General features: G+C 57.9%; 1 pseudogene; it reads right to left on the minus strand.

The window, feature by feature from the left end:
• Nucleotides 1-3,979: 3,979 nt before the first annotated feature.
• LOC145541188 (uncharacterized) lies at nt 3,980-44,616 on the minus strand (annotated as a pseudogene).
• Between the last annotated feature and the right edge of the window lie 25,864 nt (nt 44,617-70,480).

A 70,480-nucleotide genomic window follows, 5' to 3' on the forward strand; every position in this document is an offset into this window, starting at 1 on the left:
CGCACACATGTGCACCCACACACGTACACACACGTACACACACACACACACACACACGGTCTGCTCCATGGATTCTCCCTTGGGCTCTGGGCTCCATCCTCCCTTGGCCGCATTTCTGAAACTTGGCCAGGTTTTCATGTCCAGGAGCCCAGCCTCCCTCCCAGGACTCTCCCGGTGTCACTGCCCATGTGGTTTCCCCTCTCCTGTCTGCTCCTGCCGCCCCTGGCTGGGCTGTGCTACCCCACCTGCAAAACGCTTACTCCACCCGCTTTTCCACATGGCTGCCTTGGCCAGGTACCCGACCGGACACCAGGGACGGTCCTGGAGGCTGGAAGTCTGAGATCAGGGTGCCAGCGGGCCCGTGTCTCCTGAGGCCTCTCTCCTGGGGGTGTGGACAGCACCTCCTCTGTGTTCTCACGTGTCCTCATGTGTCCACTGTTCTGTGTCCTGCTGGCCAGGCCTGGAGCTTCAGGCATGGGGGTCAGGGAGGTGACCAGAGGCCAGAGCTAGTGCCCCTGGGGAGGCAGGAAGGTCTGGGGCGGGGGCAAGGCTGCCAGGGAGCAGACGGAGGGCGGGAGGCGAGGCTGAAAGGTCGAGGTGGAGGGAGCCTGGGGCCCTAGTGGGGTCCCTCCCCCGGCCCCCGGCCTCCAGGGCTGGTGTCGCCAGCTCTGTCCACCCGCAGCCTGGGGTGCACCGGCCGCCCTAGCCAGGCCCCGAGAAATGCACTATATAAATGTAAATTTCCCTCCAAGTCAGGCTCCCTCGTTCAACAAGCTATCAGCACGGCACTGTCAGTCCAATTTTTCACACTTTGTGTCTCTGTTCTCTGTCTGGGGCAATCCTGTCTCCCTGGGCCGTGGCGGGTTGGCAGCTGGAAAAGTTCAGCTTTGCAGACTTGCAGACAGGCCCACCCGCCAGGCCCACCGCAGAGAGGCAGGGACCTGCAGCGCGGGCAGGCTCCCCCAGGCCTGGGGGCGGAGTGTCACCTGGGCCGGGGGGAGAGTTTGGGGAGAAGGGCGGCTCCTCGTTCTTCCTGGCTGGTGGGCTCTGGACAGATGGGGTGGGAGAGAGGGAGGGGGTGCTCTGCTTAGGGCCCTCTCTCCCTGACCTAGGCCACCCCTCAGAGGGCACCGGGTCCCCCTCTGACCCCACTCAGGGGCACAAGCTGGGGTCCTGAGAGCAGACACGACCCTCCACCAGCTCCCTCGTCTCCCAACTACTGGTCTGAAGCAGGACGGTGCCTGGAGCCCATCTTACAGGTAGGAAAGCTGAGGCCCGAGCCCCCGGCTGGATCCCTGGCCGTGGAGGAGGGGATGGGCCAGCAGAGCGCAGGCCTTGGGAGTCTGGGGGTGACCCTGGGGGTGACCCTGCAGGCCACCTGCGCTGCTGCCTTCACCACTTCTGGCCCACCCCCACCCCGAGTTCACTGCCATGCCCTCTGGGCAGGGACATGTTGATCCTGGCACCTGGGTGCTCCCCACTTCTGAGGACCTGGAGGGGGCCTCCAATCAAGGGAACAGGCAGAGGGGCTCCCAGCTTCCAGGGGCTGGGGCAGCACACGGCAGGAGCCCCAGGGGTTTGGGACTCATGCCCACCTGCCCCTGGGGAACATGGGCAGAGGACGAGGCAGGCAGGACAGCCCCACGACAGGGCCCACTTCTTCCAGCTGTGACCCACACACAACACGCTGTACACACGAGGGTGGATGTGGGTGTGTGGATGCAGTGAGCACAGGGCGCAGAGCTGCGCGATGGACACACCCCCCGCCCCTCAGTCGTCTCTGCCCCTCCCCACGGGCCTCCTCCCCTGACACCCTCCCAGGCCACCACTGATCTCTTTGTTGACTTAGATTCATAGATTCGTCTTCTTTTCCTGGAATTTTATGCACAGGGCTTACTCCTCCGGCTCCTTCCCTGGGCACTGTTATCCTGAGATTCCTCAGGCGTCCCTGTGTGGGTCTGTCCCCCTGCACAGCCACGACCAGGGGACCCATAGATCCCACGGGCGGTGCGGGCGCCCCGCATGGCCTCACCGACAGGCGGCGGCCTCGGCCTTTTCCCTTTGAGCCGCTCTGGGCCACAGAGGTGTTAAGAGTGTTTCCTGAGGACCCCAGGCGGGAAGCACCTTCGTGTGCTCACGTGCATCCATGGATCTTCTCTGGTGAAAAAAGTCCGCTCGAATCTCTTGCCCGTTTTTAATTGGGTTGTTTGTCTTCTTAGTATTAAGTTGTAGGAGATCTTTTTCCCCCTGTTTTTAAAAATTGAGATGTAATTCATGTAACATAAAGTTTGCCGTTTTAAAGTGTATGGTCCTGTGATCTTTATATTCACAAGGCTGTACACCCACTGCCTGATTCCAGATGTCCCCGTGACCCCGAAAGGAAGCCTGCCTCCATTAGCAGCCGCCCTCTGCCCCAGCCTGGCGCCCCTAACCTGCTGTCTTTGGATTTCACCCTAACACTCACATGGATGGAACCACACGCTAGGACGTGTTGCACTTGGAAAGGGCTGTCCTGTTTCGCTGAGCACAAGGTGGCCCTGAGGCATCCGGGCCTCACGACGGTGGCCCGGGCGATGGCCGTGGGGCTCAGAGCAAAAAAAAAAGATGGCTTTTTATGCGGCTGCTGCTCCAGCCCCGGGTGAGTCTCCTTGATGGGGTGAGGGGGCAGGGGCCTCAGAGAACAAAGTCCTGAGAAGTGGGGTGGGGAGCTGGGGGAGGGGTATGGGGAAGGAGATGGAATGGAGGGAGGGGAGACGGGGTGGCTGGCGAGTTTCCAGAGCTCTGCCGCTCCAGGCCTCGTGGGCATCCCTCTGGAGCAGAACGCAGGGACCTCTGGCTTGACAGAAAGGGAGAGGGGCTGGGGGGCTCCTCTGAGGGGTGCAGACCTCACCCCCACCCCACTCTGGGCCTGACTTATGGGGTGTCCTGCTCCAGGCTCCAGAACTACTTTTTCCCAAGGCTACAGAAATCTAATTACTGTTTGAAGGGGGAAAATACTCTAAATAAAGCTGTTAATTGGAAGCAAGCAGCTCCTCTAATGGGCAGTCTTATCGGCCTTGAGGTGACCACACATGTGGAAGCCTGGGTGGAGTGCCCAGCCCGCTGGGTTAGCCGCCGAAGGCCAGAGCTCAGGGCGACTCAGGGCACCCCTCTGGCCACGGTTGATTGGAATAAGGAAGTCGATCCGAGTGGCCGTGCGGGACACCATCTCCATCTGATCTCTCTCCTGGACAGATTAATTAAGTGTCATCAGTTAATGGCCCTGGTTCAGGGGACATCAGGGCTGCAGGAAGCACTGCTCCGAGCAGACCCCGGCCCCCATGCTGATGCAGGGATGTGGCTGAGCAGGCGCTGACCCTGTGTTAAAGGGAGCGGGGAGCTGGGCGCAGACTTCCCACTGAGCGGGGCGGGGCTTCCTGATGGGCAGCTGGTGTAGTGATGTGCCCTCCCCTGAGCAGAGCTCAGGCCTGGATGGTCCCAAATCCTCCAGTCGCCCCCAGCCTCTGCTCTCATGGCGACACCATCCTCCCCCTCATCACCGGGCACAGGACACCATGGTAGAACCAGAGACTGGGAACACTATCTGGCTCCCATGGCCCAGGCTATTGCTGGGTACCACCGCTGACTCAGGGCTCTGGCTCCCAGACTCCCTGTAGCAAAGCATGCAGGTGAGATGTGCAGGCTGCCACCAGAAGGGCTGTCTGAGTGGGCTCTCGGGGAAGCAGTGCTCAGGGCAAGGTTGGGGAGGAAGCCCTCTCCCCACCAGTCCCACTTTTCCCACCTCTGCTGCCCCAGCCACGAGGCTGTCCCTTCCCCCCAGGGCCAAAGAACAGCTGTCCTGAGTCTTAAAGATGGATCCAGCTTGCAGCTGGAGTTGGATGTGACCAACAGCCTAGTCGTTGCCCTCTGTCAGCTAGAGAGCTCCCCACAAGTGGCTCTCCTGCTGAGTCCTGGTAGCCTCTCGTGGGCCTGTTCTGACTCAGAGAACAGGTGTGAGGATGCTGTGGGCCAGAAAGAAACCATGATGAGATAGTGGTGGTGGTGGTGGTGATGGTCATGATGGTGGTGGTGGAGGCGGTGGTGATGGTGATGGTGGTGGTGGTGATGGTGATAATGGTAATGGTGGTGGTGATGGTGGTGACGGCAATGGTGGTTATAATGGTGATGGTGGTGGTGATGGTGATAATGGTGATGGTGATGGTGGCTGTGGTAGTGGTGATGGTGGTGGTGGTGATGATGATGGTGATAATGGTGGTGGTGGTGGTGGTGGTGGTGGTTATGGTGGTGGTGGTGGTGATGGTGGTGGTGATGATGGTAATGATGGTGATGGTGGTGGTGGTGGTGGTGATGACGGTCATGATGGTGATAATGGTGATGGTGGTGGTGATGGTGGTGGTGATGATGGTGGTGGTGATGGTGGTGATAATGGTGATGGTGGTGGTGATGATGGTGGTGGTGATGGTGGTGATAATGGTGATGGTGGTGGTGGTGATGGTGGTGATAATGGTGATGGTGGTGGTGATGGTGGTGGTGATGATGGTGATAATGGTGATGGTGGTGGTGATGATGGTGGTGGTGATGGTGATAATGGTGATGGTGGTGGTGATGATGGTGGTGGTGATGATGGTTGTGGTGATGGTGGTGGTGATGATGGTGGTGGTGATGGTGATAATGGTGATGGTGGTGGTGATGATGGTGGTGGTGATGATGGTGGTGGTGATGGTGGTGGTGATGATGGTGGTGATAATGGTGATAATGGTGATGGTGGTGGTGATGGTTGTGGTGATGGTGGTGGTGGTGATGGTAGTGGTGATGGTGATGATGATGGTGGTGGTGGTGGTGATGACGGTCATGATGGTGATAATGGTGATGGTGGTGGTGATGGTGGTAGTGATGGTGGTGGTGGTGGTGATGATGGTCACAGAGAACAAGAAACATCCATTGTCTCAGAGTTTCTGAGAGTCAGCAGTCTGAGAGTGGCTTAGCAGGGTGGTTCTAGCTCGGAGCCTCTCATAGGCTGCAATCAACTTGGCAGCCAGGACTGAGGCATCTCAAAGCTTCACTGGAAGGAGATTTGTTCCTAAGGCTGACCCCCGGCTTTGGCTGGTCCTCGCTACTGCCAGCCCCTACTTTGGCCTACTCTCTAGGCAGCCAGTGTGGATACTCTGGCCACTGCCCACCCCCCCCAGCAAGCACGAGGGAGACAGGGGAACCGAGCGGGGTCTGCACACAGGCGGGAGCCACCATTTCCGTCACCTCCTCAGAGGTTACCTCCGCCCCTCCGGCCGCGGGGAAGCAAGTCATGAGGTCTAACCCAAGGAGAGGGACCCCGCAGGGTGTGAGCGTGGGGACGGGAGCAGGGCCGTCTCAGAGGCTGCCTGCCTGCGGCCGGGAGACCATGAGCAGGGACCCGCAGGTGTCTCCAGGCGGAGGCCAGGAGTGTCTGTGGAGCCGGAGTCTCTTGTCTTCCCCTTGGAGAGGAACAGCACCTGGGTTCCCATGGCTGGAATGTCCTGGGAGGCTGTAAACAGTCTTCTCTCTTCTTTATTCTGCAGAAAATCAGAACTAGAGTGTCCTGTTGGAGGTCCCCCTGCCCGCGGGGGAGAGGAGGGCTCGGGCCCTGGCGTCCCCAGGGAGCTTGTGGGTGGACATCCTGGCCAGGCCTCCGGCAGCACGTGCTGTCTGTTTTTGTGGGGGTGGCGGCTCCTCTGGACAGCCCCTGGGAGGAGGGGCTGGTGGGGACCCCAGGTCAGCCTGCATCTGGCCCCTCCCTGGGAGAGACCCTGGACCCAGCGGGGGAGGGGGTCTCCACACCCCACCCCACCCCTCCCCCACCCAGCCCCTCCCCTACCCCACCCCCACCAGCCCCAGCCCCCTCCCCCTCCCACCCCACCCCTCCCCTCTCCCACCCCACCCCTCCCCCACCCAGCCTCTCCCTGGCTCCACCAGACAAATCCCCCAAGCGTCCTCCCACTGCAGCCCAGGCTCTGAGGAATGAACACAGCATCCCATAATTTCCCAGGCGCTGCCCAATGGGACAGTTTGTAATAAAATTGCTTCTAAAAACATATTTGCAAGTCGCCACCACATTTTTTAAGCAGAACAATCTCTCGAGGTGGCTCTTCATCTCCGTGATTAAGTAGCCGACTTTCTTACATATATTCTGTTACGTGCATCTTAACCAGGCCGAGGAAACCCTCTCCCTGCAGTGCTTGACGGGTGATCTAAGGGCTATCTGATGAGTCTGCTCCCTGGAGCCCCTGACGGCTGGGCCTGCAGGATTTGGGGATGGAGGGGCAGACTGCTCCCACTGGGACGGGGGCTGCAGCTGGTGGAGGGGGAGGGAGCCAGCGTCTTCCAACCAGGGGCAGAGAGCCACTTGGGGTCCGGTGCCCCCTGGTCCCAGATGGTGGCCACCAGCCTGGAGCGGGCCCTTCCCCGTCCATTGAGGCGCTGCGCCCAAGCAGTGGCCAGCACAGTTGTGGGGGCACCACGCAGGTGTCGGGGCTCTTCGGCAGCACAGAGCCGTCTGGGCATCCGGACAGAGGTGCCCCCAGAAAAGCTCACGTCTTGGTGGCCCTGGGGAGAGAGGTCCAGTGGACGACTGGGGTCCCAACCCGCCTCCCCTCCAGAGCTCCAGCCGATCGCTAGGCCCAACACTGCCGATCACTGAGTCATTGATTTTTCCATTTAGTACAAGTGCTGTAATGAAACTTGTCTCCCGCCCCATCCACGGGATCTGCTCACAGACCCTCCCTGCCTCTCTCCTCAGGAGACGAGCTGCATCTCAAAAACTAGCTCACGCCCCAGTGCCTGAACTAGGCATTAGAGCTGACCCCAGAGCTCATCATCTCACGGCCTTGTTCGCACCAGGGGGACCTGGATGCTTGTTGGAGGTCACCCAGGTCTACGGGTGCAGACTGCACGCCTGCTCTGACCAGCCCATTATGGGGCGCCAGCCAGGCAGAGCTTTATGGATGTCGAACAGTGTCCTTCCCGGGTTCACTGTCTGCACAAAGGCTTCACCTGGGCTGCAGATCAGCCCGGTTCCTGCCTGGTGCAGGCCAGCCCACTGGTCCGGCCCTGCCTGACTGCCCCATGCCAGCGCGCAGCGAGGCCAGCATTTTGGGCGGTGCCTGGCGCCCCACCCCTTCACCTGTGGCCAGGAAGCTCTCCCCGAGAGCCTGAGGCCCAGATTGCAGCCCCAGTGTTACCAAAAAATATGCATGTGGGGGGGTGGGTCCGGCTGCTCGCCCCTCAAAAGCCAGTAAACAGGCCAGGCTGGCGGAAAGGAAAGTTTGCTTTATTTCAGATGCCAGCAACTGGCGGGGAGGATGGCAGACATGTGTCCAAAGGCCAGATGACAAGCAGGGGATGAGAGATTTATAGCCAGAGTCGGAGGTGGGGGGTGGGTTACACGCAGAAACAGCACAGTCATCTCTAACCGTCATCTTCAAGTGGTCATCAGTGGGCTGACCAGCAGCATCTTGGTTGTTGTAGGTACAGTTAATCTTCAGTTCCGGGGTGCACTTGTTCCCATTTCTTTGCGGTCAGTTCTCGGGATGTGGCAGCTCATGTCCTGGGTATAGTCTGATCATCGTGTGGTTAACTGCTCCACCTGGGGTTTTGGTATCTATAAGACAGCTCACAGGATGCGGCTCAGAATATTATCTACCCAGAGAAAGAACTAAAGGTCCTTGATTGTGTTTAACGACTACGTTATTATTATTTAGTCTCCTTTGTTTCCCTTTGTTTCCACATTTCTCACTTCTCTGATTAAACTTACTCTTTAACTAAAGTGTTCCACAGGCAAAGGCAGGCAGAGGACGTGGTGGGTGGGGGAATGCAAGGGCCACAGGGTCCTGCTCCGTTTTATGCGCACAAGAGGGCAGGGGCCAGCTCTGCATCCTCTCGGTGCCCGACTCCAACTTGGGCCCGGCCTGCAGCTTGCCTGCTGTGTACACGTCCATACAGGCATCCACACTCATCCAGACGGGGCAGGCGTGTGCGTGCACCTGTGTGCATGCCACTCCGGTGCCCATGGGCGTCGGGGAGCTGCCATGATGGCATTTAGACAGTATACAGGCAGTCTGTGCACCGAGGGTGGATGAATGGTGGCCTGGTGGGGGCGGGAACTGGGGCTGGCTGGGGATAAGAATATTCTAGAATTGACTGCAGTGACCATTGCATGTCTGAAAATACTGTCGGGTGAGGTCCAGCCTTCAGGCACCTCCTCATCTGGGTTCACCACCGGGGTCACCCCAGTAGGCTGAGGCTGGAGCTGGGGCCTGGGCCCCTTCCCCACAGAGTATCGGGTCCAGCAGGGCAGGCAGCAAGCAGGGGGACCCAGAAGTCCGTGACCTGGTGAGGAGGCTGTGGAGGCAGAGACCCGGGTCTGGAGGGAGCGGGGTGGGATGGGGGGGCAGGGTGTTCAGCCCCCAGGCCTCCCCAGCATGCAACCCCCTCATTCCGCCCACAGGCAGCTGGGTCTGCTAGAGTGCAGGCCGAGAGGTGGCCCAGGATGGAGCTCAGCAGGAGCCGGGCTGTTGGGCTCTGGGGGTGGCCGCCCTGCACTGGGACTGGCGACTGGGGGGCCACAGGCTTGGGCGTGATTTCAGGTGAGGGCCACCTCCCCGCTGGCGGGAGGAGGTGTGGCTCCCCTCCCACTCTTGGGGCTGGAAGGTGGTCAGAGTGCGGGCTCTCCCCACCCCCCCCACCTGCCATGGACACCCCCAGACACACACACTCAAGCCCCAGGCCTGCCTGGAGGACAGCCCTGCGAGGATCCCCAAAGATGAAGAGGGCAGGACCCTCCCCAAACCCCGGACAGGGAAGTGGGCATCCCTACCCCCAGCCCGGAGGGCACCTCCCCTGACGCCCTTCTCCCCAGGGCAGAAACGGTTAGAGAGATACTCATTATATTTCTCCCCCTAATGGGCTGCTTACTTTATGATGTGGGGACACAAAAGTAAATTTTAAAATCAATTATACAATTACATATGTAGTAATAACAGAGTACACAGCTAATCTCCGCTGGGTCAGGACGGCAACCTTCCAATAATGCAGGTTTCATTAGGGGAAGGGCTGTTATTGCCAAGAATTACAGAAATAATGGGAGTGGGTGTATTCAGCGAGAAGTAACAAATGAGGCTGCTCGGGAGATAAGACGCAGAGTTGGCCGCTCGGCGAGAGCCTGGAGGCCGCGGACACGGTGGGTCACCCGCGCCACCTCCGGAACAAGAATTAATTTCAGACACTTTCCGGGCCTGGTGGCGGGGGCTGCTACAGGAGCTGCGGCCGTGCCTGGCGGGGGCTTAGGGAGCAGAGGGAGTGTCCTCGGCCTCCTTCCTCTCCACTGTCCCAGCCCTGGTGGGTCCCCAAGGCTGTGAGGCCCCCGGCTGTAACCCCATCCTTTGTAAGCTGTCTGCCTGGCCCCAATCCCCAGATGCTGGAGGGAGGGAGTGGGCTCAGAGCCAGGCTGGAGGGCTCCTCTTGGTCTCAGTGCCTGGGCCCCGTCACTCGCTCTTGCTTCGGGCCACAGGGAACGTTCGGGGTGGCCTGTGCGTGGGGGCTGCACTAGTGTCCAAGTTGAGAACAGAGGCCAGAAGTGCTGAGAGGGACAGCGGGAGGGGCAGCTCCAGGGAGACCCTGGCCCAGCACCTCTGGCTCCCGGACACGGAGGAGGGGGCTTTTGCAAACACCCCATTTTACCTGCAGGGGCAGAGCCCAGCTGCCTGCCCAGAGAGGAGATGAAGCCACAAGGTCACAGCTACCAGGGGCCACCGAGCTGAGGGCCGGGCCCACAGCCTGCCTGCTCCCTGCTGCCAGGGTGTCTGGGGAGGGTGGCGGGTCAGGGGACCCCCAACCCCATGAAAAGAGGGCTCCGCTGGTAAGTCTGGGGTCCTCGGAGCCGAGCAGCCATCCAGGGTCGGGACCAGCTGCAGCAGAACAGAGGGCTGAGCGATAGAACCAAGGAGCAGTGTTCAGCCTGTGCTCAGGGCTGGGGAGCCATGGCCCTGGTCGTTCCCGGTGGTGTATGCCCCGGGCTGCTGGACAGTCCTGAATGGCCAGGGCTCCTTCCAGGAGGCCACAGTGGCCTCCTCATCCTCCACCAGCCCAGAGGGAGCACCCTTCCTCTCCACCAGCCCCGCCCACGGCCCCCACTCGGAGGCCCCGCCCACTGCCCCGCCCACAGCCCGCCCACCACACTACTCTGAGGCCCCGCCCACGGCCCCACTCTGAGGCACCCCCACAGCCCCGCCCACGACTCCACTCTGAGGCCCCGCCCATAGTCCCGCCCCTCATACTACTCTGAGGACCCGCCCACGGCCCGCCCTGCGGCTCCCGGAAGCTGACACACACCGGGCACCCGGGCCTCCGCGTGCCTGGCTGGGACACAGGGTCAGTGGATGGTGGACGCCACCAGCCTTAGACGAGGATCAGGACTGGGTCCTGCGTGTGACCAGCGGGTCACTACCAATGGGGCTCTTGGGGTCCGAGTCACATGTCTGCGCTCAGTCCTTGGTGAGGCCAGGCCCGAGTGAACCTGGGTCCCTTGGGGCCTCGGAGATTCCCCCAACTTCAGGGCATCCTTCTGCACCCCTGGAGAGGCCTTCCAGAAGGTTCTGCCCGACACTCACGCAGCTTTAACGCAGAGCCGAGAATGGGTCTGGGGATTGCAGGGGGTACGGAGGGGTGGGGCTGGAGGAGGCTCCGGGTGATGATGCCTCGGGGGAGGGCAGGTCTCGGGCCTGCTGACCCGCATCGGGGATTCAAGGGCCAGAAGGACCCCCGTGCCTGGGTCCCCGGAGGCGTGGCTGTTCTGGGTCCGTGGGATGCTGGACTAATCTGGCCACTTTCATCCCCCTTTTGTGGGAGCCGAGGCGGCCCCGGGCCGGGGAGGCTTCCTCCAGATGGTCAGGCGCATGTGGCCGCCGAAGGCCATGACCAGGCCCGCCTGGGGCGAGCAGCGAGGTGGCCGGGGCTGAGATGGAAGGACAGAACCGCCCGAGTGCGATTGAATCCGCTGTGATTAAGGTGCGGATCCGGGCGCATGTAAATGAGCCGCGAGACGCCAGCACGGCCTTTTCTTTCTGCGCCTGAAAATAGACTCCGATAAGGGGATCTTTGTAATTACACGGAGCTACACTGGTCAATTCTGACTTTTAAATACCTGCAGGGCCCGAGAAAGGAGAAGGCGCTGAACACATGTTCTTCTGGGCCGCGGCAGCGGGTCCCTTTGAATTCCGCCGGCTCGCGAGCCCGGCCGCCCGCGCGCCGGCTCCTTTGTGAGCGCTATCGCTCCATCACGGCGCGAGATCATTTCCAAATTAAATTTTATGGTCCATTACTTACGGCTCCGACACTGGTCTAATGGAATCTTAAATGGAACTGACTTGATCTGTGTGGGGCTGGCCTCTCAGTTAAGATGTTATTTAGTTCTAATTATCAGATAATGAACTCGGGAAATTTAATTTTTAATATTTGTATGTCAAAAGTCCATTGTGTTTTGCCTGGAGACTCGAAATTAAAAGTTAACCGGTCCAACAGCAGCCCCGGAACATGCGCCCAAGGACCTGGGCCAGACAGAACCCCTACTGTGTGCAGACAGGGAGCCTAAGCACCCGGGCCAAGGAAGACTCAGGCCAGATCTGGGCACCACAGGCCTGCAGGGCATGGTGGGAGTGGACATGGGCACTGGGCAGGGCAGGCTGGGGGCTCTGGACCCCGAGACTCCACCTCAAGCTGAGCCCGCCCTCCAGCAAGGGCCCAGGGTCAGCCACCGCGGGTCGGCGTCTGGACACCGACAGACCTCCTCCCCTTGAGGTCCACAGGGCCTCCAGGGACGGTGGGATCGAGAGAGGCAGCAGCCCCCGGTCCCTGCTCCCAGTGGAGACCCTGAGCCCCCGCCCCCCGCAGGGTTCCTGGCCCTCACAGTGAGGATGAGGGAAGCTGGGCATTTCGTCCTTCCCAGGCGGAACTGGCAACTGCTGCCCGCAGTCAGGCACAGAGCCGCCTGCAGCCCAGTCCTCACCCGCTCGCACTCTGGGGGGAGCCTCGGCAGCTCTGGGGGAGGCCCGGCTCCAACCCCCGCCCGCCCCTCTGGGCCCGGACCCAAGGCTGGAAGCTCCCCACTCTGGCCCGAAGTCAGCGGCCACTAGTGTCTCCAGGAAGGAGCCAATGTCTTGGTTATCTGATTCAACCATTTCTCAGCATCACTCAGACACATGGGATGGTCCTCTCTGCTCTGTGTGCAGTGGGGCTGGGGTGGGTGGGGCTCAGGGCAGCAGCAGGAGACCACCAGGAGGGCTTCCTGGAGGAGGGGACGAAAACAGGGACCTGGAGGCTGGTGGGATTCAGCAGTAGACAGAGTCACAGATGGGGGCAGAGTCGGGGGGGGGTTGAGGGGACTGAAGGATGGACAAGGGGACAGGGTGATGGGTGAGGGTCCAGCGATGGGGCAGCCAGGAGGATGAGACTGGGCAGGAAATGGGTGTGGGCAGTGTGAGTGGAGGCCCAGGGACCTGGAGCAGGCAGGCCAGCCTTGGGGGGAGGCTCCCACCAAGACCAGCAGCTATAAGGTCACCTCGAGTCCTGGTGAGGGCAGCGCTGGCTAGGCATGGCCGGCTGCCCGGTGGTGGATGCCAGAAGCCCCCCCCACTGGACGCTGTGTGGTTCTCCCTCCTGGTCTGCCCAGCACCCTATTCATCAGCAGGTCTTCCGCCCCGGGGCTGAGCTGGGCGTCATTCCTTGTGGCGCCAGGCAACGTCCTGGGGGACCCCGGCCGGGTCAGCTTCAGGGACACTGCTGTCCACCTGCTGTCTGCAGTGCCAGGAGGCTGGCCTCCACGGCGGCCACAGGCCTGCACACCCCCACCCCCTGCAGCCAGGAAGCTGCGGGGGTCTCTGGCCCACCCACGTCCTCCCCCCGCTGTGTTCTCTGCGGCCCCTCGGGCACTGCGGCCACAGCTCTCTCATCCGGGTCCACCAGCCGCCCCAGGCTCGCCTTCTGGGGCCCACGGGGTGGACACGCTCATCCTCATGTTCGTTTTCTCCAAATTCACAAACTTCCCTGAGCTTCTGAAGACGCGCCAGAGAGTAACTTTACTCTTCTCACGCAAGACAGAGCCCTGCCTGGTGGGGGCGCTGGCATCTCCCGGGGGGGGCACAGCCATCTGTGCCCCCAAAGCAACCAGGCCACCCCGGCTGGGATGCTGCGCCGGCCTTCCAGCCTCCGGGCCCTGCGGGGTGGTGGCGCTCACGGCCCCTCAGTGCCGCGGCCCTTCATTTCACCGGCTTGTCCAGGAGCCAACCCCGAGCCAGTCCCCTCCCCGCCACACGCGTGTAAGGGACACCCGAGCTGTGTTCCCTCCCGCCCCTCTTGGCCTCGTGCCTGGGCGCCTGGGGTCCTCCGTGCCCACCTGCGGCCAGCTCCGAAGAGGCACCCTTCGTCCAGGAGGTGGGCTCCCCCTCAACCCCAGGGGACCGGAGCCCCCACTCTTGCAGCCCATCCTTTGTTGTCATGAATGACCCTTCACAGTGAACTGCCCTGCTTGACCCTGGGTGGGGCCTGCTCCTGACTGGACTCAGGCAAGTACAGCCTCTTTACGATTTGTTTTCACGCTTCTTCACTGCAGTGAAACACACGATGTAAGTGTATCCTCTGAGCTACTTTTAACTGACGCTTCGGTGCACTACAGACGTGGCTGTGCAGCCCTGGCCACCATCCACCCCCAGAACCTCTTCCATGCCGTTGAGTCTGGAGCTCAGTCCCTTTTAAACAGAGGCCCCCTCCCCGCAGCCCTGGGCCCCCACCATGCTCCGTCTGTCTCTGTGGATGCAACTGCTCTGGGATCTCCTAAACATGGAGGCGCGCGGTGTCCGTCCTTTGCAGCTGAAGGATGCCTCTGAGCCCCACTGTGTGGATGGACCGCACGCACCCGTCCATGGACACATCCTGGCTCTTGTGAGGAACGCTGCTGTAAACACGACTGTACAAGCATGTCCCTGCTTTCTGTTCTTTGGGATTTATACCCAGAAATGGAATTGCTGGAAGTGTGAGACTGAAGATATTAGTCGCTCAGTTGTGTCCAACTCTTTGCGACCCCATGGACTGCAGCCCGCCAGGCTCCCCTGTCCATGGGATTCTCCAGACAAGAACACTGGAGTGGGTTGCCATTTCCTTCTCCGGGGGATCTTCCCGACCCAGGGATTGAATCCTGGTCTCCTGCACTGGGGGCAGATTGTTTACTGTCTGAGCCACCAGAGAGCTGATGGAACCTGTGGCGATTCTCTGTCTGAGCTTTGAGGAGCCACCACGCTCTTTTCCAGCAGCCGCACCATTTACATTCCCGCCCACAGGGCCCAGGGCTCCAGTTTCCCCACACCCTGCCTCAGCTTCTTTTCTGTTTGTTTCGTTTGAATAGTAGCCTAATGACTGTGGTCAGATCATGAACTCATTGCAAAATTCAGACTTAAATTGAAGAAAGTAGGGAAAACCACTAGACCACTCAGATATGACCTAAATCAAATCCCTTACAATTATACAGTGGAAGTGACAAATAGATTCAAGGGATTAGATCTGACAGAGTGCCTGAAGAACTATGGACGGAGGTTCGTGACATTGTACAGGAGGCAGTGATCAAGACTGTCCCCAAGAAAAAGAAATGTAAAATGGCAAAATGGCTGTCTGAGGAGGCCTTTCAAATAGCTGAGAAGAGAAGAGCCGCAAAAGGCAAAGGAGAAAAGGAAAGATATTCCCATCTGAATGCAGAGTTCCATAGAGTAGCAAGGAGAGATAATAAAGCCTTCCTCAGTAATCAGTGCAAAGAAATAGAGGAAAACAATAGAATGGGAAAGTCTAGAGATCTCTTCAAGAAAATTAGAGATACCAAGGGGACATTTCATGCAAAGATGGGCACAGTAAAGGACAGAAATTGTATGGGCCTAACAGAAGCAGAAGATGTTAAGAAGAGGTGGCAAGAATACACAGAAGAACTGTACAAAAAAGATCTTCACAACCCAGATAATCACGATGGTGTGATCACTCACCTAGAGCCAGACATCCTGGAATGTGAAGTCCAGTGGGCCTTAGGAAGCATCGCTATGAACGAAGCTAGTGGAGGTGATGGAATTCCAGCTGAGCTATTTCAAGTCCTAAAAGATGATGCTGTGAAAGTGCTGCACTCGATATAGCAGCAAATTTGGAAAACTGAGCAATGGCCACAGGACTAGAAAATGTCAGTTTTCATTCCAATCCCAAAGAAAGGCAATGCGAAAGAATGTTCAAACTACTGCACAATTGCACTCATCTCACACGCTAGCAAAGTAATGCTCAAAACTCTCCAAGCAAGGCTTCAACAGTACGTGAACCAAGAACTTCCAGATGTTCAAGCTGAATTTAGAAAAGGCAGGGGAACCAGAGATCAAATTGCCAACATCCATTGGATCATCAAAAAAGCAAGAGAGTTCCAGAAAAACATCTACTTCTGCTTTATTGACTATGCCAAAGCCTTTGACTGTATGGATCACAACAAACTGTGGAAAATTCCGAAAGACATGGGAATACCAGACCACCTGACCTGCCTCCTGAGAAATCTGTATGCAGGTCAGGAATCAACAGTTAGAACTGGACATGGAACAACAGACTGGTTCCAAATAGGAAAAGGAGTACGTCAAGGCTGTATATTGTCACCCTGCTTCTTTAACTTATATGCAGAGTACATCATGAGAAACGCTGGGCTGGAAGAAACACAAGCTGGAATCAAGATTGCCAGGAGAAATATCAATAACCTCAGATATGCAGATGGCACCACCCTTATGGCAGAAAGTGAAGAAGAACTAAAGAGCCTCTTGATGAAAGTGAAAGAGGAGAGTGAAAAAGCTGGCTTAAAGCTCAACATTCAAAAAACTAAGATCATGGCATCTGGTTCTATCACTTCATGGCAAATAGATGGGTAAACAGTGGAAACAGTGTCAGACTTTATTTTTGGGGGCTCCAAAATCACTGCAGACGGTGACTGCAGCCATGAAATTAAAAGACGCTTGCTCCTTGGAAGAAAATCTGTGACCACACTAGTCAGCATATTAAAAAGCAGAGACCTTACTTTGCTGACAAAGGTCCATTTAGTGAAAGCTGTGGTTTTTCCAGTAGTCATGTATGGATGTGAGAGTTAGACCATAAAGAAAGCTGAGCGCTGAAGAATTGATGCTTTTGAACTGTGGTGTTGGAGAAGACTCTTGAGAGTCCCTTAAATTGCAAGGGTATAAAACCAGTCAATACTAAAGGAAATCAGTCTTGAATATTCATTGAAAGGGCTGATGCTGATGCTAAAACTCCAGTACTTTGGCCACCTGATGCGAAGAACTGACTCATTGGAAAAGACCCTGATGCTGGGAAAGGTTGCAGGCTGGAGAAGGGGATGACAGAGGATGAGATGGTTGGATGGCATCACCTGCTTGACGGACGTGAGTTTGAGCAGGCTCTGGGAGTTGGGGATGGACAGGGAGGGCTGGCGGGCTGCAGTCCACAGGGTTGCAGAGAGTTGTGCGCGCCTGAGCTGACTGAATGGCCGTGAGGTGGTACCCTCCCACTGTGGTTTTGATTTTTGTTTCCCTGACAATCAGCAATGCTCGGCAATTTTTCATGTACTTGTCGGCTATTCATGCATCTTCCTCGGAGAAATGTCTATTCAAGTCCTTTGCCCATTTTTACTTTATTTTTTGAAATTTATTTGTTTTTGGTTGTGCTGGGTCTTCGTTGCTTTTGCACGGGCTTTCTCTAGTTGTGGCTTCTCCCTGCAGTGGTTTCTCTTGTGGAGCACTGGCTCTAGGCATGCGGGGCTCAGCAGTTGTGGTGGATGTGCTTAGTTGCCCCGTGGCATATGGAACCTTCCTGGACCAGGGATCGAACCCATGTCCCTTGCCTTGGCAGGTGGATTCTTATCCACTGCGTCACCAGAGAAGTCCCTGCCCATTTTTAATTGTTGTGAATTTTTAAGAGTTCTCTACATATCCTGGATATTAATCCCTTATCTGATAAATAATTTGAAAATATTTTCTTCCATTCTGGGGATTGCCTTTTCACTCTCTTGACAGTGTCCTTTGATGTACAAAAGAAATTTTAATTCTGATTACGTTCCGTTTATTTTTTCCTTGCATGAGCTTTTGGTGTCATATCCAAGAAACCACTGCCAAATCCGAAGTCATGTTTTCCCCTATGTTCCTTTCTAACAGTTTCATGGTTTTAGCTCTTACTTTAGGTCCTTGAGGGTCTTCCCTGTTGACTCAGATGGTAAAGAATCTGCCTATAGTGCAGGAAACCCAGGTTTGATCCCTGGTGAAGGGAGTTTCCCTGGAAAAGTAAATGGCTACCCACTCCAGTATTCTGGCCTGGAGAATTCCATGGACAGAGGAGCCTAGCAGGGTACATACAGTCTGTGGGGTTGTAAACAGTTGGACACAACTGAGCAACTAACACTCCACACTTCACTTAGGTCCTTGATCCATTTCAAGTTAGTTTTGAATTAACATTAGCTTATTTCTGGCTGTGCTGCATCTTCGCTGGTGCTCAAGGGTTTTCTCTCTCGCTGTGGGGGCTCCTCTCGCTGCAGGGCACAGGCTCTAGGTGTGTGGGCTTCAGCAGGTACGGCTCCTGGGCTCTACAGCACAGGCTCAGGCGTTGTGGCCCATGGGCTTTGTTGCTTCGGCGCGTGGGATGTTCCCGGACCAGGGATTGAACCTGTGCCCCCTGCACTGGCAGGCGGATTCTTATCCCCTGTGCCACCAGGAAGCCCCATTTCAAGTTAACTTTTGTATTTGATGGGAGGTAAGGGTCCAGTTTACACATGTGCATCCAGATTTCCCAGCACCATTGGTTGAAAAGACTATCCTTTCTTTTCCCCGTCGAACGGTGTTGGCACCCTTGTTGAAAATTATCTGACCGCATGTGTGAGGGTTAATTCTGGGCCCTGGATTCTATGCCGTTGGTCTGTGTATCTGTCTTTATGCTAATGCCACACTGTTTTGATCATTGTAGTTTTGTAATGAGTTTTGCAATCATAACCTGTGAGTCCTACAACTTTGTTTTTCTTTTTCAGGATTTTGAGTACTGGGGTCCCTTGAGGCTCCATATGAGTTTCAGGATGAAACTTTCTATTCCTGCAAAAAGTCTTCTTGAAATTTTGATGGGGATTGTACTAAATCTATAGATTGTTTTGGATAATATAGTCATCTTAACAATAATGATTATTCTAATCCATGAATGTGGGATATCTTTGCATTTATTATGTCTTCCTTAATTTCTTGCAGCAATATTTTGTAGTTTTAAAAAGATAAATCTTTTACCTCCTTGATTAAGTTTATTCCTACATGTTTTATTCCTTTTGGTGTGACAATAAATGGAATTGTATTAATTTCCTTTTAGGATTAATCATTGTTAGAGAATAGAAATCTCCATGATTTTTCAAACACTTTAAAATTAAACCATAGTTTTAAAAGTGCATAAAAAAATAACCATACTTCTCAATTGTCTCAAAATTAAATCTGTGTATTGATCTCCAGGTCAAGAAATAGAATGTCACTAGCCACCTAGTGTCACCTCCCAGGCACTTCTGTTATCCCTGCAGGTGACCAGTATCTTGGTTCCCAGCTCCACAGTTCATTAGCTTGTCTGGAACTTCATGCAGAAGAATCACGCAGTGAGTAAGTGTGTCTTCCCGCTTTGCGCAGGAAGCTCGCTAGTGGTACTACGTGTGCCAGGGGATCGTTCATCTCACGTGGAAAAGATCTCATTGTGTGACGATTCCATGAACAACTTTTCATGCTACTGCTGCTGGCCATCTGGGTATTTCTAGTTTGGGGCTATTCCAGGCAGTGCTGCTGAGAACTTTCTTGCACACGCCTTTTTTGTGAATGTGGGTGTGTTTCAGCTCAGGGATGCACCTGGGGGGGAGTGTGGGGGGAAGGCATCTGTTTCGCCTTTGTCAATGTCGCCCCATTGTTTTCAACATGCTCGTACCAAGCGACACGGCCGCAGAGAGTCGGAGTCCCAGAGGCTCCAAAGTGGTGGCTGGACCAGGACACAGGCGCTCACGGGGCTCACGTACACGTCCCTTCCCGGAGCCACGTCAGCGACGTCACATCAGCCAAGTGGGAGCATCTACACCGCAGAAGCTGCGGACGTGGAAGTCAGGGCTCCCTTCCCTGGAGGACGGGTCACTGAGCGTTTACCAGCGCCCCCTGCCGCGTCCTCGCCGCCCCGGTGTTTCTGTCTTTCCTGCTCCGCTGGCAGGGGCGTGTAGTCCCTTCTCACCGCGGTTTTGATGTGCTATGTGTGTGCACGCGCAGTTGGGTCTGACTCTGTGTGACCCCACGGACTGTAGCCCACCAGGCTCCTCTGTCCATGGGATTCTCCAGGCAAGAATACAGGGATGGGTTACCATTTCCTCCTCCAGGGGATCTTGCTGACCCAGGGATGGAACCCGCGTCTCTTGCGTCTCCTGCACTGCAGGCGAATTCTTTACCCAGTGTGCCCCCGTGGGAGCCCTTGAAGTGCTGTGCCAGCCTACAGATGACACCCAGCACTTTTCCCTGTGTTCACGAGTTGGCTGGGGGCCCTCACTGTGATGCGCTATCAAGACTTCCCGTAGGTTTGAGGCCACTCTCTCTGCTGTGATGACATGAGCCCTGGATGACGAGCTGTGCGGACGCCGTCCTCACAGCCTGGTGGTGCTTTTGATGAATAAAAGCTCTGAACTTCTCAGTGTTTTGTAATCAGTACATTGTATTGTACGACTTATGACATATTTTCTTACTCTGAGACCACGAAGATTCTTTCTGTACGGGGTCAGTGTTTATTTTAGTCCATGTGGATGTCTGTTATCCACCACTCACCACCTCCTGAAAAATGTTATTTTAAAATATGACCAGTGAGTTCCCTGGTGGCCTAGTGGTTATGATTTGGCGCTTTCACTGCCATGGCCTGGGCTCAATCCCTGGTCGGGGAGCTGCGATCCCGCAAGCCACCCAGCGTGGCCAAAAATCATCCAAAAACAAAGAGAAATGACTAGCTTTAAGTATTTTTATTATTATTAATTTCACCCTGGATGCAACTTTGCACCCTCTCTCTATATATACACACACATACATATATATTTTAGACTTGCTGACCCTCTAAATATTGATACTTCAGTGTGAACTTCCTAAAAACAGGGGCATTATCTTACGTGACCACAATGTAAGCATCAACATCAAGAAATCAACATAACAGTAAAACATGATCATCTAAGCTACTAACCCAGTTTGTCGCCCGTCCTGTTAGGGTAGGGGGTCCAGTCCAGTTTGTCGCCCGTCCCGTTGGGGCAGGGGGCCCAGTTTGTCGCCCGTCCCGTTGGGGCAGGGGGCCCAGTTTGTCGCCCATCCCGTTGCGGCAGGGGGCCTAGTTTGTTGCCCGTCCCATTGGGGCAGGGGGCCCAGTTTGTCACCCGTCCCGTTGGGATAGGGGGTCCAGTTTGTCGCCCGTCCCGTTGGGGTAGGGGGCCCAGTTTGTCGCCCGTCCCGTTGGGGTAGGGGGCTGCTAGTCCTGTCTGCCCACCCCCACCGTACCCGCCAGCGGCCCTGAGGTTGAGGAGAGGACCCGCCCTGGACAGCGGCAGGGTCATCGCTGGTGAAATGTCTGTTCAAGTCCTTTCCCCGTTTTCCACTGGGTGCATTCTTTGTTGCAGAGTTTTCAGAGTTCTCTGTACACATGGGATGTTGGTCCCTCACCAGCTGTGTGATTGGCACTTCCTCTCGTCCTCTGGGATGTCCTTTAGTGCACGGAAGTCTTTAATTTCAATTAAGTCCAGTTTACCTGCTTTTTCCTTAGATGTGCTCTTGGTGCCACATCCAAGGGACCAAGGCCAACTCACCAGCCTTTGCTGGGTCCTCCTGGGAGCTGGGGGCTGCAGTGGCTGAGCAGGGGGCACACAAGCTCTGGGTCAGCAGGAGCCCCGAGGAGAAAGGGCTTTTCTGTGAAAGCCACGGGTTGGAGGAGCAGCGGCTGGGGGTAGGCTGCCCGAGCTAGTTGGGCGCAGGCTTTAAGGGTGGCCCGCTCCACAGCACCCTCTCCAGCCACAGATCCCGTCACCCAGGCCCTGTTGTTCAGTCGCTCAGTCGTGCCTGCCTCTTTGCGACCCCATGGACTGCAGCACGCCAGGCCTCCCTGTCCATCACCAACTCCCGGAGTTTACCCAAACTCATGTCCATCGTGTCAGTGATGCCATCCAATGGTCTCATCCTCTGTCGTCCCCTTCTCCTCCCACCTCCAATCTTTCCCAGCATCAGGGTCTTTTCCGATGAGTCAGCTCTTCGCATCAAGTGGCCAAAGTATTGGAGCTTCAGCTTCAGCTTCAGCATCAGTCCTTCCAATGACTATTCAGGACTGATCTCCTTTAGGATGGACTGGTTGGATCTCCTTGCAGTCCAAGGGACTCTCAAGAGTCTTCCCCAGCACCACAGTTCAAAAGCACCTGGGCCCTGCCCGCCAGCAAATCCCGGAAGGACCCACCTTGTGGGAGGGAGGAAGCCCATATCTTCCAGTTCAAATTCACAATTTTTTTTTTTTGACCGCAGGCACAGCTTGTGGGATCTTAGTTCCCTGACCAGGGATGGAACACCAGCCCTCGGCAGTGAAAACTCAGCGTCTTAACCACTGGACCACCAGGAATTCCCTCAAATTCAAGGTCTTAATTGTAATCAATACCCAGAAAAACAGCTGGATGCCGGCCACAGTATCGTCCACCAGAATGAGAGCTACGGAGGGGACCAGGCAGACCCAGGGGCTGTCAGGCTGCACCTGCAGGTGCCCCCAAGTTATCCATCAGCCGCTCTGCCAATTAACAGGCCCGTGACCACAACCTTCCCGAGTGACCGGACAGGGGCAGCCCCTGGACAGCGTAAATCACGTCCTTTCTGCCACCAGGTCCAGGCGGGGCCCCTCCTTGAGGACCAGCGTCTGCGTGCCCTAAATCTCGACGCTGGTGACTGATGCCCCTGCTTCCCACACGCCAGCTCCACCATCTGCTTACAGGGAGACATAAACTTGGAATAAGCGTGTCCTGCTGATTTTAACTGGGCTAATTTATAGCTCACAAGCAGAGGAGCGGATCCGCAGCGAGTTCTCCAGCCACGGGGGAGCCTGCAGCCAGGCCCCGTGTGTACGATCGCGCCCGATAAGGTCGGCGCAGACGATGACACAGCCGGCAGCCCCCCAAAAGCACCGCGGAGAAGAGCCCTGCGCGGCGCCTCCGCAGGGGGTTTATTCCCGAGTTAAACACTCCCAGCCCCAATGGAAGCCTATTCATTTTCACAATCAGCTTTCTTCCCCGTTGTAAACAGGCTCTTTCTAAAACTTGTGCATGATTTTAATTACAGATAAGTTTCTCTTTAAAGGCCGGGCATTCACGCCCAGGCTGCCGCGCTGAATCCGATACATCTCCATGTTCCCGGTGTCCAGCTGGCGTACTGGCCGGGGGGGCCGCCGACCCCACTGGCCTGCAGGCAGCCGCCAGTTCTGGGTGTCCCCGGGCCCGGGGACGCAATGAGGAAGCCACTGCGGGCCGCAGAGCGCAGACCCTCCAGCACCTGAGCTCGTGCCAGGGTTGGGGGCGGGAGCAGCTGGGCTGCTGCTGCCCGAGGGGGAGGTGGCCTCAGGCCCCACGTGCTGCCCATCTGGACACAGTGCAGGTGGCTGGCTTTCGGTCCAGCCCTGCAGCCAGCTCCGGGCCACCTCCTCCAAGAAGCCTCCCAGACCCAGCTTTCCGCAGCCCCTCCTGGGGGTCCTGTTGCCTGTCCCCAGCCCAGCAGGTCCATCACCCCTGCCCCCAGTGGCGTCTCTGCTCCCCCACAGAGGGCGCTGAGGGCCCCGCACGGAGCCCAGGCGAGGCACCCAGAGATGCTTGTTCTCAGTGCTGGTGACCACGCCGGACGTGCTGAGGACCCGGGCCCTCTCGGAGCCTCCACCGGGAAGCACTGCCCATGGTGGGGGATCTCAGCCGAGCCCAGGAGCTTGTGGGGCGCTCCGGTGTGTCAGCGGGGGGAGGGGGTGGTCCCACAAGACAGAAATGCTGCTCAATCCCCACAGGACAGAGAGGAGAGCCAGGCTGGAGCCAGGGCGTGTGCACGCCTGTGCACACATGTGCACATGTGAGTGTGCAGCGTGCACACGTGTGCATGGAGCCTGACCTCACCCCAGACTGCCCACAAGCCTGGTGGGCTTTGCCGTGGGTTATGAGCAACTTGGGTTTGAAGAAAAGCCGTTTTATCGATAGAAAGAGATGACAACGACAGTTGAGCTGCAGACTTAGCCCTCAGCCCTCAGCCTTAGGGGTCCTGGCGCCAGAGGCCCCCCCCCCAGCCCAAGGGCCTGGCGGAGCCGCCACGGCCATGATTTTTCAGCCATAAATGACACCGACAAGCCCTCACCCTGTGTTACTGCGGCTTCGCCCGTAATAACTTTAAATCCCATTATGATCACCTCACTTTACAACATGCTCTGGCCCCGGGATCAATATATCAAGAAAGTCGATTGCCGGTTACGATCCGGCCAAGATGGCTGGAGCCCACCTGGGCCACCACCAGACGGAGGCCACCGGGGCCCGGCCTGGCCCGCCTCCGCCGGGGCAGAACCAGGGGTAGGGGGTGAACTCAGGCCCAGAGTCCGCCCACAGCGTCCTCCTGCTCCCTGCAGGGCCACGCCAGCAGCCCCGCCGGCCTCCCTCCCCACGTCACCCACGGCGCCCACAGGAGACACACAGGGCCCTCTGAGGCCGCGCGCGGGGGTTGGCATGGAACGCAGCCCTGGCCTGCCTGTTCCTGCTGCTTCCCAAGCTTGTGGGTCCCTTGGGAAAGGGAGGCCAGCGCTGGGCCCCGCCCCAGGGTGAAGCACCTCCATGTGGCCGGACCCTCCCCTCAAGAGCCCCCGGGTGCAGCTGCTCTGGGGCGGAGGCCCCCACAGGCCTGGCTCTCAGAGTCTCTGGGGGCTCATAGCCTGGCAAGGTGGCCAAATTGAGGCAACCAAGAGACAAGTCAAACCAGTCAATCCTGGACAAAATCAACCCTGAATGTTCACTGGCAGGACTGATGCTGAAGCTTTGGCCACCTGATGTGAAGAGCAGACTCTTTGGAAAAGAGCCTGATGCTGGGAAAGATTGAAGGAGGGAGGAGAAGGGGACGACAGAGGATGAGATGGTTGGATGGCATCATCAACTCAATGGACACGAGTCTGAGTAAGCTCAGGGAGATAGTGAAGGACGGGGAGGCCTGGCGAGCTGCAGTCCATGGCGTCGCAAAGAGTCGGACACGACTTAACAAGTAAACGATAAGAGACAATTCCGCCTTCGCTAGAAACACTACGAAATTGACAGTCTTCCCATTGGCCTCATGGGTGGACAGAGACGTGAGGACACAGGCCCCTTTCTTACAAAGCTCAACAACTTCTTGCCGCACAATCCAGCGACGACGTCCCTCGGTGCTTTCCCAGAGGAAGTGGAAACATGTCCCTGCAGAAACCTGCCCACGGGTGTTTATAGCAGCTCTGCCCTCAGTTGCCAGAGCCTGGAGCCAAGGCATCCTTCAGGAGGTGAATGGATAAGTAAACTGTGGTCCATCCAGACAGTGGAACGTTACTCAGCCGAGAGAAAAGAGCTAACGGCATGAGGGACGTGGAGGAACCTTCCGTGCGTATGACAGTGAAAGAAGCCAATCCAAAAAGCCTGCACGCTGCGATCCGCGCCTGCGACATCTGGAAAAACTCGTGGAGATAGCGTAAGAGCCGTGGTTGCCAGGGGTGGAGGGCGAGATGGACTGGCCCCCTGAGGAGTCCTAGAGCCGTGACCCTGCTCTGAGTGACGCTGTCCTGGAGGACACTGGTCACTCTGTGTCCAGACCCGCAGAAGGCACAGCACCGGTCCTGAGCCTCGTGGAGGTCGTGGGCTATGGGAGGTGATGATCAAGACCAAAGTTCCCTCGGGGGGCGTGTTGATGGAGGGAAGGCTTGAGGGGGTGTCAGGGGGAGGTGAGGGGGTGGGAATTTCTGTACATCTGCTTGATGTTCTGTGAACCCAAAACTGTTCTAAAAATCATACTAATTTAAAAACGCAGGCGAACAAATGCTATGAGAGGGTGATTTTCTCCCATTTCTGAGCCCTGCCCTCATTCATGGATGGAGACAGGAACCGGGGTCCCTTGGGCACAGGTGACACCCTGACAGCCCAGCCCGTGGGGGGCCTGCCCCACCCCTCAGGCAGGGTCTCCAAGCAGCATCAGTCCAGCAGAGCAGGCCCGGTAGGGCTGTGATCTCCTGGAGCAGGGAACGCGGCCCCGGCCTGTGGGGAGGGGTGAACAGCCAAGGCCCCAAAGGCAGAAAGAGGGGGCCCTCTCACCCCAGATAGCCAGGCCCTCAGACCCCTGATGCAGCTGCTGCTGTGTACGGGCGGCGTATGAGGGTCGCTATGAAAGGCACATGTGTGCACACACACGCACACACCCGGGGCTCACGTTCGACTGCCTGCACAGGCCCCATTGACATGGCCCCCATGCAGGCCCACACCCGCCCGGCATGCAAGACCAGCCCAGCTGAGGAGAGCGCAGGCCGGCCATGGGTGCCTATGTGCCCAGGAGCTGCGGCCATGCCAGGGGGCACCGCACACCTCCCTCCTGCCCTGCCAGTCCCCAGGCTGGGGCTCGGCATCTGGGGCAGCCCCAGGGGCGCAGCATGTCCCAGCAGCCAGGCCCAGAACCGCCCTGGGTGGCTGTTCTCAGGGCCACGAGGGCTTGCCCTAGTCTCTCAGATTTGAGGCCAGCCTCCTGCCTCGGTCTCTGACATCTGCTCTTTGGCTCCCTGGGGCTCATCTGGGGTCCGAAGTCTTGGTGAGGCCCAGCCCGGCCCAGCCTGAGGAGGGCTGTCCTTTTTGGGCCCAGAGGTGTGGTGAGCAGCTGGTCACTCCAGATTGGTGGGCGTCCACCCTACCCGCACTTCCCTGACGTACAGGGGCCGCCCTGGGCCATGGGAGGCAGAATCTGACCTGACAAGCGGAGCCCGAGTGGTTCCGTCCACTGCTCTGCCCCTGGGGAGCCCCTGTGTGCTGGGACTGCTGGGTGGGGCCGCCCGTCTCTGCAGAGGCAGTGGAGGGGCAGCGTTGGGCTGGCATTGAGATTCTGAGATATGAGGGCCCAAGGGCCAGAAGCCTGGGGTGCAGCAGGGTACCCGGAGCACAGGGGAGGGGCCTGGGTCACGAGGGGCGCCCTGCTGGGTCATCCCCCCCTGGGAGGCCAGGCCAGGGAGCTGCCACCCCCCACTCCCCCCCTTCCACCCCGCCACCCCCCTCCCAGTCCAGGGAGGGGACAGGACGCAGGACCGGAAGGGACTGCAATCAGGTAGGCGGGGAGGGGACCCCAGCGGGTGGGGACAGGGCCTGAGGGGTCGCCACGTGGTCTCTCAGCAGGGTCTCTGCAGGCCCTTCTGAGCCGCGAGGATGTGGGAAGGGGCCGACCTGCATGGCCAGGCGTCCAGGCCCTGGGGAGGAGTCACGTGCTGGACCCGGGACCGCAGCCCCGGGGCCCTCCACTGCGGGCAGGGGTGCCCGGTGCCGGGGGTGGGCTCGGGGGGCCAGCCCCTCCCTCCCTGCCCGCCGTCTTCAGTGATTTGGAAGTGTAGAAAATGGGATTATCCAGGAACAGATGTGCACAAAAGGGGTGAAATGGAAAGTGTTACCGCGGGCCAGCCTTTGATTACCTCTGACTGCCGCGCTGTCCCCAGCCCGGTGGGGACGCGGCCGCAGCCAGAGCCCCGCCGCGGCGCCTCATTGAAATTGAATTGATACTTTGTGAACTTCATTTGCGAATAATGTGATCTGACAGGGACAAATGTGACGGGGAATTGTTTTCAAACCTGCTCCAAATGAAACTTATTACTGGGTAAGTGCAGACGCCTTTGTCTGGCCGCCCCCTTCCCTGGGCCGGGCCCTGAATATGCATCAGCCTGGCGGTAATTGAATTGATGACGGGCGGGGAGGGGGGCTGGTGGGCGGTGCCCTCCCCAGGCCGCAGGTCGGTGGGCCCGGCGCCCGCCCTGCCTGTGCGCCCGCTGGTGGCCCCGCGGCCTCGTCAGGCCTCGACGTCTTACATATTAATTTCCCCTCGCCGAGCGGAGCTCAAACCCAGTTAGCGGGATTGATGAAGGCGGCGAAAGGAGAGGACGCACGCTGATTCCACCTTTTCAGCTTCGATTAGCTCGGCCCGGAGTTATCCCCGTCAGAGCTCCACTACGCGGCGGGCGGCCCGCAAGGCTGCAGGCTTCCCAGCCATTATGCCCCCACGCCCACCCCGTCGTGGGCCCGGAGAAGGCATCACTACTGCCCGCCGGGGAGTGGGGAGGTCTTCTCTGCCCTCCTCGGCAGTCCTGGAGTCCAGCCTTGCACTGGTGATGAAAGCTCACACGCTAGCCCCACACAGGCTGACACGCTCCCCGTTTGGCCGTCAAACCCCTCCTCCCCAGGGAGGGACGTGGACCCTGTTGGACAGGGAGATGAGTCCCCAGAGCCAGCCCGCCACCCAGAGTCTCCGCCTCCCCCTCCCAGCACACGGCGCCTTCACAGGACACAGGCTGGGAGCCTGTCCCCAGCTCCACGCCTGACAGTGACGGGGCCAGGGGCTGCCCCAGGCCTCTGACAGGCCCGTGTGCCCACCGCCGAGGACACCCATGCCCAGACACCACCCACGGCCCCACCCCTAGGCCCAGGAGGAGGCCACACAGCCCACGCCCATAGCCCCGACTGATCCTGGGCCTTTCTGAGGGTCTCCCCCAGCACAGCGGCCCTGGGCCCCTCTATGTTCCCCAGGGTCCCACCCTGTGGGGGCCAAAGCCCTGGACCCTGGGCAGCCCAGTGTGGCCATGCTCCAGCCTGCGGGCCCGGGCCTGGGCATACAGGCCCCGCTCCGTCTCCCGGAGGATCTGAAGTCAGAGCAGTACAGGCTGCATTTCACCCCTGCCCCTCTCCTATGGGAGAAGGTATGATTAAAGTCCAGCCGACCTGCCCCAAGGGGGTGCAGGCCACAGGAGGGGTGCCCAGTGTGGCGCAGGGCAGCCCCCACCCAAGACCACAGCCTGGACCTCCCGGCCAAGCGCTCTGAGACCCGCCCCTCCCACCCTGCAAGTTCGTGGGGGCCCAGACACCCCTCAGCAACCCCCAAGGGACGCTGGACAGCCCCCACCTCCTCTCCCCCTCCTTGCTGTCATCAACTCCAGTCCAATGGACCCACTGTCCTTATCTATTTTCTTAATTCAAGTGAAATTCACATGACCCGAAGTGAACCATTTCAAGCTGCACATTTAGTGGTACTCAGTGAGTTCCTGATGTTGTGCACCATCACCACCATCTACTTCCGCGTTCTGGCACCCCAAAAAACCCCACCTCATCAGCATCCACCCCAATCACCCTCAAAACCCCCACCCCATCAGCATCCACCCCAGTCACCCCAAAAAACCCCACCTCATCAGCATCCACCCCAATCACCCTCAAAACCCCCACCCCATCAGCATCCACCCCAGTCACCCTCAAAACCCCCACCCCATCAGCATCCACCCCAGTCACCCCAAAAAACCCCACCCCATCAGCATCCACCCCAGTCACCCAAAAAAACCCCACCCCATCAGCATCCACCCCAGTCACCCAAAAAACCCCACCCCATCAGCATCCACCCCAGTCACCCAAAAAAACCCCACCCCATCAGCATCCACCCGTCACCCCAGTCACCCCCACCCCATCAGCATTCACCCAGTCACCCCCAAAACCCCCACCCCATCAGCATCCATCCAGTCACCCCCAAAACCCCCACCCCATCAGCATCCACCCAGTCACCCCCAAAACCCCCACCCCATCAGCATCCACCCCAGTCACCCTGAAAAACCCCCACCCCATCAGCATCCACCCCAGTCACCCCCAAAAACCCCCACCCCATCAGCATCCACCCAGTCACCCCCAAAACCCCCACCCCATCAGCATCACCTCCAAAACCCCCACCTCATCAGCATCCACCCCAGTCACCCCGAAAAAACCCACCTCATCGGCATCTACCCCAGTCACCCCGAAAAAACCCCACCCCATCAGCATCCACCCCAGTCACCCCGAAAGCCCCACCCCATCAGCATCCACCAGTCACCCCCAAAACCCCCACCCCATCAGCATCCACCAAGTCACCCCAAAAAACCCCACCCCATCAGCATCCACCCCAGTCACCCACCAACCAACTTGCTTCCTGTCCCTACGAGTTGACAGTCATACCTGGGTGACCCCTCACGTCTGGCTCCTTCCACTTGATGTGCGGTCCTGCTGGTCCACCCTGTGGTTGCAGCCTGCGCCCCCTTAGATCCTGGGCACGGCAGTGTGGATCCCAGGTACAGACAGCCTGCACTGTCATCCATTTGCCGGCTGGTGGACACCTGGGTTGCTCCCACTCTTTGGTCACTGGGAACCGTGCAGCCCTCAAGCAGTGGTCCGAGCCCCCCGCCTGCTTGGCGGCTGCCCCCCAGAACCATTCCAACAAAGACACAGACTGCTCGGCCACCCTGGCCGTCGCCTGTGTGGGGTGAGGAAGGGGACCTGGCGGGCGTGGGGACTGGGCAGCGCCCTGGCCCTCCTCAGTGGGCGTGCGTGCTAAGTCACTCGGTCGTGTCCAACTCTGTGCGACCCCGTGGACTGCAGCCCACCAGGCTCCTCTGTCCATGGGATTCTCCAGGCAAGACTACTGGAGTGGGCTGCCATTTCCTCCTCCAGGGGATCTTCTCTATCCAGGGACTGAAGCTGCATCTTTTATCCGTTGGCAGGCGGGTTCTTTACTACTAGTGCCACCTAAGAAGCCCTCCTCGGTGGGTACCCAGCAAAATTACCAACAGTCCCACCCCACCCCCACAACCCCAGGGCCAGTTAGGAGCAGAGGGCACCACTGCTCCTGGGGGCTAGGGTCTGGCACAACCTGCGCCCTCTTCCCTGGCCGACCCAGACACCCTGGTTCCTGGGGCCCCGGGGTGACCCTCCAGCCTGCCCCAAGTACAAGAAGCTCTCTCCCCCCAGGACACTTTCCCCGCCGTGGACTTGTTTGACTCTCAAATGGGGGAACAAATGATTTACGAAATGGCCGAGATAAAGTTTTCTTGTCGCATCTGAGCTGGGACTTGACAATCTGAGCTGAGCCCTGGGTGGGGTGGTGAAGCCCCACCGTGGGGAGGAGGCCATGGACAGCAGGCTCTCCCGGGTCCAGCACTTGCCCTCTGACTGCCCAGTGCTGCTGGGCTCCGTCTCTCTAGCCAGCAAGAGGACACAGTGACAATGGCCATAAAAATTGACTTCTGTTTGTTACATGCAGCTCAACCTGAGCCGTAAACTTATCCTGGGCCCTTGAGCAGGCATGACTCACAAAATCCCCCATGCCAGTGGTCATCAGCACGGGGGTAGCCAGGAGGGCTGGAGGGGAGACTGGGCACTCAGTGAGGGGGCAGGAGGGTGACCAGCCAGGCCTGCTTCCCAGGGCCACTGGTTGTCTGGGGGCAGAATTTTCCATGAAACTCATGGCAGCTTTTTTGACAAAAGCCCCCCGCCACCCCCAACCCAAGATGGATGTGAGTTGAGGGCCCCTCAGTCCCACCACGGTCAGCAAACCCCTCTGGGTCTGGAGCGATGCCGCTGGTGGGGACCGAGCAGGAAAGAGCCGCTGGCCAGGAAGAGGGTGGGTGGTGGGAGAAGCCGACCCGGAGGGCGCACCAGTCAGAGGCTGGCAGGATGGAGAGTCAGATCTCTAGGGGTCTCAGAGGTGGTCCCTGGGCCTCACCTAGGCTTTGATGGAGGGCAGAACTTGCCCAGCTTTGGGCTGTAGAGAGGGAGGGACCTGCCAGGCCTGGTGGAGGGCAGGGACTGGGGGCATCACGGCTAACCTCATCCTCCCTTCCCCTGCCCACCCTCAGCCAGCAGCACCGTCCCCGACTGAATCACTGTGACGGCCTCCTCACCTGTCCACTTCCTCATCCGTTTCCTCTATAAGCCTCCCCCACATCCAGCTGTGCAACAGCCTGTATGAGTTTTCCAGATGGGAGCTCAAGCCTGTCCTGTACCCACACTCCCAGGATGAGGCTCAGACCCTGCGAAGTACTTGAGCACTGACTACTCCAGCCACCGCATCCCACCGGCACCAGCCACCTAGTCTGTGATTTCTCCGGCTGGCTCCCCTCTGCTTATTTTCTCTCTCTGGGCTGCTTTCTTTCAACTAGCAAAATTCAGCTAAGACCCAGGTTTTGCGTAATTTCCTTTATAACAAATGGATGGATGAGTAGATAGATGGGTAGATGAATGGACGGGTGGATGGACGGGTGGATGGGTGGGTGGATGGGTGGGTGGGTGGGTGGATGGATGGGTGGGTGGGTGGGTGGATGGGTGAATGGATGGGTGGGTGGGTGCGTGGGTGGATGGGTGGGTGGACAGGTAGGTGGACGGGTTGGGGGATGGGTGGGGGGATGGATGGGTGGGTGGGTGGACAGCCCTGGGGAGCTCTCACTTCTTCTTGGGTGAACTCTTCTCCAGAGTGAGCAGTCCCAGTCTCTCTCTTCTTGCTTGGCAGCTTGGAGCCCAGTCTCGCTCTGCCCACTCTCCTCCAGCTACCCCAGGACATCCCTGTCCTTGGAGCCCAAACCACAGCTCTGGGGGCCTGAGCAAAGTGTCCTGGCAGCAGCTGGCTGTGAGCGCCCCTCTCCCACCCAAGCCAGAGCCGTGTTGAGGTTGCCGCCCTCCCTCCCCTGGTGACGCCTGGCCAGAGGCTGCCCCTCATGGCAGGGGAATCTGTCTCCAGGCCACTGCCCCTCAGACACTGTCCAGACCCTGCCCACTGGCCCGGCTGGGCTCAGTCAGTACCGCCCCAGCCGCAGGCCCATGCAGAACAGGGCTATTTTCCCTATTTTTCCCCCAGCCTCCCTTCTGCTGAGAGGAAGACCATGACCTGCCCAAGGGGCAGCAGGAAGAAAGCCTGGAGGTGGCCTGGGTCCCTCACCACAGCCCCCAGCTGGCCGCCCGCACCAGCCCCAGTGGTGGAGTGGGGTGCACACGGGACCCCAGCTTCACCATGCCTTCCCTGGGGCTACACAGCCTACTCCCCTGGGAGCACGGGGCCACCAGACGCCCGCCCCGGCTGCCTGGGGCTCGCACCATCGTGGTGGCTGGCCGCTGCGGCCTCTCTATGTGGGGTTATTCCCAGGAAGGTCTTGGGTCTTAGCTCTAGGTCTGCCCCCAGCTCTGGGGCTGCTTCCCCGCTGGGCACTGAGGCCCCGCACTCCTGTCCGTGGTTGTGAGAATTCTGTCTGACCTGGAGGCCACAATCTCACCTTCCGTTCAACAGCCATTCCCAGGGCTGGCCCTGCCTAGGGTGTATGGCGGGAACAGCGGGGCCTCAAGCCCAGAGCGGCCTCTCCAGGCAGACAGAGGGATGGCCGCACCCTAGGCCTTCCGCCAGGGTCAACCCCACATTTTGGATCAAGCTGTTTCCCCAGCCAACGACATCCGGCCCCAGGAGGTTCATCCCCTACGTTCCCTTGCAGCCTTAGGGTCTTCCCTGGGGGCTCAGGTGGTAAAGAATCCGCCTGCAATGCAGGAGACTTGGGTTCCCCCCCTGGGTGGTGAAGACCCCCTGCAGAACGAAGTAACTACCCCTCCAGTGTTCTTGCCTGGAGAATCCCATGGGCAGAGGAGCCTGGCGGGCTGCAGTCCACGAGGCGGCAAAGAGTCGGACACGACCGAGCGGCCAACACTTTCACTCGCAGCCTTAGCGGGTGCAGGCCTGGGAGTGGGGGGGGGCAGCCGGGCAGCCGCCGAAGGGTGTGCGGCCCCCGCTGACTCGTCTTCTGGAAACGCCGCGTCTGCAGTCAGGACCGCAGAGGCGCCTCAGCCCCACTCCCCGGCCTGATGACCCGTGGCTTTCTGGTTCGTAACAGAGTTGCGCTTCTCATCAAGAGGCTCATATTCTCCAGATGACTCCAGACTTCACAGAGCGAGCCCAAGGCCTTCATTTCTTTAACCCCACGTGAGTTTTCCCACAACCCGTGATGTCATAAAGAACAGCCCCGGGGTGGGGCAGGGTGGACAGTGGGAAGGAGATTCAAGAGCCAGGGCACACGTGTCTACCTACAGCTGGTTCCTGCTGATGTGCGGCAGAGACCACCACGATACTATAAAGCAATTATCCTCCACTTAAATAAATAAATAAAAAAAGAATAGCCCTGGGTCTGGGGTGGCTCTGGCTGCTGACCCCCCAGCTGGGCCCCGCGAGGCTGGCTGGGGGCGGGACACAGCCCCGCGGCTCCTGGCTCTACTGTGGTGCCTGCGTGACCAGGGACAGGGGACCGGGCCTCCAAAAGACTCAGGCTCCCGGTCACTCAGAGTGACCGTAATACCCAGAGTGGGGGCTGGCGTCCCCTGAGTCAGCACTGCGCCGGGCACCAGATTGGACACCGCAGGGGAGTCGGATCGCCTCGCTCACCGGCTTGAGGTCGGGCGCGGGGGCGCTGTGCCCATCTTTCAGGGGCGGCTCCATGGCACCAGACGGACTGCTGGCCCTCGGCAGTGCTGGGGAGCTGAGGCGTGGCCCAGGGGCACCTGGACACCAAGGAGGCAAGCCTCCCTCTGGGACATGAGCCTGCAGAGGCTGCGATGCCCCTGACGTGTGTGCACGCCCATCCCCTTCCCCAAAGCAACCAGAAAGCGCCCCCTGAACTGCTGGGTGCATGGCTCTGCCTGGTTCTGTCCCAGGGAACACAGGCCCGACCGGTAACCTGTTCGAAGCCCCAGGCTCCTGGTGGGCACCTCCCCCCAGCGGGTGTGGACGGGCAGGGACCCCGCAGGCACCGAAAAGTTGCTCTTGGAGGCACTTCTGGTTTTCCATTTATAAAGTAGAGCAAGGCTATAAATCAGAAAAGTATTTATAGGGACTCAGAGCGGCAATAACAGGTTGGAGTGGCCAGCGTGTCTCTGTGACTATTCCATCTTCCACGCTAACTTAAACACGAGAGAAAAAGGCTTTCCAGCCCAGGGCCCGCCTCACAGCCGCGGAGATTCAGTGCGTTTGTAATAATTCATAGACTTCTCACTTTCATTTTTTCTGCTGCCCCGTAATCACATTCCACTATTAAAATGCACTCTGACCGCTGGCCGAGCGGGCCCTCCTCGTGTTCAGACGCGTACAGGGAGGCCTAGGGGACAGGAGGAGGCGGGAGCAGGCAGGGCTGGGCCGCAGTGCCCAGGGCGGGAGGAGGCAGCAGCGGGCAGGGCTGGGCCGCGGTGCCCTACGTGGGAGGAGGTGGCAGCGGGCAGGGTTGGGCCGTGGTGCCCCGCATGAGAGGAGGCGGCAGCAGGCAGGGCTGGGCCGCAGTGCCCAGGGCGGAAGGAGGTGGCAGCGGGCAGGGCTGGGCCGCGGTGCCCAGCGCGGGAGGAGGCGGCAGCGGGCAGGGCTGGGCCGAGGTCCTCAGAGGCCCCGTTGCCACAGCCACAAGACCCCCAGCTGGGGCTGGCGGAGGTCCTCCAGGGCGCCGTCCTGAGGACCCAGCAGTGGATCCCGACAGGACTCGGGCCCCTCACCCGTGCAGAAAGAGGCCCACCCGTGCCAGATGGCAGAGGGGGCGCCCGGTGGTGAGAGCAGGCGTGACAGGCGTGAGTCTGGAGGAGAAACCACCCAGGACAAGGGAGGGACGCCCGGGCGTTTGCCGGGGAGGAGGCGGAGGCTGCCGAGGGCCGCAGGGGGGAAGCAACCCCCTCCAGGGCCCGTGCTCCTCCCCTGTGGCCTGCGCTCAGCAGTGACCCCAGAGCTGACCACCCGTGCTCTGGGCCCTGCCAGCCATGGGTGACCTTTGTGTCTGCACCCCCAGGGCTGGGGACATCTCAGAACCCCAGAGGCTGCCCGGGAAATGTCTGCGAAGGAGGAAGGAAGGGGTGGCTGGAGCCCACACGGAACAGGCCACTCGAGGATCCCAATTCAGACTCCCGCGGTGGCCTGCCCTACCCACAGCACCAGCTCCCCCATCCCTCAGGAGGGTCCGGGCCGAGGTGGGGGGTGCTGTGTCCCCAGGAGGATCCAGGCTGAGGTGGGGGTTGTGTCCCCAGGATGGGCTGGGGTGGGGCTGTGTCCCCAGGAGGATCCAGGCCAAGGTGGGGGGTTTGTGTCCCCATAAGGGTCCAGGCTGAGGTGGGGGGGTTATGACCCCAGGAGGGTCCAGGCCGAGGGCAGGCAGCCCCTGGTTCGGGGCCTGAGAATCACGGAGGTGAGCAGGTGAGCGTTGAGCGGTCGTCCTCGGGAGCCCTCGCTGTCTCGTCTGGGGGGTGGGGGAGACCCAGCCCCGAGAGTGGGGCAGGAGTGGGGGCCTGGCCCAGAGCTCAGCCCCTGGCGGCCACTCCTGCCCCGGGGCCAGGACCCGTGGGGTGCCCAGGGGAGCCTCCCGCAGGAGTCGCGCGGCACGCACGGCGGGACCGAGAGTCCCCTCGGAATATTGATGCCGCTCTCCAGCCGGGGAGGCTCGGCTTGGAAATACAATGTTTGCTGGGTCTTTTTCATAAAGGTCTTTATGGGGCCTGGAAATTTAAACGCCGTGGAGCCTGAGTTGAATTGGAAAGCAAAAGTCTCTAAGCTTGTACATCTTAAAGGAAAAAAAATTCAATTAAGCAGGATTTTAGCTGTTTCAATAAAATTGGACTCTCCCTTTTCAAGATAAGAGCTCTCGGGCGCAGAGCACCCTCCGTGAGCCACTGGTCCCCACTTCCCCCGCGCGTAATCCTCGCTCAGGACACAATGCCACAACAGGAAATCAATGTGCGGTCGGATCCATTTGAAAATATAAAATAAACTAATATATGAGTGGAAAATTGACTTCCTATGGATTAAAAGCAGCACAAATAGCAGAAAAATCTGGCTTTTTAGCAGGAGGCAGTGGTTGAGGGGCAGGGGGCTTGGGAGGGGGCCCCCAGGAGGCTCTGCGGGGAGAGGGGACACCCCACGGCCCCAGAGACGCGGATGCGGGAACCCAGTCAGCACGGCTGTCACCATGGTGGTTGGGAGAGTCTGACCTCAGGAGGCTGCCCCAAGCTGGGGCAGGGGACACGCCTGGGAAAGCCCCCAGCCTCCAGGCCCACAGCATCCCAGGCTCCCTGCCGCCACTGCAGACCACCATCCACTAAGCCACCCACCACCCCCTCAGTGCCCGCCCCTCCACGGCTGCTTCCCTGCACTGGCCGACCTCTGACCAGCCCCCACCAACCTCTGTCCCCACTCACCCACTCGTCCACCAGCCACACATTGACTCACTCATCAAACCACCCACCGACCATCCTCAGTCCACCACCTCACCCACCCGCCCACCAATACACAAACCCGTCCATCTACCTGCCCACCGCCCCCCCCAATATCCACGCACCCTTGCATGCCCACCCGCCCGCCCACCAACCCTCACACCACCTGCCCCAAAATCCCACCTGCTGGCTAGCCGTCCATCCACTCACCCCTCAGTCATCCACAGATCCAACCACCGGCCCGTCGGGCCACCTACCCACCCGGACACACACCCAAATGTCCATTCCGAGGGCCATCCTCAGCTGCCTATATGCCCAGCAACCCACCCAGCCAGCAACCCTCCTGGCCAGCTGGCTGGCATCACCTCACGTCCCCCGACCCTTCGACCATCTGTCCGCAGGCTCCCCGATGCCCCGGCGCTGGACAGCTGAACAGTAACAGGTCTGCGTCCTCAGCGAGGCCCTGCGGCCGGCGTGGGGATGGTCCGCCCTCGAGCACGTCCTCCCCTCCATCCACTCGGCCGACCCTTGGCGAAGTTGTGAAGAGCAGATGGGAAGAGAGAATTAGCGGTGATCAAAGCGGCCCTCGAGAGCACTGGCCAGGCGCTTCTAAGCACCTCCCGGGGCGTGGGGTGTCGGGGGCAGCAGAGCGATGAGACCAAAGACATCCGGGCCCCCAGCAAGGGCCGGCGGGCCTGGGGGCAAAGCAGACCCCACCCAGCGCACCCGCGTCAGAAGCTCCAGGAGACAGTGGGGTGCAAGGAGCGAGCAGACAGACAAACAGGCTCACTCGCCCACTGCAGCCCCGTGGGAGGCTGACCCCGGGGACGACGCCGCTTCACCCTCACCAGCCCCTGGGCAGGGCCCAGGGCACAGGAGGTGGGAGTGGTCCCCCTCTTCCTTCCTTCTTCCCCCTCCCCCAGTCAGCCTCTGTTCAGGTGGCCTGGCCAGAGCAGGATGCCCCTCTATGGCCTCCCCAGACCGCCCTGCGCCCCCTGTCCGGCCCTGGCACCAGCCCCCCAGTCCCGCCGAGGGGGCTGGGGGCAGGCAGGCCAGGTGCCAAGTCATCTGGGCAGCCTTGTTAGCTAGCTCCCCGTCAGGCACAACGGGGAAAACGTTCCATTTGTAAACACTTGGTCAATATGAATTAACACCATCAGGATGGATTCTGGACTAAATTGGACAATCACATTGGCTGCACCCAAGGCCCAGCCACAATAGGTAAATTAGGTCGTCATTAAATTATCATGAAGAAAAAATATGCGTAATCGGCAGCCGGGCTGGTAGAAAGATTATGGTTATTTACAAAAAACGTACTGTTTGCAAATTTGTGCAAAAATTATTTGTTCCTGGCGGAGTTTTATGGGCCTATCTACACATTATCTCTGCCTGAGTCCCAGCCCTGCATATTAATGAATGTCCATGCTTTAATTGGAAACAGAACGGGCCAAATTGTAAATCGCTTTTCTGTCATCTGTCTCGTCTCCACGCAGGTCCCGGGAGTGGAGGAGCGAGAGGGCTTTCCGCCGCCGGCCGGGTGGCTGGCCCTGGGGCCCTGGACAGCCTTCACCCTTGTCACCCCGCAGGCTGGCACTGGAAGAATGGCCCTGTTTGCACCCACAAACCAATGTGAACAGGCTCTGAGGACCCACAAAACTGAGGGAGACTGGGAGGGTGTGTTTTACGAAGGGCTAGGCTTAATGGTCTTTCTCCAACTGGGCTGTTGATCCCGGAGGCCTGAGATGAGGACAGTCACTTACCCTGGGGCCCCCAGCTCTCAGTCTCTCCCGGGGCACCCTGGCTGGGGAAGCAGTCCCCGCACCTCAGGCTGCCCCGTCCACCTCTCCGCCCCAGGCCCGTCACTAGGACCAGGGCTGAACTGGCCTGTCCTCCCTGACACAGCCCAGGGAGCAGCGGCTGCACGCTGTGCAGGGCCAGAGGTGTGCACGCGGTGTGGGACCCGCCCACACGTCTGGACTCAGCTCCCCTCCACGATGCAGCTGGAAGTGGCTCCGACTTCTCAGGCGCCCCCTAACTCCCACCTGCTGGCAGCTGTGGAGGGAGGGGCGGGCGCCCGGGGTGCCTCCTGAGGGGGAGCCTGGCACAAGGCGGCGGGCGGCCCTCAGCGTCCTGGGCACTGCCGCCTCCCCACCTCCCCCGATCCTTGCTGCTTGATTTCTCAGCTTCAGGTGACAAATCACCCAGGGGTGTCAGCACCCGTGGGAACCCCTCGCAGGGCCGGGGTCTCCTGCCTGGGGCGGGGCAGGGCCCCGTGTGCACGCACGCTGGGAGGGGCCTCCATCGCAGCAACACCTGGAAGTTAAAGGCGGGGATGCTGCTGCCCACTGTCAGCTCCAGGCAGGCACCCTCAGGCCCTGCTCCCACGGCCCTGACCACAGGCTCCCGTGGGGGTTCAGCTGCTGAGACTGAACCGCCGGCTCAGGGTGTGGGGCGTGCGGAGCAGAGCCCTGGGCTCCTGCAGGACCGGCCCCACCCCGGCTTGCCCGACATTGGCCGCCTGGGCCTTCCCGTCCTCCAGCACCGAGGAGCCACTCCTGCAGCCCCAGACCCTTCATGGAAACCCGTGCCGCATCCGGTCTTTCCCGAATCCTCCGTGTTCAACCTCGCAGGCCAGCACCCAGGTCCCAGGCTGAGAACTCCCAATGGCCTCTCCCTGCTGCTCCTCCCAAACCAGCCCAGGCTGCTCTAACGATCTTATTGACGAAACAAACGTTAGTTTGTTGCCTTGTCTCACTGGCAGTATTTTCCGACCAGCACCTAGACCCCTGGGGGGTAGACCCCCTGTGTGTAGACCCCCTGTGTGTAGACCCCTGGTGTGTAGACCCCCGGTGGGTAGATCCCTAGCACACAGGCCCCTGGCACGCAGACCCCCGGCACGTAGACCCCCCCCAGCCCGTAGACCTCCCGTGTGTACACTGAATGCCCGTCCTGGCTCACCAGCGGACCTTGCACACGCCAGGTACTGCTCTGGGAATGCGGCTGAATCAGGCAAGAACTGACGGAGGGGCCCGCACCCCGCAGGGCTGCACACTCAGGGATGGACGCAGACACCGCGATTCACCTGCGCCTCCTGGGCAAAGGTGAGCCCCGGAGAGAGGCCAGTGAGGGGAGGAGGTGCGGTCGTGATGTGAGGGGGGAAGGGAGGGCAGGTGGCCCTGGGCGCGGGGACAGCCGGGGGAGGCCCCAAGTGGGTGCTGGGACGCAGCGGGGGCTGGAGCGACCAGAGAGGGCTGAGCCCAGACCTCGGGGTCAGAGAGGCCCCGGCTCAACCCGCACAGGGATCCCCTCCCCATGGAGGGTGGGAGGTGGGCTGGGGCAGACGGGGCAGCGTGGGGAGCCGAGGGCTGGGAAGCGGCTCCTGCAGCCCCGGCCGTGGACGGGAGGCTGGCCCAGGGCAGGCCCCGCAAAGCGTGCCCCAGAGGACCGGGCAGCACTGGTACTGACCCAGGGGACAGCCCTGGGGGGCAAAGTGGGTTTCCGAGTGGGTTTTCACCCAGTGGAGATACGGAGGAGCCGCTGGACACAGCCTCCTGGGACCCAGGAAGGGACAAGAGAAATGGCTTCCAAAGGAAGGTCCTGTGTGTGTTCCTGTCCATGTGTGGGTGGGTGTCCACGTGTGTCCTCGTGTGTCCATGCATGTGTGTTTGCGTGGGCATCTGAGTGTGGGACTCCATGCATGTTCAAGTCAATATTTCCATGTGTCCATACATGTACACGTCTGCATTCGCGTGCATGTCCCTGTGGTCTCCTGTGGGATTCCAGGTATCTGGGTGACCTATCCGCTATCGCCCACTGTGTGTGCCCGTGTGTATCTGCATCCATTTGTGCGCACGTGGGACTGGGGGGAGCAGGCGGTGGAGGCTGGGGTCAGATCCCAGAATGACCCAGGCCGAGCCGGTCTGAGCCAGGCGGAGCCCTGAGCGTCCCCGCAGGGGGACCTTGTCAGGTCAGTATAGGGCCACTGGAGCCACCCTCGGAGCGCAGACTGGAGGGACTGGGCTGCAGTCAGGGGTGACCCCAGGCCTTCCCACCACCATCGCCACCAGGCTGCGGGCACCCCGGGCTCTGGGCTGAGCAGGGCTGGGGGCCGAGCTGCCAGCGGACGAGGGTGGGAGTGAGCCGGGCCCAGCCACCTCTGCCGACTCGAGGCAGTGTCGATTCTACATGACTGACTCATTGATCGCCTCTCTGGGGTTAATTAATTAATTAGGGGCAGCCGTGGAGGACGGTGGGCCGGGCCAGGATGGATCCCAGCACCGGAAGCTTTATCAGTACATAAAAGGGGTGTTTAAAACCCACAAGGCCAGGAGTACGCTGTTGAGGCTTTTCATTAAACAAACCTATAAAATTACTTGCCTCATTATGTATTTTTGCGACTTCCTCTGCCTTCTGAGCTCCCGCCCTACCTGCCTCCTGCAACCCGCTCTAAGTGCCTATTTGAAATCAATTTCTCTAATAATGGACTTAATGAGCTCATCAATTAGGGCTGCCATAACCGAATGTAGCTGTGCTCCGCGGTTATCAGTTAAACTCTGGAACTAATTTCCATGCTTCATCTATCACGAGGGCACCCACGACATTTGGCTGCTGCTCCGGGACGATAGGGAGACCCCAGGCCCTTCCCACCTGGCCGCAAGGGGCGGTGCCGGCGAGGACAATGAGGACGGAGCGCCCGCCCGGCCGGAGCCGCTGGGGCTCGAGGCGCGGCCGGCCGGGTAATTAGCGGTAATGGATGACACGCTTGGCCCAGATAAGACCAGTCGTTCCACATGGAAAATCCCATTACGACTTCTTACCTCTTCTTGCGCCCCCCGCAGAGCTACCCGGATTCCCCCCTTTAAATAATACCTCATGTCTCCCCAGATCCCAGCTGCCCACAGGCCTGGCCCCTCAGAAAGCCCAGTCTGCTCAGCTGGGGCAGGGTCCAGCCCTGCGAGAGCACCCAGGGGCCCAGAGAACCCCGGAAGAAGGCAGGGGACTCACAGAGAAGGTTCTAGAAGTTGGGTCTTCTAGAAGAGAGCGCTGGGAGACAGAGCTATAGCTGGCTACAGCAAGGTGAGTCCCTGGGTCCACCTGCCCAGGGTCAGGACCTGGAAGGGGGCACTGTGGGGGCGCCAAACCAGGTGACACAGTGGATAGAGGAGAGACAGGGCTGAGAAGGGGCAGCTGGCCAGGGAGGCTGCCTGTGAGTGGGCAGGTGGGTGAACAGGCTGGAAGTCGAGGTCGCCCAGAGCTTGGACAGAGCCTGGTGTCCAGTTCAGTCGCTCAGTCGTGTCCGACTCTTTGCGACCCTACGGACTGCAGCACACCAGGCCTCTCTGTCCATCACCAGCTCCCGGAGTTTACTCAAACTTATGTCCATCGAGTCGGTGATGCCATCCAACCATCTCGTCCTCTGTTGTCCAGTAGAGCCGCAATACAGAGGGGCGGACAGACGTGGATGGGTGGGTGGAAGGCAGTCTGCCACAGCTGGAAGCTTTCATACAAAAAGCTGCAGAGGGATGGCCATGCTGCTTGCTGCGTGTCCCACCCGACCCCACGCCACCCCCACACCGAGATGAGAGAGGCCAGGGCCCCAGACTCAGGACACCCTGAGAGTCTCCCCAGGCAGACCCTCTGTGGCAGGGCGGGGAGGAAACCGAGGGACGGAGGCGGCTCTCCCGCCCCTTGCCCTGTCCCCACCAGGGCTCCGGGGGCCCGCACTATGGGCCTGTCCCCCTTGCAGGCTGGGCCGCCCTCACTCTCTGTACTCCCAGGGCTGCAGCCCCAGCCCCACCTCAGGCCAAGCCCAGCCCTCCTGCTGTGAGCCCGGGAAGCCCCCAGGCCTCGGGGGGCAGCAGCTGCGGGCGTTCCAGGGTGCCCCCACCCCACCTTAGGACAGACCACACACACACACACAGACACCGAGAAGGGAGCAGAGACGACCAAGGTGGCGGAGGGGGCTGGGGGCCAGACGGTGGGGGGGGTGGTGAGGGGATGAGGTAGGGTGCGGTGGGGGGCTGGGAGGAGGGTTGGGGGGGCTCCTCCCTCCCCCCGCCCCACAACCTCCAGATCCCACCTCCTGCCGCCGCCCCTCCCCTCAGCCCCTGCTGCGCCCCCTCCCGCACCTAGGCCCACTGAGGCAGGATGGAGTTTGGGGCACTTGGAGCCCGAGGCAGGTGGGTGGGGCTGGCCCCTCCTGGCAGCTAGTGGCGCGCGTGTCACCGCTTAGCCTGCTGCTCCCGGTGATTTGTCATAATCAGCCCGGCTTTTCTCATTAGCGAAAAGCCATTAGGCGACTTTATCTGCAGCTGAGAGGAATCACCGCCTCCCGCACTGCCTGGCCCAGCCTCCTCCTCCAGGCCGACCTCCGGGCTGCCCCGCTCCTCCTCCCCCACCACATGTGCGACCTTGGGCAAGGGTGGGCAGTTGTAAGTCCTTGTCCCTTAGGGCCTCTGAGAGCCAGCAGCTCACTTCTCAGGTGCTCAGAAACAACTGTATCAAGGCCAGGCAAGGCTGTTGCACACTGTCAATGATTTCAGCAGAGGATGGGGCAGAAGTCTCTGGGTGGGTGAGGTTCCAGCACTGGACCTGGGCTCCTGTCGTTCTGGGCTGCAGGTTCTACAGGGGCTGCATAGTCTCTCAGCCACCAGTCAACACCCAGTAACTGGATTAGCGGTGACTCACTTAATGACTCCTTGGCCACACGTTGAACAAAAACCAGGTGTGGGAATATTGTTCTTGGTGTCCACTGTGAAGACTTCAGATTGTCCACAGACCTGGCCAGGGCTATATTTCGTACCAGGTATTCTCCCCAGGGGTCAGAAGCCCTGCATTTTATGTATGGGAGAATGAGGTAGGGAAGGCAGAGCTGGGCTTTCTGCATCCAGAGAGTGTGAGCCAAAGCACCTGCCCCACGCCCATCAGCTCATCACTGGGGAGCACACCAGAGGCCCCCAAGAGCCTCAGTCCCAGTGCTGGGAAGGACTCCGGATCCAGGGAAATAACTCTGCAGTCCCCCGGGTGGGAGATGAAGGAGACAGAGGAGGGGAGACTACAGAGGAGAAGAATTCGCAGAGGGGGACTGTCTGCAAAGGAGGGGCATCTCCAGAGGAGGGGCATCTGCAAAGGAGGGGCATCTCCAGAGGAGGAGTATCTCCAGAGGAGAGGCATCTCCAGAGGAGGGGCATCTGCAGAGGGGGAGTATCTCCAGAGGAGGGGCATCTCCAGAGGAGGGGCATCTGCAGAGGGGGAGTATCTGCAGAGGAGGGGCATCTCCAGAGGAGGAGTATCTGCAGAGGAGGGGCATCTACAGAAGAGTAGATGCAGATACTCTTCCTCTGCAGATATTCCCCCTCTGCAGATACTTGTCCTTGCAGACACTGCCCTTCCACAGTATCTGCAGAGGAGGGGCATCTACAAAAGAGTAGATGCAGATACTTCCCCTCTGCAGATACTCATCCTTGCAGACACTGTCCCTTCACAGTTATCTGCACAGGAGGAGTATCTGCACAGGAGGGGCACCTCCAGAAGAGGCTATTGAATTTCTCCTAGAGGTTGAGAGAAGTTGAGTTACCCATCTGCACAGGAGGGGCATCTCCAGAAGAGGCTATTGAATTTCTCCTAGAGGGTGAGAGAAGTTGAGTTACCCACTGGTGCTGGGTCAGTGACTCTCTCTGACCATCCCCAGACAAGGGACAGGAATGGGGACAGTTTGGCTCAAGGATCAGTATGAGCTCACTGCAGGGGCACAGTTCCCGAATATCTCGTGAGTGCCTTCCTACCTACCCTAGGAGACTTTAAGGCAAAGCCCAGGGAACCTTTTTTGCCTTGATTTTTCTGACTGTAGAAAGAGGGTGGTGAAAGCACCAAACTCAGGCTGTGAGGATTACATACAATGATATAAAATTAGCATAAGTGCCGCGCACGGCACAGGGTAAAGCTAAGTAAATGTTAGAGGTGCTGATGCTGCTGGTGCTGCCTGTAGTGATGGTAATGGTGATTTGACGGTGCTGAGGTAGTGATGGCAGTGGTGATGTGACAATAATGATAACGGTGGTGGTGATGAGGGTGGTGGTGATGGTGGTGATGATGGTGTGGTGATAGTGGTGGTGATAGTGGTGATGGTGGTGATGGTGTGATGGTGATGATGATGGTGGTGGTGATGGTGGTGGTGATGGTGGTGATGGCGGTGATGGTGGCAGTGGTGGTGACTGTGGTGGTGGTGGTGGTGATGGCAGTGGTGCGATGATAGTGGTGATGGTCATGGTTGTGATGGTCGTCTTGGCGATGGTGGTAGTATTGGTGGTGAGAGGGGCATCAGGGTGGGGCTGCCCAGCTCAGTTACTCCCCTGGACAGAAATGAGAGGAAAGATGGGTGAGTCCAGGGTGGGAGGCGTATGAGCAAGTAATTCCAGCTGCCCACGGCTGCGATTGCAGAGAACCTGCAGCCTGGGAGGCCTCAGGGCAGAGGACGAGGCTCCCTGTGGGGCTCCAGGCTGGGAGGAATGACCCAGGGCTCTCTTCTCCCTGCCAGGCGGGGAGGAGGCCCATAATTCAGCCCCTCCCTTGTGATGTGAAGTCAGAGCAACCTCCCCAGGCAGGGAGCTCCGCCCCGCTTAGCACCTCCATGTGGGTCCACACATGGCCCAGCTCAGGAGCCGGCTTCCTCCATGGTCCTGGGGACCCCTGTTCTTTGAGCCCCACCAGCTCCGCCTTCACGCTGACTCCCAGTCTTTGGCTGCACAGCACTCCCACCAGGGTGGGCCAGCTGGCACGCGAGGTCCTCTCCTTGCAGAGAGGAGTTCTGGAGGAGGAAGGAGACCCAGGGATGGGACCGTGGCGGGCAGAAGGCTGACCTGACATGCTCAGGGGTGCGGGCTGGGCAGTCCCGGGGCAGCCAGTGAGGGTGGGAGATCACCGCCCTCTCCTGGCCATGAGGCCCGTGCCACGCCCCCGCATGCCCCTCTTCACAAGCCCTCTGAGCCAGCACCCTTCTCAGAGGGATGAGCGGGTGTCCCTCCTGGCAGCCCAGGCCCTGGCTCTGTGCCCCCAACCCCTGGCTCAGGCTGAGGAGGTGCCAAGTGAGCCCACTTCCCCGGCGGCAGTCGGACCCAACCCCAGCTCTACTGAGACCACAGACCAAAGCCCCCAAAATAACAAGGTGGGCTTGGCCCCTCCCCAGGCCCCAGGCACTCCTTTGAAATGTCTGAGGACAAGGTGGGGGGGGGGTCACCACGACCACAGAGACTCGACCTCAGCAGACCCCTACCCCTTCCTCCCTGGGCAAGTGCAGGCGTCCCCTCAAAGGCACAGGCTCCTGGGAGAGTGGAGGCTGCGGGAGGGCCAGGTAGCACCTGGGTGGCCTTGGCCCTCCTGGCAGTCAGGGACAGAGGCTAGTGGCCACGGGGTGCCCGTCCAGGCGGGGCAGACCGCAGCTGGCAGGGACAGGGTTAAGAGCGGGCCTCCCGGCCTCCCTCCCCTTTCCCTTGAAATGGCTCCCTGGTTCCAGAATGACTCCCTTCCCCTCTTAATCTGTATTTTACGAGTGAGAAGCTTTGCATTATGCAAATCGTTAGATAGGAACAGGTGACATTTCAGCAAAGAACATGAGCCGTGCGGGCCAGCCGGGCGGGCGGCTGATTCAGACATTAGTATTTGTCACCAGGGCGGCAGGGGCGGAGGGGGGCCCGCGATCCACACCTTAAGGTGGAGGCAAGGGCGAGCCCACCCCTCAGCCCCCGGCACCCGGAAGAGGGAGCCTCGGGCACCGGGCACCGCTCATGCAGGGGCAGGGCCAGCACAGCCCACGGACAGACAGGGAAACCGAGGCACAGGCCGAAGCACGGAGCGAGCCCCAGGGCCTCCGGCGGGAGAGGGGGCAGGAGTCCAGCCAGGCAGGCTGTCGGGGGGGCCAGGTCTTCATGCCCCTTCCCGCTGCGCCCAGACGGCCAGTGGTGCCCGGACCAGGCACGCCCTGCTGGCTCTCCACGTACATCCAGGGTGGCCTGGACTCTCACAGTGGCCGTGGCACTCATGGCCCCCACCCGGGGCTGCACCGCCCATCCTATAGACTCCTCCTCCAGCCCCACCTCTGCCCAAGGAGCCCGCAGACCCCCGCCTGCTCGCCACACCCTACCCTGCTCCTCCGGAGCCCAGGGGCTCCCCGGGCCCCTCCAGCACCAGCGGCCCACGTGTGCCACAGCCATCAGTCACCCGGCTGTCAGCGCACCCCCGGCCGTTTCCCGGGAAGTTGTTTGAGAGGAAACCGGCAGAAAGAGAGTGAGGGGCCACCACACTTCACAGGGGAGCCCCAGGCGTGTCCTTCAATGCTCTGGCGGCCTGCCAGCGCTCGCTGCCCTCTCCTCCGCCCTGAGCCCCGAGCTCTGAAGGGCGTCAGACGGGGAACTCCGGTCCTGCGGCCAGAGCCGCTCGCTCCCACGAGGCCCTGAGACCTTCACTGGGGGCTCAGGAGGGCACAGAGCTCGCGGGCTCAGGGCCTGGCTGCTGTAGGGCTGGGCAGGGCCAGCCGGTCAGTCTGGGAGGCTCTGCTGGCCAGGCCCTGGGCAGGAGCAGACACACAGCTCAGGCCCCAGAGGCCTGTGGGTCTCAGGCCAGAGTTGCGCTCAAGGCCAATCTGCCCCTCCGGCCTTGGCTGCAGGTGGAGAGTGTGGACTGAACTCGGGTCTCACTCAGGTCTGCAGAGCCCTGGCCCCCAGCAGGTGCTCAGAGGAGCTTAGGAGCGGGGTGGTCATCAATGGGCTCCTTCACTGGGCAGCCTCACCAAGGAGCTGCAACCACCAGCATTTCTGCTGAGAAAGGCCAACCTGGAAGGCCTTGCAAATCCCACAGCCCCCTTGAAACCCAGGATGAAAGGAGGCTGGGCCCAGGGTCCGGGTGGCAGCCCCCACCCCAGCTGCTGTGCAATCCCAGCTGGGGGGTGGACAATGCCTCCCTCTCCCCAGGGGAGCAGCTCTCTTGGGGAGGCGCTGAGTGGCGGGAATAGCGGTCACTCCTCACATTCACAGCCCCCTCCGTGCCCTGGCTGGAAGGGCAGGGCAGTGGGTGGACCGAGGAGAGAGAGGAGCCTCGCTTTCAGGACCCCCAGGCCCCGCTCAGCTTTGGGGGCAATGCCTAACAGTGTGAAGGTGTCAGGACACACTTTCCCGGGAGGCTTTTGGGTCCTGAGATGGGGCAGAACCTCGCACATGGGAAGCGCCTGACAGGGAATGGAGGGGCCAGGGCTCAGGGCCCAGAGACAAGCCCTGAGCTGCCTGTCCTCCCAGGCCCTTTCCCTGCACACTATGGGGGTGTCTCCTCAGGCAGAGGGCAGGCGAGGGGCTCACTGCAAAGGGAACTTCTGGGCACACCCTGATCCCTCCAGCTGTTTGTGGGATCTGCCCTAGGTACACAAGCCTGGCCGGTGGCTGGCCAGTACTCAGTCGGAGAGAGCTGACCCCACGGACACTGCACGGGGCCCCTGCCTTCCACAACCCACAGGGCAGATCCCGCAGTCACTCAGCAAACACTGCGAGCCCTGGCAGCGGCTTCGGGGGCGGCCACAAGGACGGAGCGCCGGCAGGGGCGGCAGGGCTCTCCTCCCCTGCACGCTGCCGTCTGGCCCGCGGGTCCAAGCCACGCCGACCCCCTCCCTCACCCGGAGCTTAGGTCTTGCAGAGCGGACAGAGCAAACTGCGCAAGGATGACCAGCTTGAGACGTGCGCGCGGCCTGAGATCGGGAGACGGCGCAACGTGGCCACCGGCCAGGGTGGACGCTGGGATCCGGAAGGGCACCCCAGGTGGGGGAGGGGCAGCTCGCGCCGAGACGGCAGGGGGCTGGGCGTGGCCGTCGGAGAGGCCGCGGGGACCCGAGCTGGGAGGCTTCGGATTGCGAGTGGGTCCGCGTGCGCAGCGGAGGGGAGGCGGGCGCTGCCCGATGTCGCGGACAGGTAACAGGGAGGGTCCTCACGGAGGGTACCGCAGACCCCGTCCCAGAGGCCTCACCCCCCTGCAGGCGTGGGAGCTGGAGGGGAGCCTCGCTGGGGCCCTCGTGGCCTGTCTGCGGGAACCCGATGCCGGTCCCTCCAGGCTGTCCCCTGAGAGCCCCATGTTCCACACCTTCGGAGGCCTGTTTCCAATTGGGAGAGGAGGAGCGGGGCCGCCCCGTAGTCCGATACCTCGTGGACCTGCTCCCATGTCCCTCTGAGCTGTCCTCGGAGCCGGGCAGGTGAGGACAGGCCCCAAAAAGCCGCCAGAGGTGGCCGTCCAGGACGGCTCCCCGAGTCAGCTCTCCCAGGAGGCCTCGCTCCGCCTAGGCCCCGCCCCGCGCCCTCAGCACCCCTGCCCCAGGCCCCGCCCCACCGAGGCCCCGCCCCACCGAGGCCCCGCCCCACCGAGGCCCCGCCCAGCGCCCGCAGCAGCCCCTGCCGAGGCCCCGCCCCGCCGAGGCCCCGCCCCGAACCCTCAGCACCCCGAACCCTCAGCACCCCGAGCCCTCAGCACCCCGAGCCCTCAGCACCCCGTGCCCGGGGCTGCCGAGGCCGGGGCTCCGGTGACTCCCCACGCCCCTCGGCCCCCCGGACCTCCCAGCCCTCTGTCCGTCTAGCGAAGGGCAGGCGTGTGTCCCGGCACCTCCCGTCCAGGAGCGCCCAGCACAGCAGTGACATTTAAGTTGAAAAGCAAGGGCGGTGCCTGCCTCCCCGCTAGTTGGCCTGAATTAGCATGAGAAAAGGGAAGCCTCTTCCTTATCGCAGGGAGTCCTCCCGGCCGCTCGCCTTCCCCGCGCGCCGTGCCATTGTCTACTGTCAATAATCACTTACTTTCAGCCACGTAAATGTCATTCTAGGGGTGCTCATAAACAGCCCCGCTCCCTTTTTAAATTAGCAAGTAGAGATATTTATGGGTTTCTATTAAGGGTGGCGGGTGGGGGAGTCGCAGGAGGAGATGGCTGAGTCCTAGGCCGGGGCTCCGCGAGCCCAGATAAGGGAGAGGGGTGGGCGGCCCTCTGGAGCCTGAGCCCCCATCCCAGCCACCCCACAGACCAGACAGCCTTGATGCCTGCAGTTCAGCTGGGTGAACTGGGAGGGAGACTTGCCTGAGGGGCTTGAAGCTGTAGGAGGGTGAGATTCAGGAGGGGGGGGGTCCCAGCACAGAGCAATCAGAGCTCCCTCACTAGTGGGGGCCCCAAGCACCTCACCAGGCCCTGCGGGTCGGTGGCCGAAGGGAAGGTGGTGGTCAGTGGACCTTAGAGGGCTCCTCACGGCATCACAACACTGGTGACTCAAGTGCACCCCCCAGCTGGAGGGTCTGCAGCCTCTGACACCCGTGAGCCCTCTTGAGGTCCCTCCTCCCCAGCAGCCACTCCTTGCTGGAGCCAGAACGATTTTTTGAAACAATTTGGAGTTAAAGTCACAGACAGTACAGAGTTCCAACACACCCGCCCACTGTTCCCTCTCCTTCCTTAGGGGTCACATTTGTCACAGCTACGACCCCTCAACCCACCACGTTCCTCGAATTTCCCACGCCCCCGCGACATCCGTTTGGTGGTTCAGGACCCCTCCCGCGCCCACGCTGCCTCCTGGGCCCTCCTTTCTCCTCGATGTCAGGCCTGGACGGCTTGAGGATGGGCCCTGTGGCCCGTGGGACATCCGGTCTGACCCTGATGGAGAAGACCGGGGTGACATGCCCTCTTGTCACTCTTCCCAGGGGCAGCCGCTCTGCTGGGTGCCCCAGGGGGCGGTGACCACTCTGCCCTCCAGGCCTGGAGCCTGGACAGGTCACTAAGTGCAGCCCCCATCGAGGGGGGTTAAGCTCCTCCTCCGAGAGGGGGTCCAGCACATTTCAGCGAGAACCCACCAGGCCCCCCACCCACGCCTTGTGGCCCTGAGGCCTCAGTGCCATCCCTGCCCCCTTCCCCACCCCCAGCCTCTGCAGACCCCACCTGTGCCTTCAGGCCCCCCACCACAGCCCAGTCTGCTCGCGCGCTGGTGTTGGCCCTTGTGAAGGGTCAGGGGCTGTCTCATCACACCAGACACACTCCCGGGTCAGGGCCGCCAAGGGCCACAACAGGGAGGAACTTACTGTTCCTTAGTGTGTGCACGAGTGTGCCAGCCGTGTGCAAAGCCGCCTCCAACTCACCACAGCCCCTCAGGCGGCAGGAAGCCTGGTGGGCAGAGGTGGGGGAGGGGTGGTGAGTTGGGAGGACCCTGGGCAGGCCGGGTGGACAGATGGTGGTCAGGAAGACGGAGGCTCAGAGCAGCAGGACGGGCCTGCACAGGCCAGCTCAGGGCCCAGAGGGCCGGGGCTGGCTCGGGAAGTGGACGCCAACAGGCTCGGGCCAAGTGGCCCTTTGGCCACAAGGAGACTCTGTCTTCCTCCCCCCACGGCCTCAACAGAGGTGACGTAAGAGGTTAAAGACATCTGATAGGGACAAATGCGGACAGATTCCAGGCTGGCTCACACAACGTGACCTCGGGAGGCCCTGAAACAATCCTGCTTTTCTAAAGGCAAGTGAGAACAGTCAGACCTCATGGTGAAGGGCCCCATCTGCCCCAGCAAGGGAGCGGCTGCTGCCCACCCTACCCTGCCCTGCTCTGCCAGGGGACAGGGGCCCGGTAGTCATCCGGTCGAGCTGGCCTCCCCCCTCAGGAGAGTGGCAGGACTGGGTGTGGCGTGGGCTCCCGGGCTACGTCCGGGCCAGCGACACTGTCACTGGAGAGCCTCCCCCACAGCCACAAGCGGGACAAGTGATGTCTAGCAGGTGAGGTGTCCCAAGAGCAGCTGCAGGAGCCGGTGGTGGGGAGGCTGGAGGATGGGAGCCCAGACAGTGTCCCCTCCAACTGGGTGGAGGTGGTCCGATGCTGGGGCCACTCAGGAGTGGCTTGGCACCCTTGGGCTCCAACTGAACCCTCTCCCTCCCAGCCAGGATGCATTAGTGGGACCTGGGCCCCGAGGGTGGGCTGGGGGGGGTGCTGTCCTGGAGTGGGTCAAAGTGCGGCTGGCCACCTGCAACCCCAGGCAGGAGGGAACCAGCCCACCTGCAGCCACCCTGGGGAAGGGGGTCGCCCTCTGGTAGCTCGGTTCTGGGGGCCTGGGCTCGGCCTCCCTCCTGGCCCTGGTGGCGGCCGCATCCATGCCGGGGTGGTTCCCGGCTCCTGCATCCAAGATTCCACCTTAAATGGGTTTGATCAGCCCAAGCACCGGTGAGCGCATGCTAATACCGGCTCCAATAAAGAGCAAATCAGGACCGAGTCGACTGGTCTTATCACACAGTCAGAACTGATGGCTGCAGGAGTCGTAAAGATCTCATTTAATCTCGCACCTATCTATCACCGCGGACGTCTTCACCCTCTTTGTGCCGGGGTAATATGTGCTCATTACGAAAGCAAAACAGACCTGGCATGAATAAACGCAGGATGGAGTACTCACTCGCAATGTGACAGCATGATCAGTGGCCGCAGTAATCGCAGGGAATCGCGGCTAAATTATTCCATAACCGTGATTTGAGGGGACAGCCCAGAGCACCCCACGGCTGCCAGCAGCTGCGGTGACGTGTCCTGATAAAACATCCTTCCCAATTTACGGGGCCGCGCTTGACCAACCTGCCGCGGCGTGCCCGCTGTCTAATCATGCCATCAGCTCGGCAAGAAGGGGCTCAATTGGGACTCAAATGAAAGGAGATTGGAAAACTACCCTCAATTGAAATTACATTTGTAAATGAGGCAGAGTTTTCTGTTCAGAGTGTGAACGTCACGGTAAATCTGCCTGAGAAGTCGGGGTCGACAGGCAGCGCGGGGGGCGGCCAGGACGCTGCCTGTGCGGGGAGCGAGGGTCTGGTTTGGGGAGATGCTGTGCGGGCCCCGGGGCATGGCTCCAGGGAGGGCGGCTCGGGGAGCTCAAGGAGCCGGTGTTCCCGCCATGGGCCCTGCGCGGGTCTGTAACCCCACTTCCCACCTCTGAAGTGGGGTGCCAGCGGCCTCCTTGTGGTGGGGCCTGGGGCAGAGCCTGTCTTGACTTCCCCTCTGCCCTTCAGGGGGTACCATACCCTGCCCTGCCCAGAGCGCACAGCCTGCCTGTCTGTCTCTGGCAACCTCCCTGCGGCCTGTCTGCCTGTCCGCTCTGGTCCCCTCTGACCAAGGAGAGTCAGAGGCACACCCCAGCCCCGGGGGAGTGGGCGGGGGGTGGGAACGGGGACCCCTCAGAGGAGACAGCATGGAGGAGGAGGCACAGCCCAACTCGGGGGCCTGGATTGGTGTGACCAGCCGAGGCTGCTGCGTCCTAAGCCCCTTCCCGGTCCAGCCACCCTCCCTGGTGACCCTGAGCAGGGACAGCAGTGCTGGGTGCAGGGAGGCAGGAAGGCGGGGAGAGCTGGCCCTTGCAAGGCTGTGAATCCCAGGGGAAGGCACACCCAGGCTTTTGGGGACTTGAAGCCACCTCGCTCCCCAGAGGCTAGCGGGGCCTGTGGTGGGGAGGGGGCGCTGGCCAGCAGGCCGGCCTGGGCTGAGAACGGCTGGGCCCTGTGGACTCAGCTCAGAGCCTGTGCGGTGCCCGAGGGCTCAGGGGTGGCCTCTGAGTCCCCCCCGCCAGCTGCGGGCGACCTGGGCGGCCGGCGGCCAGCCTGCCCGGGTGCCACCGTGTGCCCGCAGGGGCCTCCACCCTGCCCACCGCAGCCCCCAGCAGGGAAGCAGGCAGGCCTCCTCACAGGCCTTTATGTAAATCAAGGCCTAATTAGCCCATCCGGCATTTGTGTAGAATATCATTTTTTTAATTACCGGCCCTGGGCAGGTTTGGCTGCTGCCTGTTGTGGGGCCAATTACCATAAATCCCCTGGTATCAATTAACAATGCTGGAGGCCAGCGCGTGTATTTGCAATGTTATAATTATGCTCTGCGCGCTTGTTAATTGGCCTATCTGACTCTTTACTTTTTATGCTGCTCATCTGCTCATTACCGCAGCCATTTAATTCAATTAGCACCTTAATTAGAGGAACAGTCTTGTCCAACGTCGGGCCCTGTCAGGGAGCCGGCCTGATGAGCAGAGAAACAGGCAGGCGCCGCCAGGCCTGGGAGGCAGGGGGCTGGGGAGGGGGCGCCCCGGGGGGTCTGGCCAGGCTGCCGCAGGTCCCCTCCACCCTCGGAGGCCGAGGGGCCCAGAGGGCACGGAGGGGCTGCTCGCGTCCCCGGAGCCCCCCAATCCGACCCCCGGCTGCCCCCAGGGCATCCGCTCTCCGGGCCCAGACCCCCCAGGCCCAGCCCCGCCCCGCTGGACTGTCCGAGCTCAGTCTTGTTTTGTGCCAGTCTGTTGGAATCCTCATTCCCTGCCCATTAATTCTCCTAATTAGAATTAAATGAAGCATGCGAAATTGCTAGATTAACCAATAATTAAGCAGCCACTGCACTAAAACTGAACACCCGCCAGCCGCGGCGCCCCCCCACCCTGCCTCGGTGCACCAGGGGTGGGCCCGTCAGCCCCGCAGCGGGAGGCGGGGACGCAGTCCCGGGAGCTCCGAAACCCTCTCCCAGCACCACCGCCCCCGTCCGGCTGCAGCCTCGACCCTGCAGGCTGAGTCCTTGCCTGGCAGGAGGCAGGACACGCGGGCACTGTGACGCTGGCGCGGGGTGGGGGGAGGGGTGCTGGTGTGCGCACCCGGGGGTCAGGAGCAGGTGTGGGTGTGTCTGTGTGCAGGAATGAGGGTGCAGCACCTGTGTGCATGTGCCCAAGTGTGTCAGCAGGTGAGGGGCTGTCCCCGTGTGTGTGTGCGTGTGTGTGTGAAGGCTTGTGCATGAGTGGGTGTGAGTGTAGCTTGGGCCCATTGCGGGTCAGGACGCTTCCATCCGCCGCCAGGCCCGAGGCTGGGGGCTTGGAAGACGCTGGGGAGAGGGGGGCGCTGCAGGGGGCATCACCCCGCTTTACTGGCTCAGGAACCCTGGGAGGGCGGGGGCCCCAACCTGCACTCCCTCCCCCGGCCGGGCGGGTGGGACCGCAAGGGAAGGTGCTAAGCCACACGCCCCTCCCCCCACCAGGGAGGAAGAAGCCCGGGAGGGGCGGGGAAGGGAAGGGAGGAGGGGGAGGGGAAGGGAGGAGGGGGAGGGGGAGGGGAGGGGGAGGGGAGGGAAGGGAGGGGAAGGGAGGGAGGCCCTCCAGCCCTCCCACCCCCATCCCCACCCGCAGACCGGGAGGAGGAGTCCCCGGCACCCACCACGGCTCCTCCGGGCTCAGGAGGGAACCGCCCCCATGATGTTCCCAGGGGTCCAAGTTACTGGCCTGAGCCCCCGCGTGCCCCTGCCTGCCTGGCAGCCTTGCCCACGACTGCCTTCCCCACCCACTCCTGGGACCTTGAAAACCTCACCCCCAGGAACCCACCCACCGCGTCTCCAGGGAGCCCCCAGGTGGCCAGCTGGGCCTTGCAATCGGACAGCACCTGGAGCCCCTCAGGGTCCCCTCCTCACCCCAGCATCTCAGGGGCCCGCAGGGCACAACCCTCGGCGGGGCGGGGGGAACCAGCACGTCCCCACTTAGGCGCCAGGTCCCCAGCCACGGTGCCCAAGGCCAGGGTCCTGGGTGGGGGCTGCACCTGAGGACTTCAGCTCCCGTCCACAGCGACTTAACCTGCTGCCTGACCGCGGCAGGGTCCCCACCGCCCGGTGCCTCAGTTTCCCCACCTGTGAAAGAGCCACCGAGAGGGTTGAGCGAGTTCATGGTCAGAGGAGAAGGCCCAGAGCATGGCCTGGCACAGATGAACCATGCATGTCCCCACACCCACCTGGCTGGGAGCACAGGGGCCAGCCGGGCCTGCAGGGAGGGGGCGCCGCGCTGAGGGCAGAGCCTCAGGGAGCCGGAGGACGACCCCGCGCCCGCATGGCCGGGCCAGGCAGCATCTCAGCTGCCAGGGACATTCATCCCTCAGGCAGCCGCACACATCAGGCCCGGCTGTAAACTTCCTCGTAACAGCCGCTCCTGCAGCTGCAAGATATTGACTCGGAGGAGAAACAATGGCACGAATAAAATAAAAATAAAAAAGTTAATTATCCTTTGTGTTTGTAATTTAATTAAAGATGCAGTAAAGTTTTACTGTTTTTCCAGGTGATGATGTTTAGAGCCCCGAAAAGCTATTTGTGCTGCTGAGATTAAAGTGCATTTTAAAATGTTCCTCCAGTACTTTCACATTTGTTGATAGATTTTTAAATTAAACTTTAAATTGTAATCTAAATTACCTCCAACAATTCATGGTCCCTGTAATGAACTCCCACCGTTCCCGCTGTCATCCGTCGATGATGGAGTGTGAGTCGGGTTCCCGCAGCCACCAGCCCCGGAGCGGCCGCCCAGCCAGAGCCAAACCGAATCCACAGGAGGACAGGCAGCAGGCCAGGGGGCAGCCGGTCACCCGGTCGCCCTGGCTGGCCTGGCTCAAGGGATGAGCCTCTGGCCACAGCTGTGAAGGGCCCTCCTGTCCCTCTGGGGCCTTGTACCCTCTGCAACCTCCCCCCCGCCAACACGGGCATCAGGCAGACACATGTGCAGAACCCCATCGGCCACCATGAGGCAGAAAAGGGCTCCTGGAGCTGAGAGGGCAGCTCCAACCAGAACCCACGGCAGTGTCCCTAGGCCAGGTGGGCAGCCCCCTCCTCCAGGCAGGCCCCCTTGCCTGTGCTGTGCTGGGGGTGGGGCCCAGAACCAACAGAATCTGATAAAAAGAAAAAAAGAAGCAAAATCCAGTCTGCATTTTCATCTTCTCTGAACACATTCCCAACTTGGTCATTATGCATGCCATCTGATTCTCCTTTCCTTACTGTCCTGCTGCATTTGTAACCCTTACTGGAAAACCCAGGTGGGCAGGCAGTGTGTGTCAGCATTTCTAGGTAGGGGAGGGAGCCTCCTCACCGCCTGAGAAATAACACGTGGGGGAAAGCTGGCCTTTCCCACAACCACAGAAATAAGCCTCAGAGCAGCAAGCAGTATTCTCACTGGGTATTGTAGCACTGAGGGTTTCTTTGATGGAAAGAGCATCCCTGACACCAGGGCACCCTCCAGGTGGGTGATGTTCTCAGAGAGCAACGGAACTGCACGACTTGCTGTTGTTCAGTTGCTCAGTCGTGTCCGACTCTTGTGACCCCATGTCTTTCACTGTCTCCTGGAGTATGCTCAAGCTTATGTCCATTGGGAGAAGGCACTGGTGACCACTCCAGTACTCTTGCCTGGAAAATCCCACGGACAGAGGAGCCTGGTAGGCTGCGGTCCATGGGGTTGCTAAGAGTCAGACACGACTGTGCAACTTCACTTTCACTTTTCACTTTCATGCACTGGAGAAGGAAATGGCAACCCACTCCAGTGTTCTTGCTTGGAGAATCCCAGGGCCTGGGGAGCCTGGTGGACTGCTGTCTATGGGGTCACATAGAGTCGGACATGACTGACGCGACTTAGCAGCAGCAGCATGTCCATTGAGTCGGTGATGCCATCCAACCATCTCATCTCTGTCGTCCCCTTCTCCTCCTGCCCTCAATCTTTCCCAGCATTAGTCTTTCCTAATGAGTCAGCTCTTTGCATCAGGTGGTCAAAGTAGTGGAGCTTCAGCATCAGTCCTTCCAATGAATATTCAGGACTGATTTCCTTTAGGATGGACTAGTTGGATCTCCTTGCAGTCCAAGGTACTCTCAAGAATCTTCTCCAGCAACACAGTTCAAAAGCATCAATTTTAGGTGAGAGTATGGTTTAAATCAGCAGACTGTGAGTAAAGCAGATTGCTCTCCACTCTGGGTGGGCCATATCCAAGCAGTTGAAGACCTTAAAAGAAATAAAATAAAGCAAACTAACCTCCTCTGAGGAACAAAGAATTCTGCCTCCAGATGGTCTTTGGACTCAAGCTACAACTTCAGCTCTTCCCTGGGTCTCCAGTCTGCCAGCCCACCCTGCAAAATTCAGATTCACCAGCCCCACAGTTGCAGGAGCCAATTGTTTAAAATAACCCTTTTTCTCTATGTGTGTATCATGCTCACACACACACACACACTATACACACAATACCTGCATCTATATTTACCTGTGTATATCTACACCTATACATCTTATTATAGGTAATTATTGAACTTCCCTCGTAGCTCAGTTGGCAAATCATCTGCCTGCAATGCAGGAGACCTGGGCTCGATCCATGGGTCGGGAAGATCCCCTGGAGAAGGAAATGACAACCCACTCCAGTATTCTTGCCTGAGAATCCCATGGACAGAGGAGCCTGGCGGGCTACAGTCCATGAGATCACAAAGAGGCGAACACGACTTAGTGACTGGACAACAAAAACTCACCTAAAAGGCGCGCTCACAGGGACCTCCCTGGTGGTCTTGTGGTTAAGAATCCGCCTGCCAGTGCAGGGGGCACAGGCTCTACCCCTGGTCTGGGAAGGTCCCACATGCTGCAGAGCAACCACTCCTGTGTGCTCCTGCTACTGAGCCTGCACCCTGGGGCCCCCGCTCCGCAACGAGAGAAGCCACGAGAAGCCTGTGCACCACAGCCGAGAGGAGGCCCTGCTCTCCGCAGCTAGAGAAAGCCCTTGGCAGCAACAAAGACCCAGCAGCCAAAAGTCAATAAGTAGTTTTAAAAAGACTCTCGGAGCGACATCTCGACTGGAGTTTGACTCAACAGCTAGGACCACAGCGTGGCCAGTGGACCCGTAAACTTGACTGTCACAGACCCAGTCTTAGTCCGCTTGTGCTGCTGCCAGACACCAGTGGGGGCCCACACGACAGGACTTTGTTTCTCGCAGTCCTGGAGGCCAGAGGCCCAAGAGCAGGGTGGCAGCCAGCCTGGTGCCCTGGGAGGGCCGCATCCCGGCCCGCAGATGCACCTTCTCTCTCTGTGTGTCCTGGTGGGGGTTGGGCAGGCTCACCCCTTCCTCTCAGGGTGCTAATCCCATCACGGCCCCACCCTCCTGGCCTCATCTAACCCTGATCACCTCCCAAAGACCCCACCTCCCCATACCGTCACCTGGGGGACCGGGGCTGCCACATTTGAAAGGGGGACACAAACTTCCGGCCTCAGCAGCCCTTGCAATGAGTCTTCGGCCAGGGCTAATGCCAAGGCCCCTGGGGAGTGCTGGGAGACAGCCGTGGGGAGTACAGGAGGGCCCCACGAGGTCCTGAGCGCTTCCCACACAGGTGACCTTGAACCAACCAGACCTGACCTCCCCACCCAGAGGGCACCTCCATGCCCCTGCTCTGTACGGGAAAGCTGGGAACCGCCTTCTGCCAGAGTCTGGAGCTGCTGCTGCACCAGCCAGCCCCCTCGAGAGCCATCCAGCGCGGTCTGGCGGTCTGTTCAGAAACGCAGGAGCCAGGGACAGGCCTCACTCACTCCGGTCCCTCCTGGGCTCTTGTCCTCAGCCCGGTCTCCTTCCTGAGGCTTCATCTTTCTCAACGGGACACAGGGTGGTTTCCTGCACGTTCTCTCCATCGTTGGCCTGGTACCCACTTGTCAACGTGGTCTGTGGAATCCTTCCTTCTGACACAACCAGATCCATCCATTTTTTCACCTTACGCTTTGTTCTTCTGGAGTAATGAAGAAAGCCTTCCCCACCCAAGATTACGAAGACGCTCTCCAGTGTTCGCCCCTGCAGTTTTATCGTTCACATTTCGGTCTCTAGCTTCTTACAGCAGGTTCCCCTGTGTGTGTGGCGGGAGGTAGGGACCCCCGCTGTATTTGGCATGAGGTAGGGACCTTACCCTGCATTTTCGGTAAAGTGACCCAGTTTTCTCAATATTGTTTGTTCCAATTTCTGTTGCTGCGTAAAAAATTATCCCAACACTTCAAGGTATAAGGCACGCATCTTATTTTGATCATGTCTGAGCTCCTGGAACTTGGAAGTGACTCATGGTGAGTTGCAGTCAGAGGCTGGCTGGGGTGCACGGCTGAGTTGGTCCCCGTGTGGTTGGTCACTGGCGCTGCCTGTCTCCTGGGATCTCCACAGGGCTTCTACCTGAGTGCCTACCTGAGGTCTGTCCAGCGTGGTGGTCTTGGGGTAGAAGACTCTGTACCTTGTGCCTGGCCACCCCCAGAACCAGCATCCCAAGAGAACAGGCAAAGGCATGACCGCCTCTGATCCAGCTGTAGACGTTCTATGGTCTTATCTGTCTGCATTCTGCTGGTCACAAGCAGGTCACCGAGACCAGTCCAGGTTCAGGGCAGGAGACATAGACCCTCCTACCTCTCTGTGGGAGAGTGTCAAGGTATTTGCAGAACAGTCTTTTTTTTTAAAGCACTATTCTTTAAAAAAAAAAAAAAAAAAATCTCCCATTCCCAAAGATGTCCTGTATCACCTCTGTCATAGATCAAGTTGCCACAAATGCATGGATTTGTTTGGGGGAATCGGTATCTGGGGCTTGAGGGCTTGACTCGTGTGGTCCGGTAACCCTGCCACGCTGTTTTCTTCCTGTCTTTGTTGTTGTTCAGTCGCTCAGTTGTGTCCAACTCTTCGTGACCCCATGAACTGCAGCAGGCCAGGCTTCCCTGTCCTTCATCATCTCCGAGTCGGCTCAAACTCATGTCCACTGAGTAGGTGATAACATCCCAACCATCTCATCCTCTGTCCCCTTCTCCTCCTGCCTTCAACCTTTCCGAGCACCAGGGTCTTTTCCCAATGAGTCAGCTCTTTGCACCAGGTGGACAAAGTATTGAAGTTTCAGCTTCAGCATCAGTCCTTCCAATGGATATTTAGGGTGATTTCCTTTAGGATTGACTCGTTTGATCTCCTTGCTGTCCGAGGGGCTCTCAAGAGTCTTTGCAGAATATTTTATTAACTGTTAGGGCTGTCCCACTTTTCTTTGTTCTTCCTTTTCAAAAATGTCTGAAATGTTCTTGTATCTTCACTTCTTAATATAAATTTAGAAACTGTTACATTTCTCAAACACCTTTGATTTGAATGAAGTCATATTTAATTTGCAGATTAACTGCCGCCTTCACGACGGGAAGTCCCCCGTCTACACACAGGGCACCGCTCTTCTTCCATTCAAGCCTTTGATCTGGAGACTTTCAATTTTCTACAACAGGATCATGTGCATTTACTTTAAGGTTAAAACCCACGCACTTTAGGGCTTCCCTGGTGGTCCAGTGGTTAAGAATCCACCTTGTAGTGCACGGAATGCCGTTTTGATCCCTGGTCTGGGACGATCCCACATGCCACCGAACAGCGAAGCCGGAGCGCAGCAACTGCGCCTGCACCCTAGAGCCCGGGAGCCGCGACTACTGAGTCTGCGCGCTAGAGTCCGGGCCCCGGGGCGGGTGTGTGTGTGGGGGGGGGGTCCCAACTACTGCGCCTGCGCGCTAGAGCCCGGGAGCCGCAACTACTGAGCCTGCGCGCTAGAGCCCGGGAACCACAACGATTGAGCCTGCGTGCTAGAGCCGGTGCTCCGCAACAAGAGAAGCCACCGCACGGAGAAGCCCGCGCACCCCAACCAGAGTGGCCCCTACTCTCTGCAGCTGGAGGAAAGCCTGCCCAGCAACGAAGACCCACTGCAGCCAATAGATAAACACGTCTTAAAAAAAACAAACCCAGGCACTTTATTGTTTTAATGCTATTGAAATGGTTTCATTCTCTCTGTATTTTCCAGCTAGACATTACTGGTCTGGGGGAACCCAGATGATTTTTGGAAGGTAGCTGATAGTTTTACAAATCTGTCCACAGACAGTTTGACACACACCCCTTAAGGAGGAGGGGCTTAACTGCCCTCCCTTTGGTTGCAGGTGGTGCTTAGCGAGCCCCCATGAGCAGCATGCGGTGGGAGGGGCAGTGTGACCTCTGAGAGTGGACTGTGAAGGGCACCCCCCACCACCACTCTCCCTCTCTGGTCACTTCCCTGGGGGAAGGCCGGCTGCCTCGGAGTTTGGACATTCAAGTAGCCACATGGAAGGTCCACGTGGTCAGGAAATAAAGCCTCCCACCAATGCCAGCAGGAAGCTGAGGTCCTCCGAGGACAGCCATGGGGCCCAGCGTCCTGGAGGTGGATGCTCCAGCCCCAGTCAAGCCTTCCAATGATGCAGCCCCAGCCGGTGTATGGTGCCCACTTCATGAGAGATGGAGCTCAAAGCACCCAGCTACACAGCTCCCAGACTCCTGACCCACAAAAGCTGGGAGATAATCAGGGTCTGTTGCTTTAAGCCGTTGACTTTTGTGGTAATTTGTTTCACAGCAATTGACAACTTATACAATGATCTTGTACCTGTCAGTTTTGCTAAATTCTCTTATCAATTCTAATGATATACCCGTTGGCTTTGTTGGGTTTTCTATGTAGGTAATCACATCAACTTTATAAAATGAGTTTGTTTCTCTTTCCAATCCAATAACCTCTTATTTACTTTTTATTATCTTATTCCATTCTTCTTGGTGACTAGTCTGAGCAATAGAAATGATATATCCTGGGCTTCCCTGGTGGTTCAGTGGTAAAAAGTCTACCTGCCAATGCAGGGGACATGGGTTCAATCACTGGTCCAGGAAGATCCTACATGCCAAGGAGCAGCTAAGCCCATGTGCCACAACTATTCAGCCAGAGATCTAGAGTCCAAGAGACACACGACTACTGAGCCCACGGACCCTGGAGCCTGTGCTGTGCAACAAGAGAAGCCAGCACAGTAAGGAGACCGTGCACCGCAACTGGAAAGTAGTCTCGCTCTCCACAACAAGAGAAAGTCCAAGCGCAATGAAGATCCAGCACAGCAAAAAATAAATAAATAAAATTTTAAACAATAAAGTAAAAAAGAAATGACATGTCCTTATCATGTGTACGTGTGTAATAAGTGATTTGTTGTAGGGAATTGAGTCATGCAGTTATGGAGGCTGACGAGTCCCAAGATCTGCCGTCAGCAAGCTGGAGACCCAGGAGAGACAATGTGCCATCCAGCTCAAGTCTGAAGCCCTGAGAACCAGGAGGGCCAATGGTGAAACTTCCCATCCAAGAGCTGCCTCAAGAATCAAGATAAGCCAATTTTTCTGTTTGAGTCTGAAAGCGGGAAAGACTGACGTCCCAGCCCAAATAGCCAGGCAGGAGGCATTCCCAGTTTTTCACTGTTTTTGTTCTGTTCGGGCCTTGGGTTGATTGGGTGAGCCCCCCCCACATTGCGTCACTCAGTCCGCCAGTTCAGATTCTAGTCTCATCCAGAAACACCCTCACACGCGTCCCAGGATCATGTGTGACCAAGCGTCTGTGCACCCACGGCCTAGTCAAGTTGTCGTAAAATGAACCATTATAATGGTCACGTTTCCTTGGGCTCCAAAATCACTGCAAATGGTGAATGCGGCCATGAAATTAAAAGATTCTTCCTCCTTGGAAGAAAAGCTATGGTAAACTTAGACAGTGTACTAAAAAGCAGAGACATTGCTTTGCTGACAAAGGTCCATATAGTCAAATCTATGGTTTTTCCAGCAGTTGTGTACAGATGTGAAAGCTGGACCATAAAGAAAGCTGAGGGCCAAAGAATTGATGCTTTCAAACCGTGGTGCTGAAGAAGACTCTTGAGAGTTCCTTTCTCAGCATGGAGATCAAACCAGTCAATCCTAAAGGAAATCAACTCTGAATATTCATTGGAAGGACTGAGGCCGAAGCTGAAGCTCCACTACTTTGGCCACCTGAAGCGAAGAGCCTGACTCACTGAAAGACTCCGAGAGGAGCTAGCCCGGGCTGGAGGCTGGGGGCAGCGGCCAAGAGGAGTTACCCCAGGTCCAAGGAGTGGAGGCTGCGTGGACACAGGAGGGCCGAGAGGAGTTACTCCACATTCAAGGTCAGGAGGGGCCGCTGTGAGTAGATACCCCTTGTCCAAGGAAAGGAGCAGCGGCTGCACTTGGCTGGAGCAGCCGTGAAGAGATACCCCACGTCCAAGGTAAGAGAACCCAAGTAAGACGGTAGGTGTTGCGAGAGGCCATCAGAGGGCAGACACACTGAAACTATAATCACGGAAAACTAGCCAATCTGATCACACGGACCACAGCCTTGTCTATCTCAATGAAACTAAGCCACGCCGTGTGGGGCCACCCAAGACGGATGGGTCATGGTGGAGAGGTCTGACAGAATGTGGTCCACTGGAGAAGGGCATGGCAAACCATTTCAGTATTCTTGCCTTGAGAACCCCATGAACAGTATGAAAAGGCAAAAAGATAGGACACTGAAAGATGAACTCCCCAGGTCGGTAGGTGCCCAATACGCTACTGGAGATCAGTGGAGAAATAACTCCAGAAAGAATGATGGGATGGAGCCAAAGCAAAAACGATACCCAGCTGTGGATGTGACTGGTGATAGAAGCAAAGTCTGATGCTGTAAAGAACAATATTGCATAGGAACCTGGAATATTAGGTCCCTGAATCAAGGCAAATTGGAAGTGGTCAAACAGGAGATGGCAAGAGTGAACGTCGACATTCTAGGAATCAGCGAACTAAGATGGACTGGAATGGGTGAATTTAACTCAGATGACCATTATATCTACTACTGTGGGCAGGAATCCCTTAGAAGAAATGGAGTAGCCATCATGTTCAACAAAAGAGTCTGAAATGCAGTACTTGGATGCAATCTCAAAAACGACAGAATGATCTCTGTTCATTTCCAAGGCAAACCATTCAATATCACAGTAATCTAAGTCTATGCCCCGACCAGTAATGCTGAAAAAGCTGAACTTGAAAGGTTCTATGAAGACCTACAAGACCTTCTAGAACTAACACCCAAAAAAGATGTCCTTTTCATTATAGGGGACTGGAATGCAAAAGTAGGAAGTCAGTTAACACCTGGCGTAACAGGCAAATTTGGCCTTGGAGTACAGAATGAAGCAGGGCAAAGGCTAATAGAGTTTTGCCACGAGAACGCACTGGTAATAGCAAACACCCTATTCCAACAACACAAGAGAAGACTCTACACATGGACATCACCAGATGGTCAACACCGAAATCAGATTGATTATATTCTTTGCAGTCAAAGATGGAGAAGCTCTATGTAGTCAGCAAAAACAAGACCGGGAGCAGACTGTGGCTCAGATCACAAACTCCTTATTGCTAACTTCAGACTTAAATTGAAGAAAGTAGGGAAAACCACTAGACCATTCAGGTATGACCTAGATCAAATCCCTTATGAGTATATAGTAGAAGTGACAAAGAGATTTAAGGGACTAGATCTGATAGACAGAGTGCCTGATGAACTATGGACAGAGGTTCGTGACATTGTACAGGAGACAGGGATCAAGACCATCCCCATGGGAAAGAAATGCAAAAAAGCAAAATGGCTGTCTGAGGAGGCCTTACAAATAGCTGAGAAAAGAAGAGAAGTGAAAAGCAAAGGAGAGAAGGAAAGATATTCCCATCTGAATGCAGAGTTCCAAAGAATAGCAAGGAGAGATAAGAAAGCCTTCCTCAGCGATCAATGCAAAGAAATAGAGGAAAACAACAGATTGGGAAAGACTAGGGATCTCGTCAAGAAAATTAGAGATACCAAGGGAACATTTCATGCAAAGATAGGCTCGATAAAGGACAGAAATGGTATGGACCTAACAGAAGCAGAAGATATTAAGAAGAGGTGGCAAGAATACACAGAAGAACTGTACAAAAAAGATCTTCATGACCCAGATAATCACGATGGTGTGATCACTCTTCTAGAGCCAGACATCCTGGAATGTGAAGTCAAGTGGCCCTTAGAAAGCATCACTACGAACAAAGCTAGTGGAGGTGATGGAATTCCAGTTGAGCTATTTCAAATCCTCAAAGGTGATGCTGTGAAAGTGCTGCACTCGATATGCCAGCAAATCTGGAAAACTCAGCAGTGGCCACAGGACTGGAAAAGGTCAGTTTTCATTCCAATCCCAAAGAAAGGCAATGCCAAAGAATGCTCAAACTACCGCACAATTGCACTCATCTCACACGCTAGTAAAGTAATGCTCAAAATTCTCCAAGCCAGGCTTCAGCAATACGTGAACCGTGAACTTCCAGATGTTCAAGCTGGTTTTAGAAAAGGCAGAGGAACCAGAGATCAAATTGCCAACATCTGCTGGATCATCGAAAAAGCAAGAGAGTTCCAGAAAAACATCTATTTCTGCTTTATTGACTATGCCAAAGCCTTTGACTGTGTGGATCACAATAAACTGTGGAAAATTCTGAAAGAGATGGGAATACCAGACCATGTGACCTGTCTCTTGAGAAACCTGTATGCAGGTCAGGAAGCAACAGTTAGAACTGGACATGGAACAACAGACTGGTTCCAAATAGGAAAAGGAGTACGTCAAGGCTGTATATTGTCACCCTGCTTCTTTAACTTATATGCAGAGTACATCATGAGAAATGCTGGGCTGGAAGAAACACAAGCTGGAATCAAGATTGCTGGGAGAAATATCAATAACCTCAGATATGCAGATGGCACCACACTTATGGCAGAAAGCGAAGAAGAACTAAAGAGCCTCTTGATGAAAGTGAAAGAGGAGAGTGAAAAAGTTGGCTTAAAGCTCAATGTTCAGAAAACTAAGATCATGGCATCTGGTCCCATCACTCCATGGGAAATAGATGGGGAAACAGTGGAAACAGTGTCAGACTTTATTTTCTTGGGCTCCAAAATCATTGCAGACAGTGACTGCAGCCATGAAATTAAAAGATGCTTGCTCCTTGGAAGAAAAACTATGACCAACCTAGATAGCATATTTAAAAGCAGAGACATTACTTTGCCATCAAACGTCCATCTAGTCAAGGCTATGGTTTTTCTAGTGTTCATGTATGGATGTGAGAGTTGGATGATGAAGAAAGCTGAGCACCGCAGAATTGATGCTTTTGAACTGTGGTGTTGGAGAAGACTCTTGAGAGTCCCTTGGACTGCAAGGAGATCCAACCAGTCCATCCTAAAGGAGATCAGTCCTGGGTGTTCATTGGAAGGACTGATGTTGAAGCTGAAACTCCAATACTTTGGCCACCTCCTGCGAAGAGTTGACTCATTGGAAAAGACTCTAATGCTGGGAAGGATTGGGGGCAGGAGGAGAAGGGGACGACAAAGGATGAGATGGTTGGATGGCATCACTAACTCGATGGACATGGGTTTGGGTAAACTCCGAGAGTTGGTGATGGACAGGGAGGCCCGGCTTGCTGCAATTCTTGGGGTCGCGAAGAGTCGGACACGACTGAGCGACTGAACTGAGCTGAACTGAACTGATGCTGGGAAAGATTGAAGGCAGGAGAAGGGGACAACAGTGGATGAGATGGTTGGATGGCATCACTGACTCAATGGACATGAGTTTGAGCAAGCTCTGCGAGTTGGTGAAGGTCAGGGAAGCCTGGTGTGCTGCAGTCCACAGGGTTTTGAAGAGTTGGATACGACTTAGCGACTGAACAACAGTGGTCAAATCTTCTTTTGGGTGGTGGGTAGGAGTGGGCATCTATTCAGATTATAACATGATTCTTCTCCTTTAGTCCGTTCATGAAGTCAGTCAGTCACGTTGAAAGATTTTCTGATGTTGAACCGTCTTTGCCTTCCTGGAATAAACCCATTTGATAATCTTCTAAATATAAAAAAATTTAATATACACTTAGAGTTGGTTTTATTTTATTTATGTTTTTTTGTTGAAAATGCTTCAGAATTCCCTGGTGGTCAAGTGGTTAAGATTTCGTGCTTCTCCTGCAGAGGGCATGAGTTTGATCCCTGATCAGGGAACTCAGATCCCACATGCCGCCTGGGGTGGCCAAAAAAGAAAAGCTTATATTCTCTTTTCTGTTCTGATTCTGGAATAACTGTATTACTAACCTGTAAAATGAGGTGAGAGGCTTTTTCTTATTTTCTGTCCTCTAGAAGAGTCTTCATAAGAAATAATTTATCTTTCTTGAAAGTTTTTAATGAGGAATTATTTGTTTCCCAATTAATGGATTTTGGTCTATTTAAGTTTTCTGTTTAGTTTGGTGTCAATTTTGGCATTTTCGATATGTTTAGAAATTTATCTGTTTGATCTGCATGAGTATGTGTGTAGTCACTCGTAATTTGCCTGTATTGTTTTTTCAGTTATTTTCCATTTTTCATACTGTGCTTATCTGCTTCTTCGCACTGCTTCTCAATCTGGCCCGAAGTCTGTTTGTTATGTCGATAACCAGTTTTAGCTTTGTAAATCTTTTTTAGCCTTTTAACGTTAAAAATGTTCTTTACTTTATTGATTTCTCCTCTTATCTTTATTTCCATCTTATTTTTAGATCTTATCTTTAGCTTCTTCAGTTTTTTATAGCCAACTGGATACTTAGCTCACTTATTTTCATTCTTTCTTTTCTGATAAATGTATTTAAAACCATAATTTTTTATTTTGTTGTTGCTTCAGGAATATACCACAACTCTTAACTTGCAGCGCTTTAAACATTTTTAAGCTACCGTGTGCTTTTCTCTTAACTCAAGGCATGCGGAGTCTTTGATTGCAACGTGGGGGATCTGGTCCCTGAGCAGGGGTCAAACCCCAGCCCACTGCGAAGGGAGCAAGGCGTCTCAGCCCCTGGACCACCAGGCAAGCCTCTCACTATTCTATTGCTCTCTCTTTCTTTGCATCACTGTCAGAGAGTATAGTCAGTACTCTGTCGATTCTTTGAAATGTATCATATATCCTCTTGGCTCCACGAGCAGTCCGCCTGCAGTGTTTGAGGTTTGGCTGCTGACAGTGTCTAGCCTTGCCCCTTGCTCTTCCCTTTGGGTCTCAGAGCTGGACAGAATGACAGGAGGGCCTGGCTCTCTCCCGTCTCACGCTGGTGGGAGATGTAGACAACCCAAGCCCACACACGGGAGCTTTCACCCCAGACCCAGCCCCGAACCACAGTAAAAAAGCTCTCAAGTCATTCCGGACTTGCTTAAGAGGCCTGGTCTTCCCAGGTGTCACTAGCAGTAAAGAACCCGCCTGCCAGTGCAGGAGACGTAAAGAGACATGGGTTCAATCCCTGGGTCGGGAAGATCCCCTGGAGGAGGGCACAGCAACCCCCTCCAGGATTCTTGTCTGGAGAATCCCACGAACAGAGGAGCCTGGCGGGCTACAGTCCGTGGGGCCGCAAAGAGTCAGAGATGACTGGAGAGACTTAGCACAGGCACACTTAAGAGGCCCGCGCTGCTCTCGGGAACATCAGTTATGCAGGTAACCCGGGGTTTTCATACCCCTTTGGTGTGTGTGTTTCTCCAGTCTCAGTTATTCGAACCAAATTTGCAGTGAAGTCTGACTGCCTCTGAAGGTAACCGTAACAGTGGCCTAGCACGTGGCCTGCTTTAGTGAATAATAAATTGGGCACAAAAGAACCCATATTCTCCATGGGATACGCAAATCGATAGGGAGATGATAGATGTTACACAGCAGTTTACCATCCAGATGTAAAAACCTGTGCTGAGTTTTTTAATTTATTTCATCTATCATTTTATAAGAAGAGTTTGTTAAAAGTTCCTACTACCAGAGCTTAGTCATATATTTCTCCTGGTAGTTTTCTCATTTGTAATTTCGTATTTATTTTAGATTATATTGTTTGATGGTGGTTCCCTCCTGCCATCTCCTGTTTGACCACTTCCAATTAACGTCGATTCACGGACCTAACATTCCAGGTCCCTATGCAATATTATTCTTTACAGCATCGGACTTAGCTTTCACCACCAGACGCAGCCACAGCTGGGCATTGTATCTGCTCTGGCCAAGAGCCCCCTTCCTTCTGGAGCTCTCTCTCTGCTCCTCCCCAGTAGCATATCGGACACCTGCCGACCTGGGTGGATCATCCTCTGTGTTTCATGGTTGCTGTCTACGGCGTTCTCAAGGCAAGAATCCTGAAGTGGTTTGCCAATCCCTTCTCCGGTGGCCCACGTTTGTCAGGACTCTCCACCATGACCCGTCCAACTTGGGTGGCCCTACATAGCATGGCTAATAGCTTCATTGAGTTACACAAGGCTGTGGTCCATGGGGTCGTTTTGGTGAGCTTTCTGGGATTGTGGTTTTCGTCCTGGAGGCTGTGGGACTGTCGTTCTTGCTTCTTCTGTCTGCCCTCTGATGGATGAGGATAAGGGGCTGGTTCATGCTTCCTGATGGGAGGGATTGGCTATGGGGAAAACTGGGTCTTGCTCTGGTGGACGGGGACATGCTTGTAAATCTTTAATCCAACTTCCTCCTGACGGCTGGGGCTCTGCTCCCCTCCTGTCAGTTACCTGGCCTGAGGCAGCTCATCCCTGGAGTCTGCGGTAGGTCTCAAGCCGACCTCCGAGAGGACTTCCGCCAACAGCTGCCTCCGAGGACTGCTGCCGCCAGGGCCCCTGTCCGCGCGGCGGGCCCTGCTGACCCACGCCTCTGCAGGGGACCTCAAACACTTACAGCAGGTCTGGCTCAGTCTCTCGTCACTCAGGGGTGCTAGTGCTATACTACTGCTTGTTCCTTCCTTTGATTTTCAACTTTCCTGTGCCTCCTCCTTTAAAACATTCCTTCTCCAACAACCTACTGCAGCATCTGGTTTCTCACCCGGCCTGTGAGTCTCTGCTTTCAGGTCACTGCGTCTAACTCATTTATGTTTGTTGTACTCATTTTACATTTGTTGTTGCTGTTTAGTCGCTAAGTTGTGCCCGAGTCTTTTGTGACCCCCATGGACTGTAGCCTGCCAGGTTCCCCCGTCCATAGGATTTTCCAAGCAAGAATACTGGAGCGGGTCGCCATTTCCTTCTCCAGGGGATCTTCCAACCCAGGGATTGAACCCACGTCTCTTGCATCTCCTGCCTTGGCAGGTGGATTCTTTAATACCGAGCCACCTGGGAAGCTCTTGTTTTATATTAGAGTTGGCTAATGCCATCTTGTGTGTTTCCTAATTTCGGTGCTTGCTTTAATTTCTCCTTTTCTCCTTTTCCCCTTTTCCAGGGTCGCAAAGACCCTGCCTCCCCCCACCTCCATGCAGGCCTGCTCCTTCTCTGAACACACGGTAGCCTCTGCCGTCCGGGGTCTTTGACTCACCTTGAAAAGCCAGCTATCCTTGCATTTGCCAGGAATGGAGTTGAGAGGGAAAACATGTCCCAGGACGGCCTTCCTGAACAGGTGCGAGCCAGCACGTGGTGACCTAGTGAGGACAGAGTGGCGATCAGCCTTGCTTCCCACAGCAGCTACGGCACAGTGCCCGCCTGCACACGGAAGGCTTGTGTTACTGTGAGTGAACGCGCCAGGAAG

Source organism: Giraffa tippelskirchi, chromosome 1 (assembly GCF_054371585.1).
Source record: "Giraffa tippelskirchi isolate mGirTip1 chromosome 1, T2T-mGirTip1v1.2.pri, whole genome shotgun sequence".
In the NCBI taxonomy this organism is placed as follows: Eukaryota; Metazoa; Chordata; class Mammalia; order Artiodactyla; family Giraffidae; genus Giraffa; species Giraffa tippelskirchi.